The 72,089-nt window shown below is 41.7% G+C and overlaps 1 long non-coding RNA gene across 1 annotated transcript; it reads right to left on the bottom strand.

Moving 5' to 3' along the window:
• Window positions 1–31,973: 31,973 nt before the first annotated feature.
• On the bottom strand, window positions 31,974–48,632 carry LOC309625904. Its single transcript, XR_014242786.1, has 2 exons — window positions 33,073–48,632; window positions 31,974–32,813 (listed from the first exon to the last, which is right to left on the bottom strand). It is a non-coding gene; the product is annotated as an uncharacterized lncRNA (long non-coding RNA).
• Between the last annotated feature and the right edge of the window lie 23,457 nt (window positions 48,633–72,089).

Raw genomic sequence — 72,089 nt, 5'->3', positions numbered from 1 at the left:
AATGTGCTGAGGGAATTCTGTAATTCTGTAAGGAGTCCAGCTGATGTCCTTAAGCTGGACTTTGAATGCTGGGGTTGTCTAGCCTGTGCCGCTGGGTTTCTTTACTGGTCAGACAGTTGTCACTTTGCAGACCTGCACTGGCCATCTGCCCTGCTGGCACATGGCTGGAAAGACCCTGAAAATTAGTGCATGTGGCTTTGCATCATTTTATGTCCCCCTCATGTTCCTGCTCATCTTTGGCCTCCCCCTAAGATGTCTGTTCTCCTCCATGGTTGCTCTTTGTCACTGAGTTTCCTGTGATCTGGCCCAATCTGATGAGCTTATCTTGAAGTTCCTTCTGAAGAGGCCATTCTTCTGGAAAATTTTAGGCACATTTTCCCCCTGCCATACTTTTTCCTGTCTCATTCTGAATATAGCTTTTTATGAGAGATGGATCAACTACAGTCTCCCTATCTCATTTCAATTTATTTTCTTTCTTCAAATGGTAATTGAATGCTTTGTATACATAAAGGACTCTACTACAACTAGAAAGCACACAAAAACATTTCAAACACCAGACTCTATCCTCAAGAAACAGAAGATCTCATATGATAGATAATGTAAATAAGTACAGCTTGATAAATGGTGGGTGATAAATGTGTTCTGAAGATTCCCTTGGAAGACCATCAGTCTTCCCTAACTATTGTTAAGTCTTCTGTATTTTGAGCATTTTGTGTAGACTCAACTTCTAGCTGATTTGTATTTTCTTGATCAAACCCACTTTTAACTGAGAAAGTGTTTTTCATTATTGGAGAACTTAAGATCATGTCATTGAAGTGATGAAGGCAATTTAGAAAGGGACACTTCAAAATTATTTTTACTAATGATGGTCTTCAGAATAAGTTTATAATCTTCTGAGTGGATTTTGAAGAAAATAATACCAATCTGTATGTATACATCTTTGTAAGTTGAAAGAATAATTTATCTTATTTGAACATTATTATGTAGAAGAAAAGAAAGGAAGAGAGGAATAAGGGGGGGGAGAGAGAGAGAGAGAAACACAGAGAATTACATGTCAAAATTAGGAAGCTGAAATATGATGCTTTAGACAAAAATACTTCATCCATTATTTACCTTGGAAATGTCTTTTAAATCTGATAATGCAGCATTTTTATTCTAGAAAGTGGGAGTTATTTTTTTACTGTCAGGAAAAGTATCTGTTGGACTTTCACAGAGTTGCTTATTGTTGAATCAGCCAGATTCAGACTTAAGACTGATACCCAAAGGACAATATCAGCTCATCTGAGACACCGCCAGGAACTGCCCAGGGCTCATGGTGGGAGCAGATCTCTGCATTGGAAGAGCTTTTATAAATTTAGAGAAATTTTGAGGGGTACAGGTTAAATGGGGGACTTTATCTTCTCACTGGGGTGCCCTGCCCACAGATACCTGCACCAGAATGTTGTGTTCTTACAGGGGGAGAAGCTGAATGTCTGCTTGTAAGCAGGTCCTTCCAATGGGAGTCAGACCTGCTCCACCAGGAGAATGAGGAAAGCGCAGATTTAGTGCCACATCTCTGCACTGTGGAAACACAGTTGACTGAAGGAGATGTTGAGACTGACTTTGAGCCCAGCATTGCCCTGGTTGCAATGGAGATGGAAGGGAACGGGAGATGGAGATTTGAGATATCAGTACCTTTCTAACTAATTGGAAAAAATACGACATACGTGAACTAAATAGTAATGCAAAACAGTTGGTGAAGAAGTGCTGATGTGCGTAGTAGGGAAAATAACAAGTGAACTCTGGTGGATATCCATGCCCAAACTGTGATGAAAGCCAGATTAAAGAAGAGAGATTGGATATGGATGCCTGCTGGGGATTAGTCAGGATTTGGGGAAATTGAGGGGAGAGGAAAACAAGAAAAGCAGGTTGAGTAGCTCTGAGGATGAATGAGCAAGGCTAGAGGCTCCAGGGTGTTAGTTGGAAATAAGGATGCCTTTACAGAGACCCAGTTGTGAAGGTCTTTGATGACTTAACCAAGGAATTTGGAATTTTTCCATTAACAGTGGAAAGCTCTAAGAAATCATTCTTCAAAATTTTAGGGGGACTATTTTCTATTTCCTTATTATTATTTTTTTCCTGTCAATCTCACTGCAGTTTACTCCTTGTCAGAAATTTGTAATCTGGAGAAACGTTTTAAGAAAAATGTTTAAGAAAAAACCAATGTGGTCCTATATGAAGAAGAGATGAGTGAGGAGAGAAACCGGATGTATCAAGACTGATTAATAGAGCAGGCATACACCGATGAGGTCTGACCTCCTGTTAGGGTTTTAAAAATAGACACAGAGGGGAGCGTTTCAAAAGACAAGGTCGGGACTAAATAACTGGAGAAGATAAAAGAGAGAGAAAGGAACAAATGGATTCTGAGGTTTGATCTCAGAGGAATGACTTACTATGTATGGATGGAGAGGGGATCAGAAAGCATCCTCCAGCCAGCAAATTCATCTTCTCCTGTAATGTGGTCCAATAAAAATGTAATGTGGGCCACGTATGAAGTTTTACATTTTCTAGTAGGTGCATTAAAAGAATAAAAAGAAACAGAAGAATTTTTACACTAATAATATTTTATTTAACCCAATATAGCCAAAATGTTTTTATAGCCAATCATTTTACATGTAGTCAGTGTAAACAATTATTAATGAGATAGTTTATGTTCCTTTTTTTTTTTTTCATACAAAGTCTCTGGATTCCGGTGTGCATTTTACACTGACAGCACATCTCAGTCCAAGTGCTCAGTAACCCCATGAAGCAGGGGGCTACTGTCTTGGATGCTGCAGCTCTAGACTTAGAACTAATGGTGTCAGAAAGAGTTAGCACCACTCACACAGGTGCCAGGACACTCCTGTCCTAGGTGCTTCAGGGTTAGAATTATGTGGATGGTGCTTGTGCACAAATAGTGCCACACTTGGACCCTTGATTCATGAGAAGCCCTGAGAACAAGAGATCCAAGAAAGCATTTCTAGAACATTCTTCAGAAGATTGCAGAATTCATGGCTGCTCACTTGTCAAAATCTCCTTTGAAAGAAGATGCATATTTGGAGAATTTCCTGAAGTGTACTAATCCTTTTGTCCATTCAGAGATCATCAACTAAAGTCCTTTGACCCAAATGTAGCCTGTAGCCTGCAGCTCAGTTCTGCTTGGACAGCCTAGCATTTTATTTATTTTTTTTTTATTTTTTAATAAATTTATTTATTTTATTTATTTATTTTTGTCTGTATTGGGTCTCCATTGCTGTGCACGGGCTTTCTCTAGTTGTGGCGAGAGGGGGCTACTCTTCATTGCGGTGCACGGGCTTCTCATTGCGGTGGCTTCTCTCATTGTGGAGTATGGGCTCTAGGCACACGAGCTTCAGTAGTTGTGGCACGCGGGCTCAGTAGTTGTGGCTCGCAGGCTCTAGAGTGCAGTCTCAGTAGTTGTGGCACACGGGCTTAGTTGCTCTGTGGCATGTGGGATCTTCCCGGACCAGGGCTTAAACCCGTGTCCCCACATTAGCAGGCAGATTCTTAACCACTTAGACAGCAGGGAAGCCCAGCCTAGCATTTTAATTTTATTTATTTATTTATTTATGGCTGTGTTGGGTCTTCGTTTCTGTGCAAGGGCCTTCTCTAGTTGCGGCAAGCGGGGGCCACTCTTCATCGCGGTGTGCGGGCCTCTCACTATCGCGGCCTCTCTTGTTGTGGAGCACAGGCTTCAGACGCGCAGGCTCAGTAATTGTGGCTCACAGGCCCAGTTGCTCCACGGCATGTGGGATCTTCCCAGACCAGGGCTCGAACCCGTGTCCCCTGCACTGGCAGGCAGACTCTCAACCACTGCGCCACCAGGGAAGCCCCCAGCCTAGCATTTTAAACAAAACTCAAAACATAACAGTGAATTGAGCATCTGTAAGCAAAGCGTGTACCCTCCATGCGCCACGTCCAGCACCTCCGCAAGTTTCTGTTGCCTGCCTGCCTGCCTCTGAAGGCATTTCCACTCTAGGGATTCAAAACGGAGGCCTGTGTAAAAGCCAGCCTAACAGGGAGCAGAACACCTGGCCCAGCACTTTGGTTCATGGAATTGCTTTTCGCCTTTGACCCATCAGCCTAGATTATTGTGCTCACTCCTGCTGGTGACATTTAATACACTCTGCCCTGACTCTTTCTGGAGCCCAGGAGAAATTTTCTCTGTCTTGGTCCTAAATAGCTGGGCTTCTCCAGAGCAACTCATCAGGACACTGAATCACTTCCTCTCCTATTTACGTCTGCAAGGGCTGCCAGAAAACTGACGGCTGGATTCTTATCCCACTTCTGCTGATGAATAGATAGGACATGAATGCAGTTGTTTTCTGTTAAACTCACTCTTGGCTATAGCTTATCTTTTCTAGATTCACTTTTCCGTAGAAGTTTCCTTAGATAATTATTTAACCTTTATTTTGTTGTTCCACTTCTATTTATGGTGGGGATTCTATCTGTCATCTGTCTATCTATCACCTAGATATCACCTAGATATCATATGTCTCGATGCAGCCGTCCACATTTCACCAGTACTTCTGCTCACTCCATTGATTTGTTTCTCAGGCAGCTTCCATATTCTTCACTTACCTGATGCTGAGCCACACCTGATTGCTCAGAGTTGACCACTTGACTCACTGCTGGGCCAGTGAGTCTTTTCCCTACAAGTTTTTGGATTTGGGACTCAGATCAGTGTCTCACTAATGGCTGAATTTATAATAGTAACACTCAAGTAATAATAATAGTAACAGAATGGTATAAGTAATAGTAGCACTTAGAAAAATAACACAAGCACAGTCATAAAAATGGTAACACTAGACTAGTAGCACAAGGGCATTAATATTAATAGGAAACTAGAACAGTAATAGTAGTAGTAACTCCAGAATAGTAACACAAGGACAGTATTAGTAACGGTAGCGGTAGCTTAGTAACACAAGGGCAGTGTAGTAACACTCAAGATTTGTCAGCAGCCATGCAAAGGCACCATTCTGGAGAAAGAATGAATGTAAAACACGGGAGGAGGGGAAGGGGTGGGGGAGTAAGGAGGTGAAAATTGAAGAGTGGGAAAGAGTCCAGATGTCCTTTCAAGTCTTAGGTCTGCCTGTTTCTGAGGCTTACGTCAGCCTCAGTTGGCTAAAGTTTGGTTGTTAAGTTTGTTTGGACTCTATGAGACACCCAGTGCCTTTTCCAGTAAAGGTATCTTTTTATTAAAGATAGTTACAGGTAGAGAAGGTCTCTGGAGCTTGCAACTTCAGAGTGACGACTAACAACTAACACTGTTTTTAAAGACAACTTAGGAAACAGATTTTGTTGGAAATGGATTCTCACAAAAAGTAAGAACAAATAGATTTATAAATATAATTATTTTGGGAAGTTTGTCAAGAGTAAAGCAGGAAAGACTCAAAGCCTGTCATTATTTTTGAGTCAGTGTCTGCTATGGATGAACCAACCCAACTAGAATTTGGCAGATGTAGTCAGTCCTGAAACATTAAAAATGGTATACAAATGAGGTTCCTGTTATTTGTGAAATAGAGTCACTGAAATGAAAACCCCTTTCAACATGGTCAGAGTTGATCTGGAATGGACGTCACCTCCTCGTTTTTATAGAAGCTTATTGTCTAAGGCCAGCACGTAGGAAGGAATTGTGTGTACTGTTTCCTTAGGAAGGAGCTGTATCGGAACCCATTCATGGCTGGTCTCCTAGTAACTCTGACACAGTCAGTTTCCACCTTGACTTTTGAACTAGCTACATGTTCTTCATTGACTGAGGACCAGATGAAGCAATTGGGTGGTGTTTAGAGGGTACTGCTAGGTTAAAAAACAAACAAACATTTAGCTGTTAAAAACACAGTAATTACAGTGAAATTCTCTCACTGTGAGAGGCACATAAGAACGGAAATGGATAAAAAAGCAGATATATACCCAAAATACCTCATGTTTTACTTAAGCAGAACAAAAATTCACTGAATGGAAATGTAGAGAGAATTGGGCAGATTGACTCAACTGTATAATTGAGTAAACTGTATAAATTGATAAATTGTTCTCTTTCTCTTTCAAATTTGAATTTGCATGAGTTGAATGAATATATCACACAACTCAACTGTATAATTTTACTGTGTAATTTTTACATACCACCAAGGAAATAATGGTCACTGCATTTAATAATACTAAACCTTATGTTTATTTTTCATCTTTTCTTAATTTATTACCCTGTTATGCCCATAGCATAGGCTATTAACAAAATTTAGAAGTAAATTTAATATCACAATTGTATGGTGTTTTCATGCATCTTCTTTTCAGTATGGTGCTGCTAGAGAAAGGCAAAATACCAGGGAGATCCCAGAAGAATAATGTCCATCAGATTAAAAAGGAAACACTGAAACTTGGAGAATAATTTTTTTTTAAATCTATAAAACTATACTTTGTTCTTATGAATTTTGAGATGTACTTTGATTTCCTATTTTCAATTATATTCCCAAAGGCTTCTCTTTCGTGTATTCAATAAAGTTAAAGATTTCTGAAAACATTTCCTCTGATTCTTTTTCACCAGGCTTCTGCTTAATGATTTGATACTTTTTGATATATATGTCTCTGTGTGTGTATATATATAATATAATGATAATTGAATGAAAAATTTAAAATGCAGGCAGAGCATTAATTTTTTTTTCATTTGTATATGCCAGATAACATAGCTCACTCCCAAAATGGATCGGTTATCTCACTAATAATTTGATTGCTTTGAACTTTCCTTCTTAATATTGTGTGGACAAAATCTTTTAAAATGTTGGTAACACACTGAGGTTAACTCTATTTAGACATATTTTTCCTAAGTCTGATTCTGGTCTGCTGTCTTAAATTACACATTTTCTGAGTTTACATTCCTGCCCAAGTCTGTACTACCATACTCTGAAAAGATATATTTTTCTTCAAATACCCCTCTTCCAAAACTACCGACTTACCCTGGAGTCACTTTTGTCTTCAACAAAACTACTGAACCAATTTAAAAAATAACTACATGAGAAATGTAGACATAGGGTTAGAATCTGGGATGGTCTTACCTCATCCTTCACAGTTTTTTTCTTCGGAGTCAAAATAAATACTCTATTTTCTAACTAATGAATAGCAGCTGTCTTACAAATTTCTCATCTTTAATAACTGGGTTAAAATAACATCTTAACACACATGTCACATCCTTCATAAAATTTTCCTAAGTTCCTCAAGGAATGTTAGATATGCACTTTGAATTTTAATAAATATTGGTAGAACACCCTTGGTATGTTGGATTTCTTATTGGAGTTGAAACTGTGGAGTGTATAGTCTGTGCCTGTGAAAAATTAGATTCTAGTATTTGCAGGTGTTTATAGAAAATAACCTTTTATAGCACTTTATTCATGATACTTTGATTCTGTTTCTCTCTTCGCTACTAGACATGAGGTTTGTGGTCAAAAACCACTTTATACCCAGTGCAGTTTCTGCCATTCAGTGATACTAACAAATATTTGATGGCTGAAAAACAGCTTAGAAGGTCTCAACTTTCTGAAAAATTGCCATTGTGCATCTAATATGCCTTGTCATCAAGCCCCTTTTAAATTCTCTTTCACTTTGAGCCCCACTGCACTTTATTTCATTTGATCTCCTATTTTTTTTTTTGTTTTACTAAAAGCTAAGCTGATAATCAATATGATAGTATAGGACAGAAGTGGCTACAGCCTTGTTGATTATTTGAAATTTGATTCTTATTTGGATTTCAGGATGTGGTGAACACATCATTGGAGAAAGATGAAACAGACAAATTAGACAAGGACTCTGATATGAGTTTAGAAGGGCTGATAGGCGTGTGTACCTGTCCCTACACATTCTTGTACTTAAATATTAACTGCTTTGGATAGCTGCATGTTATTTGTTGGCTCCTCCACTTGTGGGAAACCGTTGACTCTATCAAAAATATATGAAAAGCTACGGAGGGAGTCTTTTCTTCTTTAACCTAAGTCTTTAATACCATCATGTGCATCTTTTGTGAACAATTATTTAAACTGATCACTCACTTATAGGTTAACTAAATATGTTTCACAGTTCATAAAGGACTTGCAAGTTTATTATATCATCTTGTTTTCGCAAAAACTTGGTGATAGGCAGGAAAGCCAGAAATCAGTGCCCACTTTTGCAGAGGGAGAGGTTGAGAGATACTAAGTGTTAGAAAGTTGGTAATTCAGAATCGACCCAAGTCTCCTGAACACGAGGCTCAGATGCTTTCTTCTGAGAGTAACTTTGTCCAAGTTCAGTCCTCAGGCACCAGGTGATCAGTGTTTGAAGAGAAAAAAGCCAGTGGACCAGATGATGAGAACTTAAGTCAGAGTCCAAAAGTTTTGCAGGGGCTTCATTCCTAGGCCTGGAAAATGATTGATGAAATAGAAATAGCTCTCTTCTAACAGATGCATTGGAGACTGTGGCTCAGGATGCCGGAATGTCTCAGGGCACTGGTGGGCTGGCCATAAACACCACGAGGTAGACCCACTGCAAACCCTTAGAAAGAACTCAAAGATGGAGCTGCAGTCTCCACTCAAAATGTGTACCTTGGGAGCCTAAATATCTGGTATCCAGAGGAATACTGGGTTGCTAAGATGACCACATTCCTAAAAAAGATTGGAAAAATTCTTATAACTCCAAGTTGATGAATCTCAGTTCCATCCGTGTGAAACTGATAAAAACCAAAATAAGGGTTAGGCTTATTGAGGAGAATACAAACTCTTATCAGTGGTAAAAAGGCAAAATGGTTCCTATAATGGAATACCTTGCAAACAAGTCAAAACTGAGCGGAGCTTACGTAAGTATACAGTCAAAAGAAAGGACTAATTTCCTTCCATCTTTATGTAATTTGCTTTAATCTTCAAATAAAATCTCTCACGCTCATATTCTCCACAGCACATATATCTTACTTTGTACATAGTAGGTGCTTAGTAAATATTTTATTTTTAATTAAAGTTTTTATGTTAAAGCTCATATTTTTAAATGAATTGTTATACATTAGAGGGGAAGTTTGTCGTAGACTTAGTGCCAAGTGCACCAATTTGTGCAGAAGAAACAGATGGAGATACAGAAAAATGGGGCTCCACTCTGGTTGAGATATGAAGAGAAGAATTTCCTAGGAGACCATTGGTGAATTGATGTGTTATATTTATTTTATGAATTATCTGATGTAAGAGAATGTTTTTCTAGTTCACATTCTGTCACCAACAGTCTGTGTAAACTCAGTGAAGAAATTTAATTCACCTGTGCCTGAATGTCATCATTTAGAAAATCAGAGTTAGCAGTCTGTGCAGTGATCCTACACTCATCCCCACGATGACCCAGAATTTAAACGCAGCCCAGTGGAAGCTTGAATCCCATCGCGTCTCTAACATTTTATCAACTAACTACTCTTTCCTTGTTCATTTTAAAACTATTTTTAGAAGCAGCTCTCCCCCACCCTCTCCTGTCCTGTCCTGGGCTGTAAGCTCTTGTTTGGGAACAGGGATCTGAGCTTCTGAGCTGCTGGCATTTGAGTACATCTGAACATATCTCACCCCTGGTTTGACCAAAGGGGCGATGGCTTCTTGGGAACCCTCCTCCTAAGCATGCACACTCCAGGAACAAAGCCGCTTCTCATGGAGGGTGTGGCGGTAATTCTGAGGGCTTGTTCCCTGCATTTTATGAAAAGCATAGACTGTAAGTGAAAATTGAAGAGTGAGTTTATGAAACAAAACAAAGACTCTCTGAAACATTGGGGGCATAAATAACTTTGATTTGGAACCCTTCAAATGACTACAACATGAAGGAAAAAGACTTTTTTCCCACTATTTGGTCAGCGATTGACATGTAACTTGGCTTTGCCATATCTCTGATATTTTACAAAATAGCAACATCAGCTAAAGGGAGAAGATGACTTTATGCTCATAAATGAGATACCTCTTGAGGCCCACAGAAAACTGAAGTGCCGAAATTCCTGTGTGAACCGGTAGGAGTAAGAGTCTGTGGAATTTGGGCTCTTGTTATGGAAGTCCATGAAAGGATCCCGAGGCCAGATAAAACACATTTCCTGTTCGTATTTATTTCCATCCCTCACATTAACTCTTGGGGCCTAGAACCATGTTCTTTGCATATGGCAGATGATCAGTAGTTTTTAAAATTAAAGACTGTTTCTTCTAACTGTATGATTGTAAATGCATTTATATTTTTAATCTGAAAGATAAAGCTATCATGAGCTGTCAGGAGCTATCAGGAGCTAGTTTCTTTTGCAAGAATGAGTAGAAAAAAATGGCCCATCCCTTTGGTGTGGTCGGGTGGAGGGAAGGTTCTTGGAAAAAGTAATCTGAATTGTGGTCTTAGAGCCATATGAGTCATTTGTTTGTACTCAACACTATCAGGAAATCGGTCTAATGTGCTACTGCTTCAGGAGAAAAGGTCCACAGTTCTTAGAATGATGAAATCTGGTGTTTGAAAATATAAACATATTTTCTTACTCTTCAAAAACATATTGAGTCTGGATACAGAATACTGTGTGTATGGGTGATTTCTCTTCTTGATTATACAACTAAATAGGTAGATGGGTAGCAGATAAGTTATTACAGTATTGAAGGGATGGGGAGGAAATGTCAGGATGAAGTGGATAGAATGTCTTCAGTGTAAGAAGTGACTAAAAAATTAAGTCTCTTTTGCCTGGAAGAAGATGAAGACTGGGGTGAAGATATGATCAAAGTCCACAAATTTCGTGAAAGCCGCTGCTGACATTATCAGGGACCTGTTAACCCAGTTCTAGGACATCTGAACCATAGGGCAGTCTTTAAAGTTTCACCAGAGTAGTTCTAGGGTAGATGAAAGGAAATACTTTAATACAGGGAGAAGAAAATTTATGGAAGTTTTGTGAAGTTACGGAGTGAAAATACTATATAAATATTTCCAGGGGGAGTGACAGCTCCAAATAAGGTTTATTTAGGGAAGCTTGGGGTACATACAAAACTATTTAAGGTCATAGAAAGCAACCATGTTCTTTATGACATTCTCTTAGTTTCACTTTCTAAATCAATATATATGGAGAAAAATTACTTACTTTAAGATGTTCATAGTCATTAATGAATTTTCATATACAGAGTTAGTGTAAAAATCCTGGCATGCCCTCAGTCAGTACCCAGTTAGACTATGATTTCTAAAACCCTTCCTTCCAGAAGACATCAGTACTTTCCAACAGGCGTCAGTGGAATTTCTGTTTTTTGTAGGAGACATGCATCTTCTGACCTTCAGCTGTAACCCCTTGGACATTGATATGATCAAACCTCCTCCTCCTCCTTGGGGAGAGGGGGCAAACAAATTCATATTTCCACTACATTTTCTCATGGTGGGGAGTGACACACGGCACTCATCATATTTCCACTTTATTTTCTTTCAGTATTGTAATCCAACTGCATGGAAATCATGACTTCTTAACAACCAGTTCTTTCTGCACGTGGACTTTGCATCCTGATTTAGATGATTTCTGCAGAAATACCTTTCCTTCTTCCTTGCTGTCTGTCTGAATTGAATGAGCATCACTGAGGCTCCATGCAGAGCCCGGGGCAGCTCTGCTCTCACATGCGTCTAACCTGGGAAGGTCCTCGGAGTAGACTTCCTGGGTAGCCGCAGGGCCCCCAGCTCAGAAGGGCTCTGTGCTGGGTTGTTTTAACTCTCTCTTGACATTCTTAATCATTTTTGTACATGAGGTCCCACATTTTCAAGTTGTACTGGGCCCTGCAGATTATGTAGCTGGTCCTGGAGAAATGGGCATTGATCGCAGTTTTACAAATGAAGAAAGCAGTGCTCAGGACAGGAGAGCAAGAATCTCCTTAGAGGGACAGAGTTAGGGAGTGGCTGAGACAAGCATCACATTTGAGGCTTCTAACTCCAAACCATCTTCCACGGGTGATCAGGCACCATCACCGCTGCCCCCCTGAGAACACAGCCATGGCCTCAGCAGCATTGCTGTGGGAAAAGAGCCTCTGTCGGGGAGGGCAACTTTCCCAGTCAATGCAGGGAGAGCACGGCCACTTCACACTTTTCAGTTAAAGACTCACTTCCTCCTGATGACCTTGGACTGGCCTCAGCCTGATGGACAGGAGTCGATGGCTGAGTGGTGGGGAGGGGGCGTGAGGGGTGAATGAACAATGCTCGCATACTTTCCAATTAAGACATCCATCGAAGTCCTATGAAATGGGGCATTTTGGCATCCACTGTGAAGAAGTATTTTATGTTGAGTGATGATTTCCTCTCCGCCTGGGCCCTCTCCCTTTGTCCCCTTGCCTCGCCTCTGCCGGTGGTGAATTGGGGACCGTGACCCCGCCGTGATATCACTGTTCAGGCGCTGTGCAAGGCCCTGTCATCAGGAGCAGAACAATGATGCCATTTTCCTCTCAGGCTAGAAGGTCTTTTTCCAAACAAAAATAAAGTGCCTGAGGCCCCCCTGCCTTTGTTTTTTGCTGCAGTTTCTCCTTCACCCAGCGGTCTGTGGTTTGTTCCTGTCCCTGCAGAGGTGTCGCCAGGGGGCCACTTACAGGGATGACCTGCAGCCTGTTGATAAAATGCCAGTCACTGCCCAAGGCTGCTGTGCTCTTTGGACTCTGGTCTTAAAAGTGAGGCATCACTTATCTACCTACGGCTTCTGTTCATGTGAATGAAAAAATGACCTTTTTCAATGATTCTTCAGCTAAAGGCAGAAGCATTGAAGCTAATGGGAGGATGTGGGTTACTGGTACAACTGAAAAATGTTTACAGTTAAGGGTCCTGGCAGAACACAAAAAAATAAATTGTTTTACCTAAGAAGAGGAGGAGGGGCTTGCTTTTAGACTTCCTTTGCTCAGCCATGTCATTTACGTCACGGTGCAGGCATGGCGTTAATAGCCTCACACTGCTGTTCCTCAAGTCGTCCCACTGGATTGGCTCCGTCGCTGGTACATGTTTGGGGGGAGGGGAGCAGAGAAGGAAGACACCCATCACTTCATTGGCTTGTGACATGAACTTAGTTCAGTGTTTTGCTGTCACCAGCTTGACCTTAATAGTTTTTTAACAAGGGGCCCCACACTTCCATGTTGCCCTGGGCCCTACAGATTATATAGCTGCCCATGCCCTTTAGTGCTTTTCTGCCAACGCTAATGCTCACCACTGAATTCTCAAAATTCCTTTCCATGATTATAGGGGATCACTTTGTTCTCTACTTGAAATTTGAAGATGTATGTTTGTGTGCATCTGTGTGTGCACATGTATGTGTGTTTAAAGAGGTACATGTGAAACAGAGGAAAAAAGCTTCACAGGGGTATTTTGAATTAGAGATAAAATAATAGAAAAGCTCCTGAATCAATTTCACATCCATTTGTCGGTGTGTTTGTTCCATCTGTTCCAGTATAATATCTGTCACCTTCATCTAGGACGTGATGTTCTTGGAAGACACTTCAGTTTATTTAATTAGCACATGATACAGTGGGTGACCCCTATTCTTTAGATGTGCCACATTGGAATGGGGGTCCTTTGCTAATATTATTAGTATCACATCTCTGACCTCTAGTACCAGTAAGCTCACTGTTCTGGAAGTTGTAAAATTTGGTAAATTTACTTTAAAAGCATTCCTATAAAATTTTTTGAAATCTTGGGTATCGAGCCATTGATAATGCAGTGTTTGTTTCAGGTGATTGCTTATTTTATCTGGCTTCTGATTATAAGGAACACTGCAGATTTGGAGCCCATGTAACAATCGAGTGTTACATATACAGTTAGAAGATGGAGGATGGCTGGAGCATGAACTTTGCCAGTGTCTGTCTGAGCGCTGCCCCAATTGAGATGGACTGAAGGGGACTGGAGACTGGTCCTCCTTCTCCATGTGTATCCAGCAGTTCTAGGGGCAGCTTTGCAGCATCCCAAAACAGGAGTCAGCAGACTTTTTTTGCAAAGCATCAGCTTGTAGACAGTTTTGGCTTTGTGAGCTATGATGTCTCTGTTACAACTACTCAACTCTATGGTTGCTTTGCAAAAGCAGCCCTGGGCAGTATGTAAATCGTGTTCCAATAAAAAAATAAAGCAGGCAGAGAGGTGGAACTGGCCTACTGGCATGGCTTGTAGACCCCTGGCCCGTATATACCCTTTGTGTCACCCTCGGCAGACAGGCTGGCCCTATGCAGGCCAAACACAAGGAGGAATGATCATCTCTTCACTCTCCGTCCTAGTATCAGAAAAGGACCTTAAAAAGTTTCATGCAGAAAGTAAATGGATAATAAGGCTTAATTTATAGTCCTTGCTGAGGCATTTATGTCTGTGTGAGGAGGGTGGGGGTAGAGGACTTGAGAAGGACGCGAGAAGGAGATGTGCTCTGGTTTGACTGAAGACAAATGAATGGAGCCCCATGTTTGTGATTGACAGCTGGGGAGGGGCTTGTGAGTTCTCTCCGTTCCTTGGTCCACAGGACACAGATTGTCTACTTACCTCCCACCAAAGACACACCAATTACCTCCCTGGTGAATGGACGGCACTCCCAGGAGGGATTCTCTGAACAGACACAAGTCCGTTAGCTGGTGTATTAAACCAGATTCAGCAGGATACAGTGGCAAAGGCAATTTCATTCTTCTCCTACATTGTCCCTCTACTGATTTTTTCATCCCCAGTGGGTGAGATTTCAGCCAGGTTCCAAAACTTCTCTGCTCACTTTCAGGGAAATAAATATAGGCTAATGTATTAGTGACGGTTCTCCAGAGAAACAGAGTCAGTAGTATACGTGTGTGTGTGTGTGTGTGTGTGTGTGTGTATGTACATATGTATATATATATATCAGTATATATATAGAGGGGAGAGAGAAGATATTTATTATAGGAATTGGCTCACATAGTTATGGAGGCAATCTGTCATCTGCAAGCTGGAGAACCAGGGAAGACATTGGTGTGATTCAGACTGAGACCAAAGGCCCGAGAACCAGAAGCACCAATGTCTGAGGGCAGGAGAAGATGGACGTCCCAGCTCAAACAATGAATTTGTCCTTCCTTCACCTTTTGTTCTATTCAGGCCATCAGTGGATTGGATGGTGCCCACTCGAATTGATGAGGGTGATCTGCTTTACTTAGTCTATTGATTCCAATGCTGATCTCTCCCAGTACCACCCTCACAGGCACACCCAGAAATCATGTTTTATCAACTATCTGGGCATCCCTTAACCCAGTCAGGTTGACACATAAAATCAATCATCATAGCCTGGATCACTGTCTCTGGCAGTGACCTCGGCCGGGGGGTGGGGAGGGGTGACTATTGAAAAGGGGACACCTGGCATTGTCAACGATTGTGGGCTCTGCCCCACCAATACCTAGAATCTGAGTTTCCCTCAAATAGAGTGAGGAGGTGCAGAGGCCGCATGGCCAGAGCAGAAAGGAAAGCAAATGTCTCTTACATCCTTGCCCCTGGATTTTTTTCTGTACTTGTGTAAGTTTGTTCACAGGGCTGAGGCGTAAAAATGGGATATCTGGGTCAAAATCTGATGATATTTCCCAAATTTCTGTTGCAAAAGTTTATCGTCTTGCCAACAGTGCATGAAAGTTCTGATTTCTCCACACCCTCCAAATACTGGATGTTGTCAGTTATTCAAGTGAACTGCTTTCACAAGAAACATTAAATCTCGAGAAATTCCTTGTTGGAATAGTCTAAACTTGTGCTTTTTGTGACTTTATATACTTAACATAGGTGGTTTCTCTTAAAACAATAAACAATAATATTTTCAAAGAGAAGTGCAACTGTTATGATGTTTAATCATTTTATTTTAAATCCCCCGGGAGATTCTAAATGTATTCTATAGTATAGCATATGCATTAATAGATATCAAAATACATCATTATGTATGTATGTATGTGTATATGTGTGTAACACTGAAATATGTATATATGTATATGTTTATATACACATAAAGAATAGCAAACTAAGATTATTTTTTCCCATGGTGAGATCACTTTCCAGTTACTATGAAAAATGTGTTAATACATTATATGGCTGATATACTCCAACAAAGAGAAATGTACCCAGCAAGATACTGATGCCAACCAAGCTCTTCTACATTGAAATGTTTCATGTGGAGTTTTATGGGTACCTCTCTCAAGACGTCGCACTGTATGTTAGAGCTACATTTCCTAAAGGTATGGGTGTTAAAAACCGTATTCAAAATAATAATAACAGAAGTGTGAGAAAGCCTGGGTTTAGCACAATTAAACAGATTTCCTTTCTGCAGGGAGTCTGTGTGCCTTAATATGCTAAAGCTAGTTTGATCTCCAACCGGAGGAAATAATTGGGAGCTTTTCACTGTTGATAAAATTGAATCATGAGACTGTATCTATTTGGGGACTGTATATTAAAATTCGTAGTGTTAGAATATTTTGAATACAAGTGTCATCCTGGCCATGTACTGTTGAACAATGGTCCCCAACCTTTTTGGCACCAGGGACCGGTTTTGTGGAAGACAATTTTTCCATGAACCGGGGGTGGGGGGGGTGGGATGATGGTTCAGGCAGTAATGTGAGCAATGGGGAGCGATGGGGAGCAGCAGATGAAGCTTCACTTGCTCGTCCGCCGCTCACCTCCTGCTGTGTGGCCTGGTTCCTAACAGGCCATGGACCGGTACTGGTCCGTGGCCTGGGGGTTGGGGACCCCTGCTGTTGAGGACAGGACTGTATTGCTTTCCTGTGCGTAGATACCCTAAATCAGGGGTGTTCACTATTAACTGCAAAGTTTCCAGCTTGATGTAAACACTCTTCATAACGCTGGACTGGCTAGATATGCAAATGGATTAATTAGTTCCATTTCATTGGAATCTAGACAATTGACATTCTTCAACAACTTCAAGTCTTGACTTTTTCTGATGGCGGTGACATCTAGAACCAACTTCACATTTACATATTTATTAGTAATTTTAAAATTCCCTTTGAGCAGTTATTATTTAAATCTAATTCTAGCATCTTATATTTCAGTTCAGTTTTCTAATATTTTGAAATATTATTATTTCTCAAGGACATAAACAGCTTTCCAGTCACTCCTCTGTGGGGTTTTGGATGGAGAGAATGGAGATTAATTATCGATGTTATTTATATTTTCTGCTTGCCTACATCATTGGGTGGTGTCTTCACATTTTCTCTATGCTTGCTGTGTTGGGAACACACTTACCATCATGGTCACCTACCAAACACTGACCTTTCGAATCCAAGCTTTTCACCAGTGCAGTGTGTGTCCCTGGTACTCTGTAAACTCCTCTGTTCTCTAACATCTTATTTATCAGTTACTGGACACCTCCAGCCTCAGATGGGCATCTAGATCTAGCACATGGCAACATCTCAAGTAATGCTTGTTGGACAAATAATTGGATGATTGTGTTGGTGAAAGTTCTGCTTACGAGAGCTAGATGTTTTTTGTTGGATGTTTCTAAAAATGCAGTTCTACGGTTCAACTGAGTATAGCTGGAAATGAGTTTTCTGCATTAGTATTTCTCAAACTTGGGTTATATACATATGCATTTAAAGAAAAATAAGTTCTCATGGACTCACAGTGTTTATTTAAACAGCTTATAGTATGATAAAAGTATATACAATCTCTAATCTATGTATAAATACTTTATGCTTGTAAATCCAATAAAACAAGAACACATAAATTTATACATAAATATAAGATTTAAAACCAATAAAATTCAAATTAACATAACTTAATATGGAAAATTAGCTTTTCTGTTAAGAAACTGCCATTCCAGATGTAAGTATAATATACCTATGGTACAGTCTTGATTTAAGTGTGACCACCATAACTGCTGTATATGCCTCAAGTCTCTCACTGCTTTTCTGTATTCAAAGTTCTCCAACCTCTTAGCCCCTTAGTCCTTATAACATTGTCAGATCACTTTGATTTCACTTGGTAGAAACATTTAGACATTAAGTATACCTCTGCAGTTGAACCATTATACAACAAGAATGGAATTATTACCCCATTTGATTGTAAAGAAAAGCAAAATGTATGCTCAAAAACCCAGAAGCCATATACAGTCATGAGGTGGTTTGAGATGACCACATAATACACTTTTATTATTAACAGTGTCAACGAGATGAAATCATAGTCTTCAAACTTCTTACTGTTAAAACAATTTACTGAAAACACACATTAGTTTGAAAATTTTTGTTGAAGTCGGAGGTCTTTGCATCCTTCCCAAGCACAGTTTTGCCAATGCAAATTTTAGAGTGTAAAAATTTTAACTTAAAGTAAGATGAACAATTCAGTTAATCAGAGCACATTACTCCTCGGCCATAATGATTAACTGAGATGTTTCTATGGGTGTTTCAACATATATATTCACCACTCATTGTGTCTGTCAATAAATAATGATTTTATAGTATTTCCATTGAATGACATTTTAAACAGAAAGTTTCTGTTTAAAATAATCAGGTTTTGTTTTTCATCTACAACAAAGGGTCAGTTCTGTCGACCTTGCAAGGTGACTGTGAGTCAGATAAATATTAAATGAGATCATGTATGCAAAACACTTGGTACTGGGCTCAGTGCAATCAGGAGCCCAATAAAGCCGGCATCTCCTCTTCTTCCACCAAGAGCGTCACCACTTTCACCACCGCTGGGTTCCTCTTCTTTGTCAGTTCCTACACGGTCCTGCAGTGTTAACTTATCCCATGCCATTTCCTTTATTCTGTGAGCTCATGACAAAAACAGGATCCTTTTCAAGAGATTCTGCCATTATCCAAGGGAGCAAAGAGCTCTGGGACCCAGGAGCTCCAGGTGGCCTCTATGCTGAAGAGCGAGTCCTTGAGAAAGTCAACTCATTTCTCTAGGAAACCTAAATGTCCTTCCCCTTAGGGGTTAGGAGGATTTCTTGTTGTCAATGTATACTCAGAACTTGAAAAAGCTTGAAGTAGGAGAGATTGTGGATAAATATCACATCATTCTTCATGTCTCCTTGAGTTCTCCTTATTTCAGTGCTTACAACATGGCAGAAAGAAAGGAATAACACACCCAAAATAGCCCCCAAACATGTTGGGGAAATAAGTTTATGAGTAGACTCAACCTTCTGTGGACTCACAGTCTGGTTTGAAGAGCACAGAGCTGAAATTATGTCTAAGTAGGATAAGTCTTAAAACGTCAAGCGTCCACAGTTAAAAAATGAGCAGGAGACCTAAATAGACATTTCACCAAGGAAGACATACAGATGGCCAAGAGGCACATGAAAAGATGCTCAACATCACTAATTATTAGAGAACTGCAAATCAAAACTACAATGAGATATCACCTCACACCAGTCAGAATGGCCATTTTCAAAAAATCTAGAAACAATAAATGTTGGAAAGGGTGTGGTGAAAAGGGAACCCTCCTGCACTGTTGGTGGGAATGTAAATTGATACAACCACTATGGAAAACAGTGTGGAGGTTCCTTAAAAAACTAAAAATAGAGCTACCATATGACCCAGCAGTTCCACTACTGGGCATATACCCTGAGAAAAACATAATTCAAAAAAGTCATGTACCACAATGTTCATGGCAACACTATTTACAATACCAGGACATGGAAGCAACCTAAATGTCCATTGACAGATGAATGGATAAAGAAGATGTGGCACGTATATACAGTGGAATATTACTCAGCCATAAAAAGAAACGAGGGCTTCCCTCGTGGCGCAGTGGTTAAGAATCCACCTGCCAATGCAGAGGACATGGGTTCGATCCCTGACCTGGGAAGATCCCACATGCTGCGGAGCAACTAAGCCCGTGTGCCACAGCTACTGAGCCTGTGCTCTAGAGCCTGTGCTCTGCAACAAGAGAAGCCACAACAATGAGAAACCTGCACACCACAACGAAGAGTAGCCCCCACTTGCCTCAACTAGAGAAAACCCATGCTCAGCAACGAAGACCCAACACAGCCAAAAATAAAAACAAATAAATAAATAAATAATTTTTTTAAAAAAGAAAAAGGAAATTGAGTTATTTGTAGTGAGGTGGATGGACCTAGAGTCTGTCATACAGAGTGAAGTAAGTCAGAGAAAAACAAATACTGTATGCTAACGCATATATATGGAATCTGAAAAAAAAAAAAAAAGGTACTGATGAAACTAGTTGCAGGGCAGGAATAAAGAGGTAGACATAGAGAATGGACTTGAGGACATGGTGTGGGAGGGCGAAGTGAGAGTAGCATCGACATATATACACTACCGAATGTAAAATAGTTGGCTGGTGGGAAGCAGCAGCGTAGCATAGGGAGATCAGCTCAGTGCTTTGCGATGACCTAGAGGGCTGGGATAGGGAGGATGGGAAGGAGGCTCTAGAGGGAGGGGATAAGGGGACATGTGTATGCATATGGCTGATTCGCTTTGTTGTGCAACAGAAACTAACACAGTATTATGAAGCAATTATACTCCAATAAAGATCTATTAAAAATAAAAATAAATAAATAAAAATAAAATGTACATTTAAAAATGAAAAAAAAAAATCCACAGTCTAAAAGTCAACATATTACTTAATGGGCATCACTGATGTCTTCCCTGCCAGTGTCAGAAACAAGGTGATGAAGCCCGGCACTAAAATGGGAAGATAAACCAAACACTGAATATAAAGAATGCTGTAGTGGAGGGAAGACACAGACAGGGGAGTCAGGGATGAAAGACATCCCTGAATATATCTTGTTTTGCAGATTTGATTTTGGAACTATGCATATTTTTATATAAGGCAAAATTAAACCAAAACCTAAAAAGCAGTCCCCAAATACTGAAAACAAACAAAAAATAAATGTCCCTAGCTATGTATGAAGGTGGTCGCTAACTGGCAAATAAAATACTATTTTGAGTAACTTCAACACAATAATTTAACTGTACGATGCTAGTAGTGCTTTGGACAAAAAGAATAAAAAGAAGTCTTGAACTCTTCAGTAATCATAGTATCAGTGATAATCATATTTTTTAAAACTTTTATATATTCATAGGTAAAATCAATAATTATGTTAATGTCTTTAGAAACCAGAATCTTAGCACAAAGAAAAAAGTTGATACAGATTAAAAAATTAAAAACTTTATAAGTTTAAATTAAACATATCACTGTGTACTTTTTTATTATTTTTATTGAAGTATAGTTGATTTAAAATATATCAGTTTTGGGTATACAGCATAGTGATTCAGTATTTTTATAGAGTATACTTTATTAAAACTTATTTCAAAATAATGGCTATAGTTTCTTGTGCTGTACAATAAACATATCCTTGTTGCTCATCTATTCTATACTTAGTAGTTTGCTTCTCTTAATCCCATACCCCTGTCTTGCCCCTACCCCCTTCACTCTCACCACTGGTAACCACTAGTTTGTTCTCTATATCTGAGAGTCTGTTTCTGTCTTGCAATATACATTTGTTTGTTTTTAAATAATGCTGCTATGAACATTGGGGTACATGTATCTTTTCAAATTATGTTTTCATTTTCTGTGGATGTATACTCAGGAGTGGAATTGCAGGATCATATGGTAGTTCTATTTTCAGCTTTTTGAACAACCTCCATACTGTTTTCTGTAGTGGCTACACCAACATACATTTCCACCAACAGGGTGCAAGGGTTCTCTTTTCTGCACATCTTCGACAACATTTGTCATTTGTAGACTTGTTAATGATAGCCATTCTGACAGGTGTGAGGTGATAGCTCATTGTTGTTTTGATTTGTATTTCTCGAATAATTAGTGATGTTGAGCATCTTTTCATGTGCCTGTTAGCCATCTGTATGCCTTCATTGGAAAAATGTCTCTTCAGGTCTTCTGCCCATGTTTTGTAGGGTTTTTTATTTCATATTGAGTTGTATGAGTTATTTACATATTTTGGATATTAACCACTTGTTGGCCATATTGTTTGCAAATATTTTCTCCCATTCAGTAGGTTGTCTTTTCATTTTCTCTATGGTTTCCTTTTCTGTGCAAAAGCTTTCAAGTTTAATTAGGTCCCATTTGTTTATTTTTGCTTTTTTTTCTTTTGCCTTAAAAGAAGGCAAAAAAATATTGCTATGATTTATGTTAAAGAATCTTCTGCCTGTGTTCTCTTCTAGGAATTTTATGGTATCTGGTTTTACATTTAGGTCTTTAATCCATTTTGAGGTTTTTTTTTTTTTTAACATGGTGTGAAGAAATGTCCTAATCTCAGAGTCTTTTCTCCGTTGTATATTCTTGTCTCCTTCATTGTAGATTAATTGACTATAGGAGCATGGGTTTATTTCTGGGTCCTCTATTCTGTTCCATTGATCAATGTGTCTGTTTTTGTGCCAACATCATGCTGTTTTGATTACTGTAACTTTGTAACAGTCCAAAGTCAGGGAGAGTGATACCTCCACCTTTGTTCTTTTTTCTCAAGATTGCTTTGGCAATTCAGGGTCTTTTGTGGCTCCATATAAATTTTAGGATTATTTGTTCCAGTTCTGTGAAAAATGTCATGGGTATTTTGATAGGGATTGCGTTAAATCTGTAGATTGCTTTGGGTAGTATGGCTCTTTTAACAATAGTAATTCTTCCAATCCAAGAGCACAGGATGTCTTTCCATCTGTTTGTATCATCTAGAGTTTCCTTCATTATTAGTGTTTTATAGTTTTTATAGTGTATGTTTTTCAGCTCCTTGGTTAAGTTTATTCTAAGGTTTTTTTTTTTTTGATGTGATTTTAAATGGGATTTTTTTCTTTCTCTTTATGATAGTTCAACTTTAGTGTACAGAAGGGCAACATATTTCTATATGTTAATCTTGTATCCTGCAACTTTGCTGAATTCACTTATTAATTTTAATAGTTTTTTGGTGATGATTTAGGGTTTTCTATATATAGTATTGTGTCATCTGCAGATAGTGACAGTTTTACTTCCCTTCCAATTTGGATGCCTTTTATTTACTTATTTTTCTCTTCTGGTTGCTGTGGCTAGGACTTCCAATACTATGTTAAATAGAAATGGTGAGAATGGGCATCCTTATACTGTCCTTGAATTTAGAGGAAAGGCTTTCAGCTTTTCACCACTATGATGTTAGCTGTGTGTTTGTCATAAATGGTCTTTATTATGTTGAGATATATTCTCTCTATACCAACTTTAATGAGAGTTTTTATCATGAATGGATGGTGAATTTTGTCAAATGCCTTTTCTGTGTCTATTGAGATGATCATGTGATTTTTATCCTTCCTTTTTTTTTTTCCTGTTAATGTTGTTTACCACATTGATTGATTTGTGAATATTGAACCATCCTTGCATCCCTGGAATAAATCCCATTGATCATGGTATATGATCCTTTTTATATATTGTTAGATTCAGTTTGCTAATATTTTGTTGAGTATTTTTACATCTATATTCATATCATCATATAATTTTCTTTTTTATAGTGTCTTTGTCTGGTTTTGGTGTCAGGGTAATGGTGGCCTCATAGAACGAATTTGGGAGTGCTCCATCCTCTTCAATTTTTTGGAATAGTTTGAGAAGGATATGTATTAGCTCTTCTTTATATGTTTGGTACCCTAATTGTGATTCTAGATTTCCCATTAAAAGGAGCCAGTGCTCCTTGGAGAAAATGCTGATTCCAGGTATGGGCAGGAAATATATAAATGATCCTGATGACCAGCTTCTTGTTCCAGAAAGTGAGAACAGTAGCAGAATCATGACAAAAAGAATCAGAATTAAAGGATTCCCACCAGCCACACTGAGACAATTGAGCATCAGACAAGTAATAACTGCAATTTATCACAACACAGCATATTGCCAAAATCCATTAGATCACAGTGATACTTCAGAACAGAAATGAACAGAAATGAAAAATGAAAAGTATGTTCACCACTTTTTTCAGACTAAATGATTGTTCTAAATGTTCACCACTTTTTTCAGACTAAATGATTATAAAACTTGTAAATATAGGGTACAAAACAGGCATTTATCCCACTTTATCTGTATGAACTGTGCTTCTGGGTAAAAAAAAAGTTGTTCAGGAAAGTTCTTTGTAGAAATTTTGGCAGCAAAGGAAAGAACCACAGAGCTAGAATATCAGAATTTTGCGATCTCTAATGACACAAAAATCAAGGGGATAGTCATCAATGCTGCCAAAACCACTGGGTGAAGAACTGATAGAGAACTTGATAAGGCTGTGCTGAGGGCTCGGCCATCACAACACCGAAGAGAAACAACTAGAACCCCAGGCATCTGATGTGGTACATTCCATCCACAGACAACTCTTGTCCCCAAACCAGTCTCAATCTTATTAAGCCTCTGCATCAGTGCTGTTCAATAGAAATATAAAGAGAGCCAGATGGGAATTTTATGTTTTCTAGTAAACACATGAAAAAGGTAAGGAGAAATAAGTGAGAATTAATTATATATATTAATAATATATTTATTATATATATTATATATAATATATTATATATAATATATTATATATTTATTGTAATTATTAATAATTAATTATATATATTATACATTATATTATATAACAGTATATATTATTTAACTCAGTGTATCCAAAATATCACAATTTCATAATGTTACCAATGTAAAAAATATTGATGAGAGTTTAAAACATTTTTTTCCTACTCTGTCTTTGAAATGCTGTGTATATTTTACACTTGCAAGGATATCTTACTTTCGTTGCTAAATTTTCATTGGAAAAACTTTATCTGTATTTAGATTTTACAAAATTTACAGTTAAAAAGTAGATTCACATACCAAAGCTGTTCCAATCATACTTGAAATTTTTCCAGTAACAATAGAGTATCAGTTTTTAAATTTACATTAATTTCAATAAATTAAAGATGCTCACAGGAACCACATTTGAAATGCTCAGTAGCTGCTGGGCAGCACAGATGTAGATCTTTGTACCAGACTCCAGGGACACACAAGGGACAAGGGACCGAGAAAGAGATAGAAGACAGCACAGGTATGCAATCACCAAAATCCAGATTGGGGAAAGCTCTGCAGGACAAGGAATCTGGTTAACTGCAAGTTACAAAAATAAAAGGCGAGAGAAGCTCAGATTAAGGAGATTTAAGAGACTTGTCAGCCAAACATAATGTTTAGAATGGGTTTGGATCCTGATTTAAACAAGCCAACCAAAAATATACATACGCCTGTATAAAGGCGCGCACACACGAGCACACACACACACACACACACACTTAAAATCAGGTAATTTGAATTGTATATTTATTTGTAATATACTTTTAATAGAATGAGTTATTGCTAATTATTGTTATTACTGATCATGCTATTGTGGTTATATTTTAAAAGAGAGGGCCTATTTGTCAGAGACACACACTATTTACAAATGAAATGGTAGAAGGTCTGAGATTTCCTTCAAAATAATCCTATGGAGAGGAAAACGATTGTGTGGGACTTTTAGGTGAAACGCGTTGGCCGCGTGTTCATAATTATTGAATCTAGGTGATGGGGGCATGGGGGTCTAATATAAAACTGACAGCATATTAAGTAATACTAAGAATGCTGACAGTTTAGTCAATATAATAATGGTGTGCTATGACATTTTTTAAAGATTCTTATTTGTGATTAATGTGAAATCATATGAAGTCTTAGATTTGGCTTAAAATATTCCAGAAGAGATATCGGGATTGTGGGGGGAGGACGGAGGGAGACACTCAGACATCCTTGAGCCTGTGCAGGAGGCACTAATCGCTGTCTCCCACGGGCATCACTCGGCCGTCGCCGGCCTCCCCAACAAGACTGGGGGCAGCGTTCCAACATCCAAAGGAGAGAATCTGCACCACGGTGGGCAGATTACTTCAGATGCACACGCTGTGGCCAACCTAGAGACTGCGTGAGATCCAGTCCTTGGCATCTCTCACTAGGAGTCAAGGGTCAGTGCTCTGTTTTCTGGTTTGGTTTTGTTTTCTGAGAATCTAAACTGCCTTTCTCAGACTCTAGCCTCTGTGTGTCCTTCACCAAACTGGACAGAGGAATCCTGACGCTGGACTAAGAAAAAAGGTTTGAAAATTTTCCTCTCCTGACTTTAATTCCCCAGTTAAAGGCCACACCTGGATTTGTTTATTGTTATTATGTGTGGAGATCATTAAATCCCAGCAGATTAATGCTGATTATGGCCTGGCTTGTTCCAGAAATCTTGACCTCATCTAGGACTTTACCTGCCATCAATTTGAATTACTTCCACTTGTGTCAGCACTATTTTAAGGAAATCAGTGAAGGTTTATGAAGAAAAAAAGCCTTGTCATCTACTCCCAAATTGACCCAATTAATTAAGATGCTGGAGCCACTTCTATGATACTTTTTATATATCCTCACTTTTTATGGGCCGGCAGCTGATGTTGATTAGAACAAAAAGATGTGCCTTTTCTACTGAGCACAATAGATGTTTTTCAACAAACAGATATTCATAATTTGACTTTTTTAGTTGGCAGAATCGGATATCAGGGGCATATTTCTTATACAAACATGAGCATTTCCCAGCATGTGACAGGAGTAGAAATTTTAAGGTAGAGGAAGTCGTTATATAAATGCAGGTATCAGTTTCTATATAAACCTGTAAGAGGCCTGTCTTGTCTGCCTTCCTGTAGGTGTGGGGCTGTCCCTCTGGATGAGGTGGATGGGGAAGCTGAAGGGGAAGCCGGCCTGGCTCCTGAAAGCTGTATATTTGCATTTCTTAATCTCACTTTTTTGCATCCTGAAATTCCCCTTCCATCTAGTGCTCTCTGGAAGGCAGTAAAATTGAAAGGGCACTGAATCAATTTAAGTCATCTTGCTGTGGCTCTACCATTCATATGAAGTAGCAGGTCACTTAATCACCGGAACTCTGAGATTGCGTCCTGCGATTGGCTGTCTGCAACTGGGTTCCAAAGCAATTTGTTAGCCACATAGATATCCACCCACTCTGGTAATGCTTTGCCCCACTTCTCTCATCAAGACTTGTTCTGAGTCTTTGCAAGTTAAAGGGCTAATCCATGAAGCTAATTCAATACGGGACACTGAGTCGGCTATAGGCTTCTGTGTTTTTTAATAAATGTCTCATTAATATTACTATGTTACCCCAGTGGGGGTTGGTTTAGACATTGTAGTAGGCCACTGAGGGAGAGAATTGAGAGCAGAGGAGTCTTTCTAAAGTCCACTCAGATGTACCATTTTGGATACAATCCACACCTTACTCTGAAGAAGGCCCTGTGGCTAAAAGTGCACAGAAGACTCCGGTAGAAGGAGCTTATGTTTAAAACACGGTCTCCTTTTCTGCTTTTGGCAGTTTGTAGCTGGGCAAGCTGCTTGAGGATGAGCAAGGCTTGGACTGAGCCAGTTGATGGAGCCTCTGTATTCCATTCCCCTTCCTACCATGATGGCTCAGCTGTAGTGGCTCTGTCCATGCAGGGCCGTGGGGACAGGCGGATGGAGAGTGCGGCAAGGGCGAATCTTGCAAGAAATGGTGCAGGGCTGGAGAGCAGAGACCAGTAGCATCTGGCTCCTGGGAGTCCACCTTGCACTGTTCCCTTGTGGGAGCCAGTGAGCCAGCCCCCTTCAGTGTTTGGTCCAGTTTGAGCTGGGTTTCTCCTAGTTGCAGCACACAGGGTCTTCCCTGACATGCCACCCAAGCAGCCAGTCAAGCCCGATCCTCAACTATGTGGCATAAAGAGAGTGAAAAAACTGGGGACCTTGAGAAAGGATGGCACTTTCTCTTCTCATATTTTTGCAGCCTCTGCAGATACCAGGCATCTTCGTACCCACAAACCCGACTTCATAACATTTTCCTGTATTATCCTGAGTTTGCCTTATTTGTTTAGAACCTAGGATCCTTTCCAATGAGGAGAATGGATGACATGGTGTCCATCCCTGTGTCACAATTTCTAGTACCATCTGTACATCACACAGATGAAATAAAACAGGGATTTACAATGCTTGGTGCTCTGAAGAGATGGAAAGGGTCTGCTATTGAGGCGTGAAATATAAAGAGTTAATTCATCGGCACACTCGCTGGAAGACAACAGCCAACCTGTTTGGATACGATGCCAGGGCACCTCTGTTTACTATGGGCCTTGGTCTCCTCGGCCAGATTAGAGGACTTACCTCTCTCTGGCTCCCTGTTTAGGCTGGACAGATGTTTGCCACACCGTGCCTCGTGCGTGCTCCCCAGTCTGTAAAAGTCCCTGAGCGAAGGAAGGAGAAGCCCCCACAGATCAAAGTCTTAAATAACAATATTATTTTATGTAGGGGAGGAGATGAGTTCCTCCATTTAAGAAAAACCACACTCACACACAGTAGGTCCTGGGGCATGCCAGAGGAGAAGGACGCCAGAAACAGGAGGGTCTTGGAGATGGTGCTGATGATGGCACCTGACACTATGCTAATGTTGCTTCCCGCGCCCTCATGGCTGCGATGAGGTTCTACTTGGTGCCACACGTAAAATACAAGCATATCTCACTCATGTGACGCTGTTTTGCTGTTTCCAGAATTAGGAAGTTAGCCTGGGAATAAATTTGAAGGCATTATGAATGCTTTTGCATAACTTCTTCCTGGAATTGCCATCCTTTCGAGGTTGTGTATTCAGAAACAATGAGAACATTTTTAGGATGCCTGTGGCACCCAGACAGCCGAGTTCCCCGGTATAATTATAATAACCGAGAGATGAGAGCTGGCTCCCACATCCAGCCACGAATGCAAAGCAGCACAACCACACAGGGTCAAGGTCCCAAAGAAGTGAATTTGGAAATTGAGATCATAAAAGTCAACAACAGCTGGTGTTCCTGCACAGGCTTCCTTCTGGATGGAGTGAACCTTCCCATAGTTATCTTCCCGTAGCATCTTTCTCTATGACCTGGCTGGCCAGTTAAGCCCCACGGCACCTGAGCAAGGGCCTTGACTGTTGCTGGAACCACACTGGCTCCCCTGCTGTCCCCTGGTTGTTCATAGTTGTTGGCATTGGAAGGGTCTCGCAGAGTTCCTAAGACACTCCCGCCCTCATAATTTTATCTGATCCTCATAAAACTCAATGAGGTAAGAGCACATTTATTATCATTCCAGTTGTATGGATGAGGGACACTGCGATTCTGAAAAGTTAAGGCATCACTGACACACCTGTCAAGCTTTCCTGGCTCAAAAACCTGAAGCCAGAACCCGAAATCAGGATTTTAAGATCAAAATCCACATGGCGTTCCGACTCTGGGTTGACAGGCAGTGGGGTGTGGAAGGTGGATGGGAGCCGCTGCCTGAGCACGTTGAGGCTGGGACCTGTTTGTGTTCGTGGTGGGTGTGGTTATCTCTACTCCTGTTGGGTTGGCGATGCAGTCAACCATGCATTCGTTCCTTCTTGCTGACCGAGGAATCAGGTCACAAACAATGGGTTCCACCTTAAGAAGTCACTCATCTGGACCCCGCCTGCCCCACAAAACGCCTCTCCCTCCTGACCTCTTCATTCACTTTACTTTGTCTTACCCCAGTTTTTTTGCTCAACATCCCACCAAATTCCACCAGTTTCTGCCCACCCTCCCGCATTCTAGTCATGAGTATTCTGACTTTGACTCCTGCCTGTGTGGTTGTCAACCCCCTCGATCCGGTTGCAGCTCACCTGCAGGCAGGCAGACCCTACACTCTAACCCTCCTGCCGCACACAGATGGGATGGCAGTGTTGTCAGCATACAGCAGCATGGAATGGGGGCAAATCTTGTGTTAACAAATAGGAAATAGCACTAATTTGGTTTTCTGTCAAGTTTAAGAGGCTTAAATCAGTCTTATCCCATAAACAAACGTGCATTGAGCCACAAAAGGCACAAAAGCCCATGCTTATACAAGAATATGTTTTTTTCTCTATTTATTTAAAAATGTTTCAAAGGGAACTAAACAGAAAACACAGTGTGCATACGGTTGCTCATGGTAATAGAAAAAGAACACTATTATAAATTTAGTCATTGGAGTGTCTTCTCACCCCTTTTAATTACTTCTGAAATTCTACGGCAGAATTAATTTCTAAATCTTTGACATTATTACGATGAAGCGCACATAAAAGGATTATATAATAAGGGAGTATTCATAACGTGAGTTTCTTCCAAGCGGTCAATTTACCAACAAAGTTGAGTTGTTTATGTGGCAGAAACAGGAGGGAAAGAGAATGAGCAAAACAGAACACTTGTGGATGGGAAGGTAGGATACAGCAGCTTTTGTCTCAGCAACTGCAAATATGTTGGTCTGGAAATTTGGAGAGCATCTTAATCCAGAAACCTTGGCCAGCAAAAGAACCTCTTATTCACTAACTCTAAAATCCAGTAGCACAGACGGCAATTCATCTGGCATAAGCGCACAGAGAGCTAAAGCATGCAGTCTCATAGCTTCTCACCTGAAATGGAAAATGTGCCTCAGTAAGAGCAAATTTTAATTATGTTTGTCTCTAATGAAGCTAAAATGCAGGGAAATTGCCATTCCATGCACAAACGTTGCTTCTTTCTCTGGGTTTCTATTAGCTTTCACAACAGTTGTGAGAGACCAGGTGTCTCTCTAAACGGCTGCCTGCAAGACAGCGGGGCTCTCTCTCCCCATTCCTGGTAACCCCAGTGCCTGGCACCGTAACTGAGTATTCTGTGAACAAGCACACAGAAACACATCAATGAATAGCAGACTCTCCATGTGGAAAGTCCATCTTCTCCACAGAGGTGTGTATTGAACAGCTGAGCCGGTGCAAATGGTGGCGCAGGGACCAGGGGTAAGATGGGTGGAAAGAGCTGCAGAGGAGGTGGGATCGGTTTGTGCACTGCGTGAAAAGGAGCCACGAAGCAGGCGCCAGGAGTGGAAATGACCCATAGGCGTGCCCTAGTGGGGCCACAGGGACCCCAGAGGTGCCCGCATAGGCTATCTGGGACTTGGCGAGGAGATGTGATCTTGCCCTGTGGGCAGATGTTGGAGTGTGGCTTGTGGAGGCCGGCTGAAGGAGGCTCAGTCCCCGCTGGGGAGTAGAGAAACACAGTAAGAAACACAGGTTGTAGCTACACGCAGATGCGGTTTCGGCAGGTTGGGGGCTGGCCTGAGCCTCTGCATTTCTCACACGCTCCCGGGTGAGGCTGGTGCTGCTGGTGCAGCTCTCATGGAGGAGCCAGGCTCTGAGACATGGTGGGTGCCCAGCGCAGTCTGCAGCCTCACCAGGCCTGTGGCCGGGCAGGCAGAGCAGGCAGGTAAAACAGGTGAACCCTGTTCATCAGCCTGCCTCAAACGGGTCCAGCCAGGTATCAGCAGTCACTGATTCGTGTGTCATCTTCATGGAGGTGGTGGATACTGAATGCTGGAGCTAAGTGCACAGGAGGGTTTTCTCCCAGGAAAGTCCCCAACCAGACAGAACAGGGACACTGAGCTGAGGTCTCTGGTCAGTTGGCCACAGCCAGCATCCCTAAGCAGGCTCGGCCTCTTTCTTACTGAGCTTTCATCTTTTATCCCTTCAGTTGGTTCAGTGCGATCGAAGAGAGAGTTATTCGTTTTTCTTTTCTTTCTTTTTTTTTTACATATTATTTTTGTTATTGGAGTATAGTTGCTTTACAGTATTGTGTTAGTTTATACAGTACAGCAAAGCAAATCAGCTATACGTATACATATATCCCCTCTTTTTTGGATTTCCTTCTCACTTAGGTCACCACAGAGTACTGAGTAGAGTTCCCTGTGCTATACAATAGATTCTCATTAGTTGTCTATTTTATACATAGTATCAATAGTGTATATGGGTCAATCCCAATCTCCCAATTCATCCCACCACCCCCCCTTTTTCCCTTGGTATCCTTATGTTTGTTCTCTACATCTGTGTCTCTATTTCTGCTTTGTAAATAAGATGGTCTATACCAATTTTTTCAGGTTCCACATATATGCATTAATATACAATATTTGTTTTTCTCTTTCTTTTAAAAATAATTTTTTTTGGTGGGAGTTATTTGCACAGCCTCCTCAGTTTGGAAATTCTGGGAATGATCTTATTTTTTTCAGATTCCACACATCTTCTCAATTTAATACATCTGTTACAATACAATCTAATTGCTCTAATCATGGCAGCAATGACAAATAATAACAGTAAGGAAACCTGGTGAAGTGCAGCATATCAGAGGTTACCAACTGCTTTTACTCAAACTTTCTCTTTTAATCCTCATATCACTCTAGGAGGATTTAGCATTTGTTCCATTCCACATTCCAGGACAAAGTCCAAGCCAAACATGGCATTTTCTGAGAATCTTGCATTTCTCATCCCATGGACCAAATAAGTAGGCTGACATTTTAAAATATGTTTAGCCCCAAACTGGCTTAGTTGCACAATAAATGAAAATGCTCTGTGCAGGGTTCTGGCAACTTGGAAGCTTCTTAGCTACAGGCACAGGGAGGCAAGGCTGGAAGGAAGCGATGCATCCACAGCCCATCATCGTCCCTCCAGGTGGTGGTTTGGAAGTTACTTTGGTGTGTCTGATGAGGCTGACTGACCACGCAGAGGGAGGGGGTCCTCTGTCCGCTGGGGCTTGGTGAAGCTGCCCCAGTGGGGACTTGGGTCTGGATCTGAACTAGTCGACAGAGCTCTCTGGGCTCCCCTTCAACACGTCCTACAGATGTGCCTTCATGAGCTGCAGCCCCTGCTCTGTGTTCACATGATCCTGGTGTCAGTCTGGGCACAGGTGGTCTCTTCTTGCCGTTTCCCCTTCTTTTGGTGCCCTGTATTTGCCCAGAATGTCATTATGCTTTAGTAAGATAAGCCTTGGGCCCTCCTGGCTCCCTGGGAGAGTTGCTCTAATCACCTCTGACCGCCAGCTGCCGACTGCTCTTCTGACCTGGTGAAGACAAAGACAGGTTACTTGAGTTCTTTGTGGACCATTCTTTGCAAGGACCAGGTAGTATGGCCGGGATAAGGATCAACTTCTTACCATGTCTACCCCTGTGATACCCAATGGTCACACATGACTGTGTAAATTTAAACTAAAAAAAAAATAGAAATCAAAGTAGGTAAGATTCGGTTGCTCTGTTGCATTAGTGGTATTCCACATTAATTGCGTTAGTACTTGAAATTCTTTTTTGATTCATTATACATACCTTTAATCTGTGAAGCTGATTGCAGTTCGCTGTGAGCCTAGCTGCTTTTACCTGGTTGGAATTCTGGTTACCTCTTCTAGTTGGGGGATGGAAAAATAAAGCAATACAGTTTTCTTACCTCCTTTACTCGAAAAGTACAAAAAGCAGCAGGCAAGATATTGGTTGTTTTCTTTTCAAAGATCAAAATCCCTGTAAAAGGAATATGCACAATAAAATGTTTAAATCCCATTTTGATTAGTTTGTCAGGCAACTAAATAGAAAAATTATTGCGGTGAGTTAGGTTTAAAATAGAGCAACCTCTCATGCAGTTACACAGATCAGATTAGAAGGCTGTTAGCTTTATAATTTTCTAGTTAGAGATTGTAAATGAAGTTTACAGTGTGTAAGTGGACTAAAGCCCCATGTCTAAACCCCAAGTAGGGATGGGAAAAAAAATACAGCACTAGTGCTGTATGGCCACAGGTGGCCAGTGGCTCCTGTGCGGGATAGCACAGATAGTTGCACTGGGTTGGAAGTGTGAGGCAGCCCAACAAAAGTCAGACAGAGTTCATGAAACTTGACAAGACATACAGAACATGACTATTTGGAGACAGTATCCAGGAAATCTGCAGGATCAATGAAGCATCAGGGTGGAGGTCCACATGCCATGGGTGCTCAGAATCAGGGAATCAGAAGGACAGGAGGGCCCCCTGAGCAGTGGTTCCTACAGCTTCCTCTCCCTGTGGCTCCGGCCCAGGTCTCCCCTACAGCCCAGGACGGCTGTCCTCTGCCCAGAGGCCTTCTCGGTTTCACCAGGTCCTCAATAATGTTTGGCCAGAGTTCTTCTCTGCTTTTGTCAGACGGCAGAGCCATGGTCTCATAGGTTGGATGGCTCACGGGGAAACCCAAGTTTCCAAGGAAGATTAAAGAAAAAAAAAGAAAAATATGAGTGCGTAATGAAGGAGAGCCAGCCCTACTAGGTCTACAGGAAATAAAATCCTTTGGTACTGGTAGAAGAGTAAATACTTTAATCATTGGAAAAGATTAGCTATCCCAGAAGCAAATACTAATAATAGAAACTTAGTGGTAACAGAGAAGGTAATTAATTCAATAAATGATGTTGAAAAATGTGTAGACTTAGTTGGGAGAAAATCAGTGAAGATCCTTAATTCATACCATATATAAAAATAAATTGAAGAAGAATTTAATGGAATATGTAGAAAGCTACAACACTAAAAATAACAATTTTTAAAAATTGAAGGGACTTCCGTGGTGGCACAGTGGTTAGGAATCCGCCTGCCAATGCAGGGAACACGGGTTCGAGCCCTGGTCCGGGGGGATCCCACATGCCGCGGAGCAACTAAGCCCATGCACCACAACTACTGAGCCTGCGCTCTAGAGCCTGCAACCACAACTGCTGAGCCCGTGTGCCACAACGACTGAAGCCCGTGTGCCTAGAGCCCGTGCTCTGCAACAAGAGAAGCCACTGCAATGAGAAGCCTGCACACCGCAACGAAGAGTAGCCCCCGCCCGCCACAACTAGAGAAAGCCCGTGCGCTGCAAGGAAGACCCAACACAGCCAAAAATAAATAATAAATTTATTTTTTTAAAAATTGAGGACCATTTAATTATGTCAAGAAGAAAAAGGGACTTTCCAAGAAGACAATCAATGGAAGACAATTATAAGCAGGATACAAATAGGTTCAGAGACTATTCAGGATCAGCAACGGTATAACAAAAGCACTGACCTTCTCCTGTGGTCACTGCTTTCATGAGTTCTGGTCCTGGCTTGCCCTACAGCCTTTGCAGCCCAGCCCCACAGCACTACTGGCTGACCAGACAGAGTCCACGTGCCATGCTGGGCTCCCACACAGCTGGATAAAGCAAAAAGCTTCAGAGAGCCTAACAGCATTCATTGTGAAATAACTAAAGGTATATAAGAAACTAGGGAACTGTGTGCCGCAAGGATTACAGGCAGATATTTTCCAACAGGAAAATGACCAAAGGGTTACTCACAGAACAAGAAAAGTAGAGACTGAAAAGCAAAGGGAAAATTCCTCAACCTCTCTAGTAACGAGAAGAAATTCATATTCTTAAAACTGAGCTATCACTTTTTGCCTGACAAATTTACAACCTTTTTTCTTTTCTTTCTTTCTTTTAATAAAACCCTCCTTTCTGCTAGAATTTCTGGTAGATAATCTCATTCACTCCTGGTCAGAGTCTGTATTGGTACAGAATTCCCAGAAAGAGTTTCTCAGTTTATAACATTGAAACTTAACATTATCTGTGCCCCTTTAACTGGTAATTCAATTCCCAGGAATATATCTTTATATAAAATATGATTTATCTATAAAGATCTATGTGCAATGAGGTTCTCTCTAGTTATGCTGAACTGTTAACATCAGAAGTGGTCAAGACTCAGAGCATGACTAAATAATTTAGGTACATTATTAAGATAAAGTATTACATGGTCACTAAAAATAATAGTTTTAAAGAATTTTAAATTACTTGGAAATGCTAAGTGAACAAAGCAGGATATCACATTGCATAGGCAGCCTGTTCACCATGATACATGTAAAATGCTTATTTGACTGTATGAAGGGGATGGTTTACTCACATTGCCATAGCAACGAAGAAGGGTACACACCCCACCCCCAAAATAACGATGGTTGTGCTACTAAGTTTGGCCAGCACAAGTGAGTTGTATTTCCTCCTGTGTATTTTGTCCATGTTTTCCAGCTTTTTTCAAAGGACCATTAATCATTTCTATCAAAAACGTCAATACAGAGATTTTTTAAAAGAGGTTTCAGTAATGAAGTGGCTCAGACCTATGGCAGTCCCCTCAGTCTCATCCTGTCCCTCCGCAGGAGTGTGAGAGAGGACAGAGAGGCCTGGAGTGGTACAGTCGCCACTGAATAGGAAGCAAGCCATAGATCCTGACCTTTGCAGGAGACACGGCCCTCAGAGGGGAGGGGTCTCCTGTGTGGGGTATCTGTGGAGATTTTGATGCAGAGGCAGAGGTCAGTTAGAAAAAGACAAGATGAGTATAATTAATTCAAGACATTAACTCACTCGACAAACCTTCATCAAACGCCTTTTCTACATTTTAAGTATTGCATCAGATGTTGAGTCTGCTCAGCCATGCATACTTAGTTCAAGAGAAGCCAGGGTGCAGATGGAGATTTTGGAAAACCTGGTTTGCTCAGCCAGAGTATTAGCCCAGGACCCAGGGAGCATAATGCATACTCGACTCTTGAACAGTCAGGAAGAGAATGGCGGGCGACATGCCAAAAACAGAACGATTAGAGTTGGAATCCCAAGTGAGAACCTCGTATTTGTCCAGCCCTGTGCTGCAAACTGTGAGAGAAGCAATAAAACCAGACCGCAAACTGCTCCTCATGCAGGAGATCCATATGTGAACACAAACACAAAAAGTTTAAATGACAGGACAAGACTGTGTATGGCTTAGAAGGGTCAGTCCCAAACGCTCAACTGAATGCTCCTTCCTGAAGATTTGGAAAGGAAATACATGTACACATGCGCTGCTATGGGCTGAGTTGAGTCTCCCCTAAGTTTATTTGTTGAAGACCTAACCCCCAGGAGCTCAGAATGTGACTGTATCTGGAGATGGGGTCTTTAAAGAGGAGATTAAGTTAAAATGGGGTCACTGGGGGTGGGCCCTTTAGGACTGGTGTCCTTATAAGGAGGAGAGGAGATGAGGACACAGACAGACAGAGAGAGAGGACCACGTGAGGACACAGGGAGGAGATGGCGACTGCACACCCAGGAGAGAGGCCTCAGAGGAACCAGCCCTGCCCACACCGTGATCTCAGCTTCCAGCCTCCAGAACTGGGAGGAAATAGGTTTTTGTTGTTTGACTCCTCTAGTCTGGAGCACTTCATTATGGCCGCCCAGGAGTCAGCTTGTCATTTAGCACTGCTCTTAAAACGGAGGTTCAACTCTGATTGCACAAACTCTGTCTCTTTCCTTTTGGGCCGTCATTGCCAATAAGACAGCTTTGACATCTGAGTTAACCCTTGACCCAGAAGTGTGTGGTTTTCCTGTTTAATTTGTGTATGAGCTTAGTGTCTATTTTTTGTGTCAAAAACAGAAGGGCCGGGGCATAGCAGTTTGATGATTCTCATCTCTCTCCATGGTCCATTTCAGATTCCACACCAATGAATTTAAGGGACTGAGCCCAGGTCAGAGCACTATGGTCTCTGTGTTCTTTCCATGGCTGGTGCGCCCTGGGTCAGTGACCTCTTGACCAGCTCTCTCTATAAGAGTCTGGCCATTTACTAGCAAACAGACTACAGTGTGTCAGAGGATGTGGGTGTCCTCCGACTTGAGTTTCAAAATGCTGTGTCAAGGAGACAGGAGAGAACATGGTTTTTCCTCAGATTCTTAAAGGGTCGGTGACCCCAAAACACTTAAAAACTACCAGGAAGCTTTGTGCATATCTACGGAATGTGAAATACTTCAGCTCTACCGTCTACTGTGTTGTTTTTTTCCCTACTTGGACCCCACCTCCTGGTGCCTTGGAAGGTGGAGGTGGAAGAAATGAATGGCATCCACTGTGTGCCTAGTTTGGGATTTCCAAGTAAATGAAAATGTCCGAGGAAATAGTCAGTGTGGGTTAAACCTCTGGTCCCCCAACATCTGCATCTGCATCTGACTTAAAACTTTTGTAGGAAGGAAACGTGGGGGAACCTCCACAACTTTTCCTCTGCTGAAATCTCCCCTTTGATCAGCAAGTGTGACTCACTGATTCCAGCTCTGGCACAGACGCCTCAGAGGAAGGCCGACTGACAAGAAGCAGGGTGGGGCTTCCCTGGTGGCGCAGTGGTTGAGAATCTGCCTGCTAATGCAGGGGACACGGGTTCGAGCCCTGGTCTGGGAAGATTCCACATGCCGCGGAGCAACTAGGCCCGTGAGCCACAACTACTGAGCCTGCGCGTCTGGAGCCTGTGCTCCGCAACAAGAGAGGCCGCGATAGTGAGAGGCCCGCGCACCGCGATGAAGAGTGGCCCCCGCTTGCCGCAACTAGAGAAAGCCCTCGCACAGAAACGAAGACCCAACACAGCCATAAATAAATAAATAAATAAAAGATGAGAACATTAGTATCCTCAGATTCCTATCCATCTCTTTATCCTCCTCCAGTTCAAGACATTTACCTTCTATCTTATAATCATAATTCTCACAATTAAAAAAAAAAAAAAAGAAGCAGGGTGACTACTTTCTTTAAGTATATTCTCAGAAAGTTCTGGCCAGTTTGGGAAAATTGCAGTGCCGTTAGGTCATAACAGTAGAACATAGATCTGACTGAAGCTGAGAGCAAGCAAATGAGGGGGAAGCAGTCGGGGTTAGGCTGCCGTGGAACCCGGGTTACCCATTCCCTGGAGCCAGCGTGCCCTGCCTGGTTATAAAGTCTCTGCAGCTTTTCACTAAGAACTCACACCAGCCTTTGAGAGAAACAGGGCGCTGATCTGACCTCCTCATTGATTGAGAAGATCAGGAATTGAGGTGCAGGAATCCAGGTGCTGCAAAACTCACGGCTCGACATTCTGAGTGATGCACTGGGTTCACAGTAATGGGAAGATGGGCATTTTAGGTAACAGGGAGAGTAAAATGCTTACTCATGGGCCTGACATTAACTGGTCGTGCCTCAAGGGTTTTTTAATTCAAGAATAATTTGGTTGCTAGAAAGAAAACATCCCATTTTTTATGTTAGCTGTCCAAACCCAAGTCTGTTTCTTTTCTTTGCAAAGAGAAAATAATGCTCAAAAGTGATACAGTTTCTCTTAAAATATGGTGTTGTTTAATCAGATCCACTTCCATGAAGACCCAATGATCTAATCAACAAACATTTATTGAGCAACTGGATGAACACACACAAAAACCATATCGTTGATGTAAAACAATAATGGATGTGAAAAGCAATGCCCTCGTTTTGGTATTACCGTGGATAATCATTATAATAACAAAATTGTATTTGTGACCCTCTTTACGTTTTATACTCCCGTGAGAGAACAGAGTTGCATACTCACAATCCTGGCCTAAGCTTTAGAACATCCAAGAGACATGAGGACCACACAGGTCATAGACCTCAGAATCAGAGCCAGATGCCCATCCAGTGAGTGTGCGCCATCTTAGGAACACACGTATGACAACAACAAACACATCAAAACAAAAACTGCCCGTGAAGGAGCTGCTGCCACTGCTGCACTTTCGGGGCTGGAGGTCCCTGGGTTCTGTCCCCGCCCTACCACTTACCAGCTGAGAGTTCTTCGGGAACTGACTGTCCTTTTCACGCCTCAGTTTCCTCATCTCTGATGGGGCAAATAATAATATATCTCAGGGGTGCTGAAAGGATTTTATGAGTCAGTATATGTGAAGGGCTGTGTTGTACCTGGAATCTAGCAAGCCTTCAGTTCGAGGGAATATGTAGAAATAGAGTTTGCTGCAGCCTTGGGGTCAAATAGCCAAGGATAAGGGATATTGGTGGGGGAAGAAACCTGGAGGTATGTGGAGCACAAGGAAATCAGTAATTGAGGAAACTGCACTAGAATTGCATATTTAAGATGCTGTTTCTGGAAACCAAAGTGTCTGGTAAGTTTTGTGTCTAGCAAAGTGCTAGGATACAAGATGATTATAATTCTTACCTTAGAATAGCCCCAGAAAAGAGGGCTATTCTATAATAGAATAGCTTTACCTTAAGAATAGCCCACCTACCTGGTGGGAGGGCCAGATATAGTTTTAGATCTAATATATCTATTAGAATATGCCTATTCTTAGGCATGACAGGTACAGTAGAAATGTTGGAAATAGTGGAAGTAGTTGGAAAGTCTTCTTGGAAGAGGTAAAAGTTTAATGAGGTCTTGAAATATAGGTAAAGTATTGTGAAAAAAAGTAATTTGAAAAAGTGTAAGATCAGAAATTAGAATACTGTATTTAGGCAGTACTGGGAATTAAATTATAGAAATACCTAAGAAGTGGTAATCCCAAAATCGAGGATCAAGTTAAACAATCCAGTATTGGAAATACAACGTTCAAAATATTGTACTGAATCGACATGGAAGCATCATGTTTTAAAGGATTTAAAATTTTTCCCCAGGTTCTGTTTTGGTCCTAGCCACTATATTCCTGACATAAATTTGACGCTTCTCTTTTTGACTAAGAAAAGTGGAAGATTTTTAACCAAGAGAATTCAGTCCTGATGCTTCAAATTGCCGATTTGAAATGATCTTGGTCATAGCTTGAAAAGCATATTAAGTTACAGAGATGCAGTTACACACAGATTAAGTTTAGGAATTCTAGACTCAAAATATTATTATTGTTTTTATTGTTATTGCTCCATTGTTTTGGAGCTGTACATGTCTAATATTTTATTTCCTTTCTGGGAATGCTTTTAGTTCTGAGGATTTCTGTGTTTTCAACAAAAGTCAATTCATTTATTCTTACAACTATCTCTGGAGGGTCTTGAAAAAGTAAGAAAATCTGCATTATCCTAACTGGTGGTTATAAAGTTGTATTTAATAGACTTTATTTTTTAGAGCAATTTTAGGTTTAGAGGCAGGTACAGAGAGTTCTCATGTACCCTGTGTCTCCACTCATGCACACCCTCCCCACCATCACCATCCCTACCAGATGGTGCATCTGTTACAATTGATGAACCTACATGGACACGTCATCCTCACCCAGAGTCCACAGTTTACATCAGGATTCATTCTTGGTGTTGTCATTCTATGGGTTTGGACAAATGTATAATGGCATGTATCCACCATTATAGTATTATATAGAGCACATAAAGATCTATTTTTAACCTTACATACTTCATGTCTGAATCAAGTTATCCTCACTATATGATTTATATACATTGTCTCCAGGAGCTTTCGATATATAAAGAAAGAGAAAGGGAATATACAAATAGGCATAAGGTGTGTAGTGGCTAGATATGTGAATTTTAACATAACAGTTAAACCCCATGATATAATTGAATTCACTTTCTCACCTGTAAAATGGGGACAATAATAGCTTCTTATTTACTCCCAGGGCTACAATGAGGATTGAAAACCAACACATGAAGGACATTTGGAACTAAGCCCTACTGATGATTAGAAGGCTACAGTGCTAGCAGTTATTGTCAAAGGGGAGTTAAGAGAACAAAACAACACTTACTGATTTATATTTTCATTTGACAAAAATTTCATGAGTGATTACACAGTAGGAACCATATTAAAGGACTGGAATTAAAAAATAAACAGATGAATGCCTAAGAACTTCATTGTTTATTGTGGTAAAGTGACATATAAATGTCATTACATGTTATAAATATATATATATTATAAATGTTCATTATAGTGTAAGGTGCAAGACAATCAATAAAGTACCTTCAAAGTGCTCTAGATGTACAGAGAAAGAATTCATTCTTAACTCACATGAAAGTAAATTTGTGTCCCTCTAGAGGAATGATTATTTAATCATGTTCCATATTGAATTCAGTATCAGAAACATCCATATAGAAATTGTCTTAATCCTTTTGGGCTGCTGTAACAAAGTACCACAGACTGGTGGCTTATAAGCAACCAGAATTATTTCTCACAGTCTGAGGCTAGAAGTCCAAGATCAAGGTGTCAGTAGATTTGTTTTCTAGTCAGAACCTGATTCCTGGTTCATAGGTGGCATCTTTCCACTGTGTCCTCACATGGCAGAAAGGGCAAGGGAGCTCTCTGGGGTCTCTTTAATAAGGACACTAATCCCATCATGGGGGCTCCACGTCATGACCTCATCACCTCCCAGAGGACCCACCTCCTAACACTTATCACCTTGGGGGTTAGGTTTCAACATGGGAATTTGAGAGGGGCACAAGCATTCAATCTATGGCAGAAAGGTACTACGTAAGAGTTAAGGTGGGCTATCCTGGGCTCCTGAAGCAGAGATAAGACAGAGACACCTGGAACTGGATTCGGACCATCCCTCGGGAGGAGAGGGTGGCCTGGCTGTCTTGGAGTCTGTTCACAATTAGGTGGAGCTCCTGAGGTGGCACGTGGACAGGTGTGTGAGGCCTGCATGAATGTGGCATAAGCATGTGAGGGGGTGAAGATCCAACAAACCCTGACTTCCTGGTTCCTACAGATCTACAGCCCACCTGTTAAGAGTGTTTTCACCAAACCCATTTTTACTAGATTTGAGCTCTGCCCTTACCATGGTCTGACCTTTGAGGTCATGGTGAGCTAAGAGGCAGTGCTGTTCTTGAAAAGTGGGCCCAAACACAAAGATGTAAAAAGAGCAGCATGAGATCAATTCAGATGCAGCCTCTGGGCCCCTTGGGAGAGTCCAGGGCTTCTACAAACAGAGCTTGTACCTGGGGCCTGTGCCGGGGGCCCATGCCTGCTATTGAGGAGCATAGGGCTACTTCAGGGGCTTTAAAGAGCTGCCTAGAGCAAATGTTCTGAAGGTGACCGTGGCCTATTCCAAGTTCTTTGCACTCTCTCTGGGTGCCCCTGCTTGGAACGATAGCCAGCTTTAGAGCAGTCCCCGGTGGCTATTTCAGAGTTTGTCAGTGGGTCAGGCTTTTAGGGTCTAGGTATTAATAGTGCCATGCTGTAAACAAGAGCTTTCCCGTATTTTTCACATCAAAGCAGTGAGAGGAAATGGTAACAGTTAGAGAGCCCCTGGGATAATTGGGTGCTGCTGCTCCCAAGCAGAGGTTCAGTGCCTGGGATATCAGCACCTGCACACACCTGAGACCGACCCACCAAGGCCAGCTCGCCTGGCTGTGTGGATTCAATCTCAGTAGCCGACCCATGGAGCATTGATCATCTTCCCTGCACTCTCTTAATTTATCCTACCGTGTTTCATTTTAAGGATTTTTACAAGTCTTCTGAGACCAATTATGAAAGAAGAACCAATATGTAAATTTAAAAATAAAATAGTCACAAACTAAATTCACTTGTAAATATGAAGAGATACGTACAAAATGTGTCCAGAACAAATAGGGTAGAGAATCCTACTTTCTCTCCAATTTTCCCATTTCTGGGTCCTCGGTAATGTGGAAGAGAAAAGCATCAGCAGATTCAGTTTAGCCCCCTTTGGCTTAATGGTTTTCTCTCTCCTCTACCATTTTTTATTAGTGGAGAAATGCCCCAGCAGAAACTGTTGTCTGGTTAGACTGTGAGAACTTGAACCACTGAGGCAGCACCACGCGTTGATGAGCTTCCAGCAGGCCAAGGAGCTCCGGAAGGGCTAGTGCAGCTTCTGGCAGCAGCAAACATCAATGGACCCGTGAGACTGAGGCCCTGCTGCGGTGAGTTTGCTTGTTTGGTTTTCAGTGGATCCTATCTTCTGATCAGAAGGGGTCACTGAACTAGGAAGGAATGACAGAATTGCTTTCTTTTCTACATTTTGCTGTGTGTTGCATCACAGCTGGGTGCTACTGTCCCTCCTATGGGCTGTTTGTATTTGGGCAATTCAGTGAAGTAAATACTACTAGGTTCAAGTCTTTGTCGCTCTGAGTCTCACCTCTCCCAAACCTCAAACAATTAAGATTCCTGCCATGGGCTCCTGCAGAGGTTAGGTTTGGATTTCAATGACGTAGAAACAACACTTTTCATGGTTGTTTTGGTCAGTCCATTATTTTAGGAATTCTACTCCACTTTAGTGTGAAGTAGAGGTTGTTACTTACTGAGCTTGAGATGTTGGTTTTCCTTAAGGTGGAACACAAATGGAGGACTGGTTTTTCTTTATTTATGATTCTTTGTTTTGACTACATAATGCAAATATAACTGAGTAAAAGAGTTAGAGATTAATTCACGTGGCTGGGTGATTTGTGAGTCTTCATTACTCCTCATGTGAGTAGTTTCACTCACTAAATTTATGGAACACCCAGCAGGGCCAGGCTGATGATAGGTAAGGGGATGCAAGAAAGAATGAAACACAGGCCTGCCCTGGGTAAGGCCGTGGGTTAAAGGGAATACACAGACCAAATCACTTCAGTTGATTTCCAGTAAATTATGTGATTAGAGTCCTGCTCTGATACATTAGTCAAAATGGTTAGTATTGTGTAGACTTAGCTCTTTCCTCTGTTTTTTGAATTTCTGAATGTGTGAAGTTCTGAATGAAGCACAAGAGATGAACAGGAGGAAGTTGATCAAGAGGATCAGAGAGAGTGGTGGGCTCATGTGGGGGGCGTGTACAACGTACACACGGAGGGAAGCTGGTGGCACAGACAACCACACGCCACCTCCAGGAACAGCAGAAGACATAAGAGTTTTCACTTTCGATTGTGTGGTTAATGAGTCTTCAGACTTAAAAAGAAAGTATGCATTTTGCAACTTTAATTTATAAGGCTGCGTATTAAAATTTCGGAACATCCCACCACAATAAATGTGACTGTCGGGCTAGGTGGATTTGTCTGAGTCTTTGCAAAGGGAACCTAGGCTCTGCAAAGTATAACTCACTTCTAACTGGACCATATCCAGTTGGAGAAGCATTCGAATGGGTACATTTTGAGAGCTCCTTAGGCATGGCCATTGGTGTTCTCTCATCCTTGACCAGTGATATACATATGTCTTTTTAAGTCTTTCATGTCCTTCTGTCTGGAGCGTGAAATGTCCATCAGTGGAAGCAGGCCAGCACCATCACCCAGGACTTCACAGGTCCCACCTGAGGCTGGACCTTAACAACTAAGGCCTGTTGCTGTTCTGCCTCCCTCACTTTTACTTAACTGCCTAGGGATGTGCTCTTCCATCTGCTTCCATTGTGAAGTCTGTTCATAGCCAGTAAAGGTTTTCCTCTCTGAACCGGCCTTCAGGAATGAGAAGGGAAGTCTCAGAGAGCAGGGAAAAAGAGGGATGGAGCAGAGCCCTGTCAAGGTGACCCAGGGAACCCAAACCTCTCTGTAAGTAAAGGAAATAAATGCCTCTGAGAAATGTCTCCAAGAAGATCAGCTGAACAAAACAGGAATGCAGGTGAGGTTGTAGGCATGCAGCGTGCTTCCAGTGGCAGGAGGAGTTCATGAGCCGGTTGCCGAAAATGTAGGTGGCAAGAGGATATCAGTCAGGCAAGGATGCTCAGCCAGGGGGTAGCCAACCCTTTTGCAAACAGCAGGTACTGTCCCAGCTTCAAAGCTCTGGTGTGGAGGACTGTGATTACCACATACTACTGAGCAAGACTTAAAGGTGTGGCAGGTGCCACACTGGGTGGGGTTGGGAGCTAGCAATTGGTGAGAAGCACTTAGAGATCCTGCAGACCAGTCACGCAGAGGGTTCCCAGAGCACCTGCTTCAGTGGTTATTCTGGGGCCCAGTCAAACCTCAACAGAACAGTAAAACAATATGTCCACTGAGAAGGAGAGCCATTATCGACTGGCCGATGTGGACATGGCTAGAGACCGTCTCCTTTCAATATTTACTTCTGTCTAATAGGAAGAATGGCCAGTGTAATTCACAGAGTGCTGAATAATTGACTCACTGTTGTAATGTATGAAGTTTCCTTTCAATTCTCAGAGCACAAATAAGCAAATCACTATTTTGTACAGAATTAGATCATGGGTCTTTTTTCTATACAATAATTGAAATTCTGCTGGAAATAACAAAGGGCAACACTTCCCCAACCAGAATTTTAAACCTCCTGATGCAAATAAATTGCACATCTTTGACATTGCAAATGAGTTGCTACTATTATGAAAGCATTAATAGTAGTATAAGTATCCTTAAAAAGATGTGCATCAATTTATTCCAGTAGTAAATCCAAGATTTACTTAGATCTTCACAAGATCAATCATGCCACTTTCCAAGAGGAGTGAATATTAAAAGAGTTGATAGTGCACACAGCGATAGCAAGAATTACAATAGCTTACCAATGTACATCAAAGACTTATCTACCTTAAGCTTCTGCAAAAGAGGAAGTTATTTTTTTCACAGTGGTATATACTATGCATGGATAAATAATCAAAATTAAACTGAGAAAAGATGGATGCAAACAGAGCTGATACGGATTGGGAAAGAGCTTTGTTGTTTTGTTTCATAATTATGAGATGTAAGGGACCCAGGAATATTTGAGAAAGAAATTGTCCAAATGAAAATCTGAATAGCTTTAGAAAATGTGTGTACATGCATACACACACCATCCCTGTCCCTGGAAAGCAGATTTCTCTCTCATTATGTGGAAGTAATTAAGCAGAGGGGACAACAGCAGTCACCCTGAGGGTGTTAGAGGAAAAGAAACTGCAGGCAGTTTATACAGTTGGGACAGATAGCTGCCTGCTCTCCTGTCTGAGTTCAAAGGACAAAGTGAGAGAGGTCTGTAGTTACAGAATTTAACAAAATCAAAAAGCCTGAGACTGATGTTGCCTCAAACAAGAGTCAACGCTGTGACCAGGCCCTTAGAAGAGATGAAAAGTTGCAGCTGTTTCCCACCTCCTGGTCACCATGTTTGCGACTGCGGTTCTCACATATGAATGAAGGAGTATAAACTTCTTAAGTGCAGGAATGTGCCTTCAGTTGCAGGAAGCATTGTATCTTGTGTATCCTGGGTGCCCAGTAGCAGCTATCAACCGACCACTGTCTATTCAGGTGAAGGGTCTAGAAACAGTTTTGTGCAACTAATACATTGAGGGCCAGAGAGTGTGTCACATGAACATGAACAGACATAGAGCGGAAGCTGGTGGCTCTCTTCAAATATTTTAAGGGATGCCAGATGGAAGAGGTGTCTACTTTAAATTTTAACCAAGCAAGACCCTATGGGGCCTTCCCAGGACAGAACCACCTTGTCCTTCACCTGCCTCTTGTCTGTAGAAAAACTTTAGTCAAAGAATAAATTTAATCAGAGAAGTGAGAAAATGCAGAAAGAAAGGAGAACAGTCAAGCAAGACAAAATGATGATAATTTAACCATAAACAAAGTCAAGGACCTTGAATTCCTCCTCAAGGGCTATAGATAATATTCTGAGGCATATCCTTTGAGCTGTTTTGCCGATACTGAAACCCCCATCAGGTGGAAAAAGTTAACTCCATGATAAGCAGACTATAACCATGACATAAGCTGCTCCGTCTTACACAGTTCCAAAACTAACCTCAAGGAAATGGGAACAAAACGACCCTGGAACCGAAGGTTAACTGTACTTAAAACAATCAAGATGATGCTTATCAGAACACTGCAGGACCAATTTCAAGATGATTGCTGGAGCTGACTGTGCTGCTCTGAACGTAGCTCCTTTCCCCCACACACCCCTGAAACTTCCCTTTAAAAGCTTTTACCCCTTGATCGACAGCAGAGAGGTGGTTCTTTGGGACATGAGTTCACCTTCTCCCCAGGTTGCTGGCCTCCTGAATAAAGCAACCTTTTCTTTCCTACCAATACTTGTCTCTCGAATATTGGCTTTCAAGCTGCAAGCAGCCAAAACTGAGTTCGGTAGTAAAATCACCAAAGGGAAGGTCTAGAACTAAGGGATGGAAGCTACTTGGAAGCAGATACTCATTGTAATAGAGAATTTTTAGCCATCAAAGTGCCCCAGCATTTTGGAAGCAGTGAGCTTTATGTCTCTCCAGACTGAAAATGAGTAAGTTCATGAACAGCTTCTCAAATCGTATCCCCAGGCAATAGGATTTGCTGGAAAGTCTAAAGAAGAGCTGTGTTTACATGACACATAAGTATTGGTAAATGCATCAAACTCTTGTCGAGAAAGTAAACTAATTTTACAGTTGTCATACAGCCTGAACATTAATTGAATTCAAAGGTCTTTGTCACTAATACATAATATCAGCTGGTTAAGAAAAGAGTGATAATCTCTCGAGTGACAACTTTGAGACCTGAGAGAGTTAATCATGGAATTAGTGAACCTGGCCCTTCTGCTTCTGACACTTCTATACAACATCCTCCACTTTCCTCTTGACTGACCATCTTGTTGTCCACAGTGGCCTAAAGGGCTGTATGGCCTTTTGGGATGGAGCTCAGATTTACCACATTCTCTTTCATGAGTGCACGAGGCACATGGAAGTCTCAGTGGGATGGCCGTGTCTGGCCTCACACACTGGACTTGAGAAGAATTCTCTGGAATCAGACAGCAGGCAAGAGAACGTGTGACAAGTAAGATTTATGTTCTCACGGGAGCCTGATAAAATTACTGCAGCATACTAAACCAGATGTGACTAAGTTTAAAACAATCTTGTTAGGATAAATAGGTTCTTAAAACATCATTAAAACTGAAAGCTGATGACGTCTTGGACAAACACTGGCTTTTCTGAGTGTCTGCTCAGTCATTTTTTTGTGAGGAAGAAGCTGCCACACTGAGTCCTGGTCATGAATAATGTATGGTAACCAAGCCAGTGAAACAATCTCCAACAAAAACATGTCTCCATACCAAATTCACACGTCACAGGACCCCAGCTAAGTAGGTAGCTATGATTTCTATTGTGTCCCCTGCTTCTGGTGTTCTTGAACATTTGAACATATGTCTCAGGGCTCTGCTGAGAGTCCCTCTGTTTGAACGTGGAAGGGAACCAGAGGGGGAGAGTGTGGATACCTTCCTGTTGATAGGTCTTACAGTGCAAGACCTGGAGGGCCAGTCACAGAAAGGAGCAGGGGAGAGAAACTCTAGAATCTGCTGCTTGACCTCTTATGGCCAGAGAATTTGGGTCTATATTAACTTCCATGAAAAACTTGGAATTAGATCTAGGAAGAGTAGCTTGTGATGATGATGTTTTTAATCACTCAACTGTAACAGTTGGTTATTTTTAACCTACTGCTATCTTGGAATCCATAGAGAGAAGCAAGTTAGAAAGTGTCTAAGAGCTGATAAAATTTCAGCAGGAAATATGTGGAGAGGATTAGTGAGCAAAGCAATAAATTTGAACGTGGATCTATGACTGGCTAAGGAATATCTTTCTACTCTTCCCGTTGCCTTGGGGATATTTCTCCTCCTCTGTTCTTATCCCATTTGTTTTCACTATGAGGATTAGCTGATATTGGATGATCACATGCCATTAGTTTGCGGGTCACTGCTTAGAAATTGTCATCATTTAAAATTTGGTTAACTGATTTCTGTGAGCATTGTATTAATTACTAGTAGATGTCAATCATTTGCACTTACGGCTTCTGTTCTGCTTAGGTGTGCTGCTGGCTCTGGCTCTCCTTTGGGAAAAATCTCTAGTCTATCACTCACACGTCTTCCTTAGCGTCTTTCCCTATAGCTGCCTACAAATAGATAGAATGTCCTAATTCAGTGTATCAGTTGGATCACAAGATGTGGTGAAGAAATCATTTGTAGAGCTTCAAGATGGCGGAGGAGTAAGATGTGGAGATCACCTTCCACCCCACAAATACATCAAAAATACATCTACATGTGGAACAGCTCCTACAGAACACCTACTGAACGCTGGCAGAAGACCTCAGACTTCCCAAGAGGCAAGAAACTCCCCACATACCTGGGTAGGGCAAAAGTAAAAAGAAGAAACAGAGACAAAAGAATAGGGAGGGGACCTGAACCTCTGGGAGGGAGCTGTAAAGGAGGAAAAGCTTCCACACACTAGGAAGCCCCTTCACTGGCAGAGACAGTGGGTGGGCGGGGGGCGGGGGAGGTTTCGGAGCCACAGCGGAGAGCACAGCAACAGGGGTGCAGAGGGAAAAGCGGACAGATTCCCGCACAGAGGATGGGTGCTGACCAGCTCTCACCAGCCTGAGAGGCTTGTCTGCTCACCCGCTGGGGCGGGTGGGGCCTGGGAGCTGAGGCTTTGGGCTTCGGAGGTCGGATCCCAGGGAGAGGACTGGGGTTGGTTGCGTGAACACAGCCTGAAGGGGCTAGTGCGCCACAGCTAGCCGGGAGGGAGTCCGGGAAAATGTCTGGAACTGCCTAAGAGGCAAGAGACCATTGTTTCGGGGTGTGAGAGGAGAGGGGATTCAGAGCACCGCCTAAATGAGCTCCAGAGACAGGCGCAAGCTGCGGCTATCAGTGTGGACACCAGAGACCGTCATGAGACGCAAAGGCTGCTGCTGCAGCCACCAAGAATACTGTGTGCAAGCACAGGTCACTATCCACACCTCCCCTTCCGGGAGCCTGTGCAGCCCGCCACTGCCAGGGCCCCGTGATCCAGGGACAACTTCCCCAGGAGAACACACAGCGCGCCTCAGGCTGTTGCAACGTCACACTGGCCTCTGCCGCTGCAGGCTCGCCCTGCATTCCATACCCTTCCCTCCCCCTGGCCTGAGTGAGCCAGAGCCCCCGAATCAGCTGCTACTTTAACCCTGTCCTGTCTGGGTGGGGAACAGACACCCTCAGGCGACCTACATGCAGAGGCAGAGCCAAATTCAAAGCTGAACCCCAGAAGCTGTGCGAACAAAGAAGAGAAAGGGAAATCTCTCCATGAAGCCTCAGGAGCAGTAGATTAAATCTCCACAATCAAATTGATGTACCCTGCATCTGTGGAATACCTGAATAGAAAATGAATCATCTCAAAATTGAGGTGGTGGCCTTTGGGATCAACTGTAGACTGGGCTTTGCTTTCTGCATCTCATTTGTTTCTGGTTTTATGTTATCTTAGTTTAGTATTCAGAGCTTATTATCACTGGTAGATTTGTTTTATTTATTTGGTTGCTCTCTTCCCTTTTTTTTTATATGTATATATATTTTTTCCTTTTTCTCCTTTTGTGAGTGTGTATGTGTATGCTTCTTTGTGTGATTTTGTCTGTATAGCTTTGCTTTTACCATTTGTCTTAGGGCTCTGTCTGTTTTTTTGTTTTTTGTTCTTTAGTATAGTTTTTAGCGCTTGTTATCATTGGTGGATTTGTTTTTTGGTTTCGTTACTCTCTCTTTCTTTTTTCTTTTTATTCCTTTTTTATTTTTAATAATATATTTTTTAAAATAAATTTTATTTTATTTTTCTTTCTTTCTTTCTTTCTTTTTTTTTCCTCCCTTTTCTTCTGGCCGGGTAGCTGACAGAGTCTTGGTGCTCCAGCCGGGTATCAGGCCTGTGCCTCTGAGGTGGGAGAGCCGAGTTCAGGACATTGGTCCACCAGAGACCTCCCAGCCCCACGTAATATCAAACAGTGAAAGCTCTCTCAGAGATCTCCATCTCAACGATAAAACCCAGCTCCACTCAACGACCAGCAAGCTACAGTGCTGGACACCCTATGCCAAACAAGTAGCAAGAAAGGAACACAACTCCACCCATCAGCAGAGAGGCTGCCTGAGATCATAATAAGGTCACAGACACCCCCAAAACACACCACCGGACACGGTCCTACCCACCAGAAAGACAAGAGCCAGCCTCATCCATCAGAACACAGGCACCAGTCCCCTCTACCAGGAAGCCTACACAACCCACTGAATCAACCTTAGCCAGTGTGGGCAGACACTGAAAACAATGGGAACTACGAACCTGCAGCCTGTGAAAAGGAGACCCCAAACATAGTAAGTTAAGCAAAATGAGAAGACAAAGACACACACAGCAGATGAAGGAGCAAGGTAAAAACCACCATACCAAACAAATGAAGAGGAAATAGGCAGTCTACCTGAAAAAAAATTAAGAGTAATGATAGTAAAGATGATCCAAAATCTTGGAAATAGAATGGAGAAAATAAAAGAAACATTTGACAAGGACCTAGAAGAACTAAAGAGCAAACAAACAGTGATGAACAACACAATAAATGAAATTAAATATTCTCTAGAAGGAATCAATAGCAGAATAACTGAGGCAGAAGAACGGATAAGTGACCTGGAAGATAAACTAGTGGAAATAACTACTGCAGAGCGGAATAAAGAAAAAAGAATGAAAAGAATTGAGGACAGTCTCAGAGACCTCTGGGACAACATTAAACACACCAACATTCGAATTATAGGGGTCCCAGAAGAAGAAGAGGAAAAGAAAGGGACTGAGAAAATGTTTGAAGAGATTATAGTTGAAAAGTTCCCTAATATGGGAAAGGAAATAGTCAATCAAGTCCAGAAAGCACACAGAGTTCCATACAGGATAAATCCAAGGAGAAACATGCCAAGACACATATTAATTAAACTATCAAAAATTAAATACAGAGAAAAAATATTAAAAGCAGCAAGGGAATAGCAACAAATAACATACAAGGGAATCCCCATAAGGTTAACAGCTGATCTTTCAGCAGAAACTCTGCAAACCAGAAGGGAGTGGCAGGAAATATTTAAAGTGAGGAAAGGGAAAAACCTACAACCAAGATTACTCTACCCAGCAAGGATCTCATTCAGATTTGATGGAGAAATTAAAACCTTTACAGACAAGCAAAAGCTAAGAGAATTCAGCACCACCAAACCAGCTTTAAAACAAATGCTAAAGGAACTTCTCTAGGCAGGAAACACAAGAGAAGGAAAAGACCTACAATAACAAACCCAAAACAATTAAGAAACTGGTAATAGGAACACACATATCGATAACTACCTTAAATGTAAATGGCTTAAATGCTCCAAGCAAAGACATAGACTGGTTGAATGTATTCAAAAACAAGATCCGTATATATGCTGTCTACAGGAGACCCACTGCAGACCTAGGGACACATACAGACTGAAAGTGAGGGGATGGAAAAAGATATTCCATGCAAATGGAAATCAGAAGAAAGCTGGAGTAGCAATTCTCATATCAGACAAAGTAGACTTTAAAATAAAGACTATTACAAGAGTCAAAGAAGGGCACTACATAATGATCAAGGGATCAATCCAAGAAGAAGATATAACAATTGTAAATATTTATGCACCCAACATAGGAGCACCTCAATACATAAGGCAAATGCTGACAGCCATAAAAGGGGAAATCGACAGTAACACAATCATAGGAGGGGACTTTAACACCCCTCTTTCACCAATGGACAGATCATCCAAAATGAAAATAAATAAGGAAACACAAGCTTTAAATGACACATTTAACAAGATGGACTTAATTGATATTTACAGGACATTCCATCCAAAAACAACAGAATGCACTTTCTTCTTAAGTGCTCATGGAACATTCTCCAGGATAGATCATATCTTGGGTAACAAATCAAGCCTTGGTAAATTTAAGAAAATTGAAATTGTATCAAGTATCTTTTCCAACCACAGCGCTATGAGACTAGATATCAATTACAGGAAAAATCTGTAAAAAATACAAACACATGGAGGCTAAACAATACACTACTAAATAACCAAGATATCACTGAAGAAATCAAAGAGGAAATCAAAAAATAGCTAGAAACAACTGACAATGAAGACATGACAACCCAAAACCTATGGGATGCAGCAAAAGTAGTTCTAAGAGGGAAGTTTATAGCAATACAATGCTACCTCAAGAAACAAGAAACATCTCAAATAAACAACCTAACCTTACACCTAAAGCAATTAGAAAAAGAAGAACAAAAAACCCCAAAGTCAGCAGAAGGAAAGAAATCATAAAGATCAGCAGATCAGAAATAAATGAAAAAGAAATGAAGGAAACAGTAGCAAAGATCAATAAAACTAAAAGCTGGTTCTTTGAGAAGATAAACAAAATTGATAAACCATTAGCCAGACTCATCAAGAAAAAAAGGGAGAAGACTCAACTCAATAGAATTAGAAATGAAAAAGGAGAAGTAACTGACACTGCAGAAATACAAAGGATCATGAGAGATTGCTACAAGCAACTATATGCCAATAAAATGGACAACCTGGAAGAAATGGACAAGTTCTTAGAAAAGCACAACCTCCCGAGACTGAACCAGGAAGAAATAGAAAATATAAACAGATCAATCACAAGCACTGAAATTGAAACTGTGATTAAAAATCTTCCAACAAACAAAAGCCCAGGACCAGATGGCTTCACGGGCGAATTCTGTCAAACATTTAGAGAAGAGCTAACACCTATCCTTCTCAAACTCTTCCAAAATATAGCAGAGGGAGGAACACTCCCAAACTCACTCTACGAGGCCACCATTACCCTGATACCAAAACCAGACAAATACGTCACAAAAAGAGAAAGCTACAGACCAATATCACTGATGAACGTAGATGCAAAAATCCTCAACAAAATACTAGCAAACAGAATCCAGCAGCACCCAGGAATGCAAGAATTCTTCAATATATGCAAATCAATCAATGTGATAAGCCATATTAACAAATTGAAGGAGAAAAACCATATGATCATCTCAATAGATGCAGAAAAAGCTCTTGACAAAATTCAACACCCATTTATGATAAAAACCATCCAGAAAGTGGACAGCGAGAGAACTTACCTCAACATAATAAAGGCCATATATGACAAGCCCACAGCAAACGTTCTCCATGGTGAAAAACTGAAATCACTTCCACTAAGATCAGGAACAAGACAAGGTTGCCCACCCTCACCACTGTTATTCAACATAGTTTTGGAAGTTTTAGCCACAGCAACCAGAGAAGAAAAAGAAATAAAAGGAATCCAAATCAGAAAAGAAGAAGTAAAACTGTCATTGTTTGCAGATGACATGTTATTATACATAGAGAATCCCAAAGATGCTACCAGAAAACCAGTAGAGCTAATCAATGAATTTGGTAAAGTAGCAGGGTATAAAATTAATGCACAGAAATCTCTTGCATTCCTATACACTAATGATGAAAAATCTGAAAGAGAAATTAAGGAAACACTCCCATTTACCACTGCAACAAAAAGAATAAAATACCGAGGAATAAACCTACCCAAGGAGACAAAAACCTGTATTCAGAAAACTATAAGACGCTGATGAAAGAAATTAAAATTGATACAAACAGTTGGAGAGATATACCATGTTCTTGGATTGGAAGAATCAACATTGTGAAAATGACTATACTACCCAAAGCAATCTACAGATTCAATGCAATCCCTATCAAACTACCAATGGCACTTTTCACAGAACTAGAACAAAAAATTTCATAATTTGTATGGAAACACAAAAGACCCCGAATAGCCAAAGCAATCTTGAGAAAGAAAAATGGAGCTGGAAGAATCAGGGTCCCTGACTGTAGACTATACTACAGAGCTACAGTAATCAAGACAGTATGGTACTGGCACAAAACAGAAATATAGATCAATGGAACAGGATAGAAAGCCCAGAGATAAACCCACACACATAAGGTCACCTTATCTTCGATAAAGGAGGCAAGAATATACAATGGAGAAAAGACAGCCTTTTCAATAAGTGGTGCTGGGAAAACTGGACAGCTACATGTAAAAGTATGAAATTAGAATACTCCCTAACACCATACACAAAAATAAACTCAAAATGGATTAAAGATCTAAATGTAAGGACAGATACTATAAAACTCTTAGAGGAAAACGTAGACAGAACAGTCTGTGACATACATCACAGCAAGATCCTTTTAGACCCACCTCCTGGAGAAATGCAAATAAAAACAAAAATAAACAAATGGGACCTAATGAAACTTAAAAGCTTTTGCATAGCAAAGAAAATCATAAACAAGACAAAAAGACAACCCTCAGAATGGGAGAAAATATTTGCAAATGAAGCAACTGACAAAGGATTAATCTCCAAAGTATACAGGCAGCTCATGCATCTCAATATCAGAAAAACAAACAACCCAATCCAAAAATGGGCAGAAGATCTAAATAGACATTTCTCCAAAGAAGATATACAGATTGCCAACCAGCACATGAAAGGATGCTCAAAATCACTAATCATTAGAGAAATGCAAATCATAACTACAATGAGTTATCACCTCACACTGGTCAGAATGGCCATCATCAAAAAATCTACAAACAATAAATGCTGGAGAGGGTGTGGAGAAAAGGGAACCCCCTTGCACTGTTGGTTGGAATGTAAATTGGTACAGCCACTATGGAGAACAGTATGGAGATTCCTTAAAAAACTAAAAATAGAACTACCATACAACCCAGCAATCCCACTACTGGGCCTATACCCTGAGAAAACCATAATACACAAAGAGTCACGTACCACAATGTTCATTGCAGCTCTATCTACAATAGCCAGGACACGGAAGCAACCTAAGCATCCATTGACAGATGAATGGATAAAGAAGATGTGGCACATATATACTAAGGAATATTACTCAGCCATAAAAAAGAAATGAAATTGAGTTATTTGTATTGAGGTGGATGGACCTAGAGTCTGTCATACAGAGTGAAGTAAGTCAGAAAGAGAAAAACAAATACTGTATGCTACACATATATATATGAAATCTAAAAAAAAAAAATGGCTCTGAAGATCCTAGGGGCAGGACAGGTATAAAGACACAGATGTAGAGAATGGACTTGAGGACACGGGGAGTGGGAAGCGTAACCTGGGACAAAGTGAGAGAGTGGCATGGACATATATACACTACCAAATGTAAACTAGATAGCTAGTGGGAAGCAGCCACATAGCACAGGGAGATCAGCTCAGTGCTTTGTGTCCACTTAGAGGGGTGGAATAGGGAGGAGCTGTAAGAGGGCGGAGATATGGGGATATATGTTTACGTATAGCTGATTCACTTTGTTATACAGCAGAAACTAACACACCATTGTAAAGCAATTATACTCCAATAAAGATGTAGGAAAAAAAAAGAAATCATTTGTATTCAGAACAAAAGAAATACTGTATGCAAAGAAAAACCAAAAATGCAAATTAAGGAAAACATCCATTGTGCTGGATTTTTCTGATAATCCACTTGCACATGTTAAAAAAAAAAAAAGCACACCTAACGAAAAAGAGAAAGCCAACAGAATATATCAGGGAAATAAAATCTTCAAGTGAAGAAACCGAAGAAAAATAGGTTTTAAATGTGTATTTGCATTTGGAGTTGAAAGATCTCAGTGTCAGGAATAATAGGGTGTAGCTTCTTTTTTTTTATTGAAATATAGTTGATTTACAATAGTATATTAGTTTCATAATTTCTTTTTAACTATGGGAAAACCAACCACCAGGATACCCAGTGTGAGATGATAGATCCCCATCTTACTAATTCTAAAGGGGAACCATATGGCACCCCAAAGGCATGGAAATACCCCAGAAGTGCTCACATGCACACACACTGTCATACTAGTCACACTTTACTAGAGAGATTTTCCTAGAATATATGTGCTTTTTAGAAATCGCCTGTTTCCCTTTCGTTAACTCGAGCTGTAGGAATGAAGGGTGAAGCTAGTGTAATGTCATGATGCATTTGTTTGTCGCCTTCTTATACCCCAGTCTTCCAGAAAAATGGTCTGAGAAGGGAAAGAAAATCATTAATTTTTTTGTTTCCGTTTATAATTTATGCCCCCAACTGTTTCTCAAATGGGTGTGAAGTCACAATGATCCTGGTTACTTGACCAGCTGGGAACTAAATTATCAAATAATCCTTTGAAAATGAAAAGAACTTCTCATACTTATTTTTTTCCTGTGATGTTCTCATTTTTAGTGTTTTTCATGACATTTCAAATTTGGATCTAAATAACAGCATTAACTCTCTTCAGATTCCCAAAATATTATAAACTAACAGTTATTTCATGTGGCATTATGCCAGGCTCAGATGACAGAAGCCACATATGTAACATCCAACAGGTAACAACTCTGCTCTGTCAGACGGGGTAGCCGTGTGTCAGCCAACGGGGCCCCAGGAGTCACCGGGAGACTTATCAGTGCCAGGAGGAAATTAATAATAATGATAAACTCAAGAATGTTTTTGTGGTGTTGGAGGACAGACTCATTTTGAAAACAACTTATGGTTGGTGGGAGATAAAGAAATAGAAATGTTAGAAGTGTTTTAAAGGATAAAAAGGGGGCTCGTGGCTTTCACTGATACTCAAAGTTTGCATCAGTTAACAAGAACGGGGTAGAGGTAGAAAAAAAGGAAAGATATTTGAGACTGGATAGAGCAAAGTTTGATCTCAAAGGCAAAAAGCCAGCTTTGAAGAGGATTTAGAAGTCATGATGGAGTAAAAAAAAAACTTTGAAGCATTCATTTTACTCCAGGGAAATTAGAAATTTCTTAGAAATGAGCTCTGCTGGAGCAATGATATGGAAAAATATCTTCACCACAAATAAGTCCATTGGAGAAACAACTTAGTTTCTCAAGTATGTGGAGCCACTGATGCAAAATGCATTTGACTCATCGTTGGAAGGGGAGTTTTATTTAGCTGTGAAGCTGGCATGATATTTTTAGAAATAGTAAAGTTCATGGAGTTTTTAAAGTGTTGAATGTCTTTAGCACATGACATTTTTAGGGGGTGTACAGAAGTGACCGTTCTGGGCTGGAGGCTTTAGCTCCTGTCCTGCTCTCCTCGAGGCTGGGCCCGGGGTGTGGCTCGTCTGCACTGGGGAGACTCTGGGGCTGGGGCTGTAAATTCTCCCAAGGCAGCCCGCTCCTGAATTCCTTCCAATTCTCCAGGAACATGTGGTTCCCTGGAGAACACCACATCAGAATTTCAGAGCTGGGGTGGACTTTAACATCCCTAACCACGTCCTCCAGTCCCCACTTGAACCGGAGGAGAGGGAGGCGGAGTTCAGTGAGTGTACGCCGGTCAGCCTCAGCTGCACCTGGAGACTCCACGTCCCCCCACTTCCCCCAGCTGCCTCTCGTTTTCGCCAGATGGAGTAACGTGGGACGCTGCCCAGGGTGGGGAAAACGCTTGCCGCTTTACAAGAATAGTACACTTTTGGCTGAGGCTGGGCTGTGGTTTCCTGAGGAGTATGTTGCCTGGTCATCCTGCCTCTTTCCTTTCTGAGTAATAGAGTTTTTCTGCGGAACGGCTGCAGAGGAGTGTCACCCTTCCATGGAAGAGCCAGACGTGGCCAGGCCTCTGGCAGGCTTCACCGTTCCAGGAGCGCTCCTGCCCTCCCAGCTTCCCTCTTGCCCCTCTTCTGTCTGTGACTCGTGATCACCCACCACATCTGCCCCCAAATGACAAGTGGGCTCAGCGTTTTCGTGGGTCCAACCATGGCAATGAGAAGGCAGATAAGACACCAAACAAAGCCCACATGCAGAAAATCCATCTTTCTCTCCTTCAAAAAGAAAATCTATTGCTTTTTTTTAAATTGAAGTACAGCTGATTTATATTAGTTTCAGGTGTACAACATAGTGATTCAAAATTTTTATAGACTATATACTCCATTTAAAGTTATTGCAACATAATGGCTATATTCCCTATACTGTAGAATATATCCTTGTAGCTTATTTATTTTATACATCATAGTTTGTGTCTCTTAACCCCCGATCCCTATCTTGCCCCTCCCCCTTTCCTCTCCCCACTGGTAACCACTGGTTTGTTCTCTGTATCTGTGAGTTTGCTTCTGTTTTTTTATATACACCTGCTTGTTTTATTTATTTATTTTTTTTATAAATTTATTTATTTATTTTTGGCTGCGTTGGGTCTTTGTTGCTGTGCGCAGGCTTTCTGTACTTGCGGCGAGCGGGGGCTACTCTTCGCTGCAGTGCGCGGGCCACTCACTACAGTGGCCTCTCTTGTTGCAGAGCACAGGCTCCAGGCGCGCGGGCCTCAGTAGTTGTGGCACACGGGCTCTAGAGCACAGGCTCAGTAGTTGTGGCACACGGGCTTAGCTGCTCCGTGGCATGTGGGATCTTCCCGGGCCAGGGCTCGAACCCGTGTCCCCTGCATTGGCAGGTGGACTCCCAACCACTGCGCCACCAGGGAAGCCCTGCTTGTTTTATTTTTGAGATTCCATGTATAAGTGATAACATAAGAGTATTTGTCTTTCTCTGTCACACTTATTTCACTAAGCATAATACTCTCTAGCTCCATCTACATTGTTGCAAATGGCAAAATGTCATTCTTTTTATGGCTGAGTAATATTCCATCGTATATATGTACCACATCTTCCTTATCCATTCTTCTGTCGATGGACACTTAGGTTGATTCCATACCTTTGCTATTGTAAATAGTGCTGCTGTGACATTGGGGTGCATGTATCTTTTCGAATTAGTGTTTTTGTTTTCTTTGGATATATACCCAGGAGTGAAATTACTGGATCATGTGATAGTTATATTTTTAGGGTTTTTTTTCACACAACTAAGATATGAGCATATTAGTATATTTTGGATCTGTTTAGTTTTCAGAGGCTTAAGTAAATGTTTTGCTCATTAGGACTTGCTAAAGAATGTCTGAAGGTACGTAGGACGTTGTTTTGTCATGAGAGCTATAAAATAAGAAATGTGAAATTCCAAATTTCTTAACATAAAGACTATAACATGACCCACCCAGACCAGATCCAAGTGGAATTTGGAGCTAGTGGTCATGTCTGAGTGCTGATTAAATGTAGAAATGAGAGACAGCCACCCATCCAGCTGCATGCCCTGGGCTCTCAGATGGTGTACTGGGTATGTTTTTTACAAATTCTCCTCAGAATTCAGATTTCTGGAAATTCAGAAACTAGACAAAGACATATGTCAGTTTTGTTTCTGAAATATTGACTCAGGAAAAAAATCGTTCTCAATGAAAAACATTTTATTGTGCTATTTCCTAATCCACCTGTGTAGTGGGGACTCTCCCTCATTTTGTATAAGACCAGTCAGTTTGATTTCTCAGCCCCTGGGATAGAGCATCGTTATAGCGCAGAGAACTCAGCTATGTAAACAAGTAACTTGAAACCTGCATCCAATCTATGAAACCAACTTCTAGATGGTGCCAGGACCCCACTAAGATAGTACCACCTTACCCCATTCTCCAGGAGGTCTCATCAAGAATTCACATTAAATCCCTGGGAAATCTGGGGATGGGTTACTAATGTCTACAGTGCTGAGAGGTGTTGTTTAATTTGATATTTGCAGTATGTTTATCAACTGGTGATAAAGCAGGAGGGCTGAAGGTGTCCCAAGAGTAGTGACTGTTGAGGGCTCAGGACTTTGGCTCTCTTTTCTCACAGTGATCCTCTGCTTGGTGATAGGATGCAGTCTCCACTGTAAAGCCTCTCTTTATATGGATAACTCCCCAATGTATATTTGGATCCGAGACCTCCCCTACATTCCAGATAGTGCAGCAAACCACCTATTCAACATTCCCACTTGGGTGGTCTACTGGCATCTCAAAACCAGCACGTCCAAAACTAAGCTAATGCTTTTCTCTGGCCAAACCCCTCATCATTCAGCCTCTCTTGTCTCTACATCAATTCTGTTCTTCTGGTTGCTTGGGACAGAAACTTGGAGTCCCCCTTGACACGTTCCTTCATGTCACATGTTTGATACACCAGCAAACCCTATTATATACCCATATCTGACCACTTCTCACTGTCACATGACAACACAGACGTGAGCAGTTCAAGTTTCTGAGCCAAATTATCACAGTAGTCTCCTAGCTGGTCTTTGTGCTCTGCCCCATGCTCTATTACAGTCCATTCTTGACACAGCAACCAGAGAGAGTCTTTAGGTTGAAAATATAAGTCAAATAAAGTCACCTCAGGACTTCCCTGGTGGTGCAGTGGTTAAGAATCCACCTGCCCATGCAGGGGACACGGGTTTGATCCCTGGTCTGGGAAGATCCCACATGCCGTGGAGCAGCTAAGCCCGTGAGCCACAACTACTGAGCCCATACGCCACAACTACTGAAGCCTGAGCGCCTAGAGCCCATGCTCTGCAACAACAGAAGCCACCGCAGTGAGAAGTCTGCACACCTCAACAAAGAGTAGCTCCCACTAGCCACAACTAGAGAAAACCCACGCGGAGCAACAAAGACCCAATGCAGCCAAAGATAAACAAATTTTTTAAAAAGTCATCTCTTAGCTCAGTAGCTCCCCATTTCACTGAGTCAGAGTGAAGTTCTACCAGCAACACCCAGCATTCACTGGTGCCTGGTGCCTCTTTGAACACGACTCTGCTGCTCTGTTAGTGCTCACTCTGCTTTAGCCATACCTGCATCCTGGCCAGATGCCATCTCCCCCTGAGACCGTCATGCCCAGCCCCTCAGTTCTGCCCAGGCTCGCCCTGCTCTCCTTTCCCTCCCTCCCCTACACCCTTACCCTGTAACACAGTGTGATTGACTGGTGTGAACTCCTGTGTGAGGAACACCTTACACCATCAGAATGTTGATGCCACATCATGGAGATCTTTACTTCTTTGTTTACTGATGTATCTCAAGTGCCAGGAACAGTGACTTGCACATAGTGGGTGCACATTTAACGTTTATTGAATGAATGCATGTTTCTATGTGATCACGAGCTCCCTGAAGGATGTGAAGAATTCTATCTCCACACAAGCACACACAGCTCAGACCAGAGCCCACTCTCATCCTTCCATCTCCCACCAGAACCCGCAGTTCAGTGTTCTCACAATGACTGTCCCACTTTACCCATCGGTCCAGACCTTGTCCCTCTCCTTTTAGACGATGACCAACTTAAGTGCAGAGAGTCATGTTTTCTTCCCTTGCGATCTCCCCATTTTTAAAGACAGTCATGCTTTTGAATGAGACTTTTCCTGATGCCTAGGACTGCCTCTTAAAGTTCAAAAGCCAAGGTCAAAGGTACTAAGTATCCCCACATTCTAGTGAATGTTCTGGAACATTCTAAAGAATGCTGCAGTGCTGCCAGAATCATGCCCTCCCCCAGACCAAGATGTAGGTGTCCTGACCTTTGACACTCTTCACCCCACAACCCATCCAGCCTGCAAAACCAGGTCTAGAATGCGTTTTGCTCGAGTTGAGGACTTTTCTTGAGTTCTTGGCCCCCTTGGGGTGTTGTAGCAAACGGGTTCTCCCTGGCCCCAAGACAAGAACTGGGCTCTAAAGTAACCGCTTCTGGAGATTGGGGTGCCTGGCGTCCCACACCCTGCCTGAGCACTTGTGAACAGCAGAAGGTTATAAGTCTTCCCCACGTGGCCCCCCATTGTAGCATGAGAAAGGATTCCAGGAACTCCACCTAGAGACACATACCCACCACTTTACTGAAAAGGGAAGCTAGCCAGGCAAGAGGAGAGGCAGCAGTGGCGTCTGTGTGTCTCCTCCACCTGATGTTGGGAGTGGAAACGAGCATTGAAGGGACGTTACTCAGGGGTGGCCTTGAGTGATAGCTCTTCTTCCCTGATGATTCTTGTACATGGTAGGGATTTTTAAAGGGAGGACATGGGTGGATTACCCACCATGTTTTCATAACTCACACAGAATATTCCTGCTGTTTGATATGGTTCTTTCCAATCTTAGATAATTGAAAACAAATATCGTAGGAAAGAGGGAAGATGCTTCTGGAAGACTGGGCTTCAGAGTCAATAGAAACATGACAAATTGCTCTTTATGGGCAATAGGGCAACATTCTCTTCCTTTTTATCCATTTCCCTGGAGCACTGAAGTATGACTCTTTGCAGTACAGTGTCATCTCCATGACACGCTATTTCTCAGAAAGGATGCTTTAGCACTGATCAATCTGTACACAAGCCACGGTGTAAGTACAGTGTCCAGAAGTTTTGTGCTTGAGGAAGTGGGCCCTTAGCAATAAAGCACTATTTACAGGACACCTCATCATATGGGCATCCAGAGTGTCTAATATAAACACCAAGGAAAAGTAAATGTAGCTCAGTCACAAAGAAAATCACATATGATGAGTTCCAATTTATTTAGAAGATTAACTACATGAGTGGTGCCATGTTCTCTCTATTTATATGGTTTCATAGATAAATGCTATGCCCAGAATAGCTCCAAATGCCTCACAGAATATGAGAATATCTTTTCTCTTCCAGAGACATTTTTCATGGCAAAATGAAGGATTAATTTATGTTAGAAATTATAACCTTATTGGGTGTACCTCATTGGATTATTGAAAGCAGGTGTGTTTTGAGTTGGTTTAAATGTTTTCTCCATCACTTCGCCATCTCTAATAAGACTAAACTTTTGACTTCGTTTCCTACCTAGAGCAGAATTTTTGGGAAGAAAGGAAGTTTCACAAACAGTTGGTTCAGCTCCCTCTTTTGCCGTCATCCCACAGTGGGCGTTGTCTTCTCGTGTGTACAGAGCTGCCCAGCGCTGGGTAGGGCTCTTGCCCAGCATCAGTGCCCCTTCCTGCTGTGGGTTTTCTCCTTATTAGTACCCAGCCTCTGTTGTTTACTAGCTGTGTGGTCTTGGGCCTCAGTTTCCTCATCAGTTAGATGAAAGAGTTCAGTTAGATCATCTCTGAGACCTCCTCCAGCTCTGAGATGTAGCATCTCTAAGACTCACAGAGAGCCTTGTAATGAGCAAAAGTCCCTTAGCATAATGGAAGTGTCTGATCCAACAAAAAATTAACAAAATTCACTGTGGAGTGTATTTCTTCTTTTGTTCCGCTTGTCAATCAATTACTTAACCAGTGTTTCTTGTATTTTCTCAGTGACTCAGACATTGTATTATCTTTTTTCTCATTCATCCAAAGGCACCCTCTCCAATTGCGTGATGTGCCAGCTACGTGGCCACCCAGGGAGGTCCTGCATCCTCTCTGGGTCAACTCCGTTCCTGGATAGTTTAGAAAGCCCTCTTTGTCCACTCTGACCGTATTTGTCCGTTCCTCTTATAAAATCAGAGTGATGCGCAGATCCTTTGGCATTCAGGATGACAGTCAGTCCTTTACAATGTTAACCTTTATCATGTGCAGCTACTGGCATTGTGCATGTTTGCTTGCTCTGTATGCCGTCTTCCAATGTAGGCTGTGAGGCAGGGCGGGTGCTCTTACCTATCAAATAGCATCTACCTCAAGGCTTGGTCGAAGTCAAGTGTTGGTTGAATGAATGGTAAAGCGATAGTCCCAGGAGCCTGAATGGGAGGAGGGCCGGCAATGCTGGAGACTGACAAGCAGGGCGAGCCTTCCGGCAGAAGAAGCCTCCTCGGAGTTAGGCATTGATTTGCTGTGGGGACATTTTCTACGATTCTGGGCCTGGTTTTCAGCCACATTGAACCAGAAATTAATCTAGAATGCTGACATATACAGCATAGTAAAGATTTCTAGCTCTGAATACATCTCAGAAAGAGAAACACAATTAGGTGATGTGGAGAAACATGTCAGGAACTATGAGTTACAGCTGCATTGACTGAGAGCCTGGCAGCACGCCAGGGTTTTGCATAGATGCTTTCTGCAAAGGAGTTTCACACAGGATGACATTGAAGATAGGAGATCCCGTAAAGCTAGATCCTCCACACCAAAGCTTAGGCCCTCTCCAGTGTGCCTCACTGGATCTTTCACCAAAACTCAATAGAAAACGTACACCATCTTAATGAAGGTAGAAATAGTACTTATGAGAGTGTAGTGTGCTGCAGTATTTTCATGTGCTTTACCTCAGTCAATACCTTAGGAAGGTAGAATTTTCTCTTTCACAGAAATGGGATAACCTCAAAATCACACAGTTTGTAAATGGGTTAATACAGATTAATGAATGCAGGATTTTCAGAGTTCCAGATGTAGTCAGAATGGGCCATGCAAAGATTATTAACAGAAATGGTGCGATAATTATATCAACTTAAAATGCATATAGAAACTGGGAATGAGAACCACCTATTCACTTCTTTAGAGGAAAATAATGCCCACCCTTGAGGTAAGAGCAGGTATCTCAAAAAGAACAACAAGGCCTTGGAATTGTGTGTTGCATGTCTGCTCCTGCTGAAGCAGTGGAGTTGGAGAGAGTTTTAAGTGAATCCCTTTTATTTTGTGCCCAGCTTGCAGCTACAGCTACATTCGCAGCCTGTAAGTGGAGACTAGCTAACAGAGAAACAGCATGGAGGCCAGGGGAGCCCTGACATTGATGGGGGCAATCACAGCAGACAAACTTGATTTTTGTTTCTGGTAGAATTATAAGGTTGGTGGAAATGGGGAAGACAGTGGACGCCGTATATGTTTATTTTAGCAAAATACTAGGTACTGTATTTTCATGACGTCTTCTTTTATAAAGAATATCAGATGGTTTGGAAGCAATCACTGTCATTTGTGTTTGAAAGTAGCTATGTTGTGGTAAATAAAGGAAAATAACAAAAAATCCAGTGGGGCTAGGTTTCTCCCACGTGGTGAAAACAGTAGGGATGAGAGGGCTGAACTCCAGAATGCCTGATGCTTAACGAGAGGGAGATGCGAAGGTACAGGGGGTTTGGAACAGTGAGTTCAAATGGAATGGAAAGCAGGAAAACTCTAGAAATACCCTTAAAAGACAGAATCGGGGATAATTCACTAAATAAGTTCAAACCTAAAGGTTCCGGAAAGCACCTGCCAGGTGAGAAGCACGTTGGAAATGGGGGAGCTAGCATATCGCTGGATTCTAGCTGCTGTTTTCCTGACAGTGGGCCCTGCTGCCTCTTGCTGGAAGGATGTCCAGACAAGTGTCAGGAAGGCCCCTCCCACGAGTCCCTGGGGCCGAGCGGCACCCACGGAGTTGCTGACTTTGCCCAGCGTGTCGCCAGCCTGGTCTCCACAGACCCGTCTGGCAGTACCAATGTAAACATTCAGGTTTTTCTTTTTTTACATTTTCACCACAAGTTTTATTTCTTCCCTGTCCATTCAATACTGTTTTTCTCTTTCTACTAGAAAAATGTACTATTCTTTCACTTAAACAATAAAAATAATTGTCCTTGTGCTTCAGTGATTTCTGAGAAAATGGAATAAACAGGAGGAGATGTCAGTAAACGTACTGTTATCTTTTATTTTAAATGGGTCAAGGATTTTTGTGAAGCAAAATTATTCAAATGATTCATTTATAAAAATGCCTACTTTTTGTACTTTAAATATGCTAACAATATTAGGGTTCTCCGCACAGGTAAGAGCAAAATATCATATCGGTTCTGTATGCATGTGTGTATACACACACACACACACACAGAGAGAGAGAGAGAGAGAGAGGGGTTGAGATTTACTCTGAGGAGCTGGCTCATCAATTATGGAGGCTGAAAAGTCCTGCTATCTGCCGTCTGCAAGCCAGAGACCCAGGAAACCTGGGGTTGTGTTTCAGCCCAAGTCCGAAGGCCTGAGAATCAGGGAGCTGATGGTGTAACTCCCAGCCCGAGGACAGAAGAAGATGAGATGAGAGGTCCCATTCAAGCTGTGAGGCAGAAAAAAAAGGCAGAACCCTCCTTCCTCCACTTTTTGTTCTATTCAGGCCCTCAACGGATTGGATGATGTCCACGCACATTGGGGAGGATCATCTACTTTACAGAGTCTGCTGATTCAAGTGCCAGGCTCATCCAGAAACACCTTCACAGACACGTGCAGAGATAATGTGTAATCTGGGCGCCCCATGGCCAGCATGGCAGCTACTTATCTTAACACTTGTTTTCACCCTTTGAAATCTATGGCAGAAGACTTAACACCGAGAGACTCCCTAACCCCACCTCCCAGATACATTAGAGCAGAAGACAGAATCACAGACATCTAAATCGGGAGAATTGTCAGGGATCACAGCCTGAGTGATAGAACTTCCTCTCCTGTGCCATTTATTCTGGTCAATGCAAGTTCGCCTTCTTAGAATCTCATGTCCTAGGAGGTCTTGCTTAAATGACCACCATGTTCACTGGGGCACTGGCAGGGACAGAGGTCTCCGTCCAGAGGCAAATGGGGGTCTGGGGTGTAGGCAGCTGTTCCTTGAGGTCATCCAAGGACCTAGGTCCATTCTCTCTTGTTGCTTCACTCCTGCAGGATGCCTTCTCTGGTCTGCAGAGGTGAATCGGGCCCCTGTCCACAAGAGGGGAAGGAGGAAGTGAAGCCCAGTGAGTCCGTCCACGGCCATTTGATCTCTCTCCTTTATCTGGAAAGTAGTCACGGGCTCACCCCAGCTGTGCCTTCTAAAATCCCCCAGAGTGCAGATGAACGTGGGACACAGTGTCTGTTATTAAAAGGAAAAGGGAGGAAAGAGATGGGGTGACAATTAGAGCCTCTTTCACAATTACCCATCCACGTGCAAAACTGTAATAATAGCATAAGGTAAAGATAATTTGGTCGGGACCAGTCAGAAACAGGGATGAAATGACCACCTGAAAGAGGTTTGTGTTTAGTTTTCTGATGTAACAGAGGAAACTTATCAATAGCAGAAGGCAGCAGAAAAATGGGCATCCACAGCACAGATGTGTCCTTCTCAGCTCTGGTGAAATGCGTCCCTTGCTTTCTGCCTGAAGACACCTCCTGTCACCTGGCAGTGCTCAATAACACAGGTTATGCCCTCCAACTGGCCTCCCTGCCTCTCGGGTTCCCCCACATCTAATCTCTCTCACACACAACCTTCTCCTCGCCCAACACCATCCCACCAAGGCAACAAGAAGCTGGGAGTGTCTTCACATTTACTACCAAAGCCCAGAACCCCTGGCCTGGCTCCTGGTCCTCCACGGCCTGGCCGCATGCCGCTGACGATGAGATCTTTTCTCATTCCTGCTCACGGATTCAGGCAGACATGCCCGCAAACGCCTTTGAATGTTAGGCTCCAATCTTTTCATCCTTTGTTAAGAAATGCTTTTCATTTTAATGCCTCTGTACTTTCTGTTTGCGTTTGAAGCCCTTTTCCTGTTAATGACCTCAAGGTAGATGTTTCCCCTAATTGAAGAAAGAACAACAAAGCTTTAGCATCACCATCTTGCATCTCATGCCTGTTGCTCCCTTATTAAAGTATCATACAATGCACTAACAGCTGTTTTCAGAGCGCTTTTTACTTTCCGCTCCTGAAGCAAAGAAATATTAATGGAAAATCACCGTGAAGTGCCCCAGCCGATAGAACTAGCTGCTTTCAGAAATAATCACTCCTGATGGGGTCCCAAACAATATATATGTATATTTACAGAAAGAAATCAGTCAAGAACATTCCTCTTTGACCGGTTGGTAAGACGTGGTGGCTTTGGTCCTAAAAGAAGCTCCTCATGCCTTTCATCTCAATTAGCTAGTGCACCAGCCCAGGCAGAGACAACAAAAGCTCCTTTCAGAAGGCCAGGTCAGAGGGCAGAAGGTAAATTGATAATTGGATGCCGTTCCATGGCAGAGACCTCACGGATAGAGGATGGGGAGCCGGCTGGTAGCTGCTAATGGGCAGACAAGAGCAGTGTCAGCATTTTATTACATATGGTCAGTGGTCAAAACACATCTTTGATCTTCCTCGCCCACTCTTTATAGAGCACTTTGTTCCTTCCCTCCTAAAAGCTTATTAATATCTGCTCTTAGGAAAGACGGGGGGATGCGAATGTGTTTTACTTGTGGGTGAATCACCTCTTCAGGCGTCTTTCTTCTGAAAATGAATCTGTTCTTGTGGAATAGAGGCTCCAGCCCCAGGTTTGCAAACTTCTTGCCATGCATGAGTTACTACCAAGGTATTTGTCTAAGTAGTAATAATGGTAATAATAAAAAGAAAAGTATCATTCAATCGTTGTATTAGGCAAAATGGGATGAAAAAGTCCACAGTAAGTCTGTAATAACATTGAAATAGTTGGTCAGACACAGCCAGGCAGGTATGGATTTTAAGGGTGGTACATCCAGAGTAAAGATTGAGAAATAGTTTAACAACGGGCTGCTGCATCCACGGTGGATGCCAAGAACTCTCATTTCCCCTCCGCTAAAGAGCTTCAGGATGGAGGTGAAACTCCAGCTCCATTTGCTGTCATTTAGGAAGATGGATTGAATTGAGGAAGCCGTGAGGAGGCTTAGATTTCCACAGGGCCATATCCTACGACCAGTAAGCCAAGCAGCCTGTTAAGGGACAGTCATCTGCTTCTAGTTTTCTGGCTTGTTTTGTGACGAGTCACCGGGATTATAACAGTGCACCTGAAGTGGTGTTGAAAACCACACATGGATATTCGCTTACTTCGTGGGCACGTAGAGCCAAATTCTTGGAGGTCAATATAGGACATATTTTACCTAAGCTTTCACATTTACATTTGCCTGGAGTTCCTCGGGTTGTAGAACAACAGGAAATAGTGCACTGGTTTCATTGTAATTTTTTTTAAGTTCAGTCATATAAAATTTTAATCAGGTATAACACAGGTTATGAATCCTGGGATCCTTGGTACAGTGAGAAGGTGACTGGTCCGGGAGACGGAAGACCAACATCTGCCTCTGGCCTGAGCTGTAAGCTTGTAGTATGAGCCTGGGCGAGCTGCTTCATCTCACTTCCTCAAACGTGAAAAGGTGGTTGAGGATCATCTCCTCGGTCTCTTTAAGAGCTAACAGTCTACAATCCTTTTTTTTTTTTTTTTTTTTTTTTGGTTTTCCTGAGCAAGTAACAAGAATGATTGAATGGGTGTGCTGCCTTTTCATCTTGTTTTATAGGAGCTTAAGTTTGAAAAAAAAAACCCAAAAGCTAAACAGAAAACCACAGCTCGCTGCGCTGCGTGTTTACCGTAAGGCTGTCCTGGATGTTTGTGTGTGTCCTTTGCCATGTGACATATGCTGTGTGCCTTCCTGTGAAGGTCCAGGAAGGAAACACACATGTCACCTCCAGGCTCACCACTGACACCTGGGCTAGAGGAACAACCTTGAGGCACTTAACAGTGTTGGCCATTTTCCAGGGACCTGCCTGAAGCATTTCACAAGCAGATGCTTTTAGATTCCTTTTCCCTACAGTTTTCTCGAAAGGAACTGTCTCACACTTGTGATTTTTCCATCGTTAAACCAAAACCCACAGCCATTGTACCTGCCGCACTTATGCATAGGTGCTTCGTCCTGAGAGCTGCATCATCATCATCCCCTGAGCCACGTGTTGTTTAAAAAATGGCACAGGCTCTGAGATGTCTACATTACTTTTCTTACTTGCCTTTTCAAATTTAATCCTGCAGATTTATTCTGCCCTTTCACAAACAAGAATATATTATGTACATTGAACTTGCTGTTGATGCTGTGTCAGGCTAAAAAAAGATACTCTCTCATACTAAGAATTTTTGAATAAATAGGCAAGAATTTTAGATAAAGTAGAGTATATATGTCAGATAAGGAAAATGAATCCATTTTCTTTATTAAATATGTGAGAGGATCTTGCCCGTGCAATGTGTGCTACTATAGCGTCTTGCGCTGATTGATTTGTTTTCAGTCATTGGTGTTGAAATCCTACTACGTTCACCGTTTTTGTCTCCTGGTTCTCTGTCTGGCAGCCCTCAGGCCTGGGCTGAGGGACGTGCAGGCACCCAGGGCAGCTCAACACTGACCCAGAAGTGGTTTCCTGTCTCCGGCAGTGTCATGGAAAAGCTGCTGCCATGGCTGCCATCAACCTGCTCAAAATACTTTCGAATCTCTTAGTTGGCCAAAAAATCACCTATAAAGAGGAGTTGCTTCTTGTTTATAAACCTTAGCAGAGTCAGTCGATCTGTTTTACAGGAGAATAAGGGGGCAGTCAGGACAGTCATGCGCCCAACCAACAGTAAGGGTTATTGACAGTCTTGCTTCAGTAACCCTGTACCTTTTCCCTGTTGCTGACCTAACAAAAGCTCAACGGGTTAAAGCAACACAAAATTATTATCCTACAGTTCTGGAGGTCAGAGTATGAAATGGGTCTCACTGGGCTGAAATCAAGATGTCAGCAGGGTTCATTCCTTTCTGGAGACTCCAGGGAGAATCTGCTTCCTTGCCTTTTCCAGCTTCTAGAAGCCACCTGCGTTTCTTGGCTCATGGCCCTATTCCTCCATCTTCAAAGCCAGCTATGCCAGGCTGAGTCCACCTCATGCTGGCGTCTCTCTGTTTCCTCCTCTTCTATCTCCCTCTTCCAATTTTAAGGACCCTTGTGATTACATCAGGCTCACTGGGATAAGCCAGGATGAGCTCCCCCTCGTAAGATCATTAACTTAATCACAACTGTGAAGTCCCTGTTGCCATGTAATATATATAACATATTCATAGGTTCTGGAGATTAGGATATGCACATGTTTGTGGGGTCATTATTCAGCCGACCACAGGCCACCCTTTGGTCCTCAGATTCATGTCTCTCACATGCAGAATATATTCACCCCATCCCAAGGTCCCTAAAAGTCTCAAACCATTACAGCATCAACTCAAGTCCAAAATATCATCTCTTATCAGTTCAAAAGTCCCAAATCTCATCATCTAAATCAACTAAGTCAGGTACGGGTGAGACTCGGTGTGATCTAACATAGGCTGAAATCCTTCTCCATTTAAGAGCTTGTGGAACTCAAAAAACAAGTTATCTGCTCCCAAAATACAGTGGTAGAACAGGCATAAGATAACAGTTGCAGACATTCACATTCAAAAAAGT

The sequence above is a fragment of the Balaenoptera borealis genome (genome assembly GCF_965194805.1).
Source record: "Balaenoptera borealis genome assembly, chromosome: 3".
NCBI classification, from domain to species: Eukaryota; Metazoa; Chordata; class Mammalia; order Artiodactyla; family Balaenopteridae; genus Balaenoptera; species Balaenoptera borealis.
The sequence above is the reverse complement of the archived record's forward strand: the minus strand, read 5'-3'. Positions and strand labels throughout refer to the sequence as shown.